Genomic DNA, 72,089 nt, shown 5'->3' with positions numbered 1-72,089 from the left:
ACTTAGGAGGATGTCGCTTCCATGAAAATTTTTCACAGACCACTAGGATAAATCAGGAAGTGCTCATAGTGGACAGTCCAAAAACTCATCTTCTCATAATTGTACACCTATTTGGAGCTCTTACCACCGCATCAAAAAAATAGATCCGCTACCTTAACAACTCCCCTAGAGTCTGCCCCACGAATATGGTAGAGATGTAAATGAACCAAACGGTTCGCGAGCTATTTGAAGTTCAATTCGGTAAAAAGCTCGTTCAAGTTCATTCATTTATCTTATCAAGTCGAGCTCGAGCTCGATTTCGAGCTCGACAGTTTTATCGAGCCGAGATCAAGTTTAAGGATATTCGGCTCGTGAGCTTGCGAACATGTTCATTTATAGGCTCGCGAGCCAAAAAAACGAGACTTAAACCGAGCCAAAAAATGAGCTCTAAAACGAGTAAAAAAACGAGGTCTAAAACGAGCCTTAAAATGAGCTTTAAAATGAGCCAAAAAATGAGCTTTAAAATGAGCCAAAAAATGAGCTCTAAAACGAGCTCTAAAATGAGCCAAAAACGAGCTCTAAACGAGCCCGAAAACAAGCCCGAGCTCGCTTAACGAGTTAGACTCGTTAACTTTGATAATCGAGCTAATAACGAGCCGAGCTCGAACTGTTCGCGAGCTTGATAATTCTAAAACGAGCCGAACTCAAGCCTTGTGATAAAACCTTAATTCGAGCTCGAGCCGTGCATGCTCGAGCCCGAATATAACTTAAACGAGCCGAGCTCGAGCCTAATACTGTTCGGCTCAGTTTGACTCGTTTACATCCCTAGGATATAGAGAGAGGTTCATGCAGGTACACAGGCGTTGAGCACATTATGAGATCGACCATATCAACTATCATATCGATCCCTAATTATTATACCAAAATTATTACGCGTCCATCGTCTGCTACATTTTTACCACTGCATATCAAACTCTAGGTAAGGTGGTTGTGCCCGTGCATGAATGGTTGGTAGATTAAGATGGTTGTGCCCGCGCTGGTTGGTAGATTGTAATTTATCCATAATACCATCACCATTCATTCATATTATAACAATATTGTTATTTTTACATTCAAATGTTGAACGAGAACATATTCTCTGTTTGTGGAACAAAGATCAAATTAGAGACACGTAAAAGGTTATTAATTTAAGATACTTCAAGTTTATTAAAATGCAAAAATTAGAAATTACAAGAAAACGATTTGCATGACTTCCCTTTCCACATTACTCCCCCACGGTCCCACCTAACATTCAGACCTAATTAGTTTTTAGTAGATCGTGAGTTTTTTAATTCCCTTGAACCAAAGGAATTAGAATAGTAGATTTGGCTCTCTATCTATTTGTCTTAAAGCGCGCAATTAGAGAATACTTTTATGTATGCTCCATTAAACAAAATCTTAATTATTCTCAAATAAACATTTAAGAAATTAAAGATATCTTTCGATGAATTTTGATATGGACACATTTCACTTGCGTGACTTCCTTTCTCACTAATTAATTGTTTCCTATATATACTCACTTAAAATGCTTAGAGTTGCTATGAAATTAAATCAAAGGAAGGGATCTTCTTTTTGCTCAAACCTTGTCCTGGTTTTCGATATTCGGGCGGGCGCTGTGGGGTGCCCTTTAGGTGGTTGAGGGGAACGTGATGACCTAACTTTGCATCACAAAGACATGTTAGTATATATATACGTCAGTGTGGTGATTGTTTTCTCCATGCAGTTTATTAATTAGCTGTTTAATTAGGATTCGCTTGACTACGTCCGTAATTAGTGACAGTTAAGAGAGTGCAATATTTGTCAAAATGCCAAGTGCTTGTGTGACTGGAGGCAACGGGTTCTTGGCGTCCGCTCTCATCAGGCAGCTGCTGGAGAAAGGCTACGCTGTGAACGCCACCGTCAGAGATCCAGGTTTAATTAAATCCTTAATTATTTAATTAAGCGTTAATTTAATTAGTTTTATAATCGGTGATTTAGCTAGTTGAGTGAGTAATCGTGCAGGAAATGAGCAGAAGGCCGGCCAGCTGAAGCAGATGCAGAGTCTGGGGACGTTGACCATTTTCCGGGCGAATCTCGAGGAGGAAGGAAGCTTCGACGAGGCATTCAACGGCTGTGATTACGTCTTCCTCGTCGCAGCTCCGGTCAAAATAATGTCGGAGAATCCTGAGGTTAACTACGACGTCTAAAAAACTATTCATTAAAGTGATCGAATGTAAATTAAATTTCTATTAATTTTTTTACAAACTTTGAGAACAAAGTGCAATTTCTGTAAAGTTAAATCTAAAATCCTAGTTGTAGAAGATCTTAAATGCAATTTAATTTTCTATTCCTATTACAGGAGGAGTTGATAAAACCAGCCATCAAAGGAATGTTGAACATGTTTAAATCATGTGTCAAGACTAAGGCAACGCTGAAGCGAGTCATTTTGACATCATCCGCCGCGGCAGTCTCCATCAACCAGCTCGAAGGAGTTAATCTAGTCATGGACGAAGAAGCATGGTCCGATCTTACATTTCTCACCACTACGAAACCTCGAACTTGGGTAAATAACTAATTTATTAACTAAAATTATTCAACAATTAATATTTAATACTCGTATAATATTAACTTTCAGATACGTACTGTTAATATATATTTAATTAATAATAAAAATATATAATTGGTATTATTATGGATGAGAATAATAATGGTACCGTGCGAGTGTGCGTATAGGGATATGCCGTGTCCAAGGTGCTCGCTGAGAAAGAGGCCATAAAGTACGCGGAAGAAAACGAACTGAGCCTAGTGAGAGTGATCCCGTCCCTCATCGTGGGACCTGCCGTGGGTTCGGTGTTGGCTAACAGTACACAACTCAGTCTGTGCTTGTTATCGGGTAAAGAATTTTAATTTTAATTTTAATTTCAATTTTTATGATTTTTATTTTATTTTTAAATAAAGACTTAAGATTATTATTATCATTATTTTTTGGCAGGAAACGAAGGTATGATTCGCGGGTTCCGGCAGATGCAGTGCCTCTCTGGCTCGATCTCAATGGTCCACGTGGAAGACTTGTGCAGGGCCCACATCTTCGTGGCGGAGGAAAAAGTAGCCGCCGGCAGGTACATCTGTTCCGCCGTCAACACCAGTCTGCCGGAGCTCGCATGCTTCCTCCGTATGCGGTACCCGCAGCACCGTCTGACTACAGAGTAATGAATCATTTAATTAAGTAAAAAAAAAATATTTGTTTCAACATTTTTCAAAACCCATTTTATTATTTCCTACGCCATATTTTTTTTTTAAAAAATACATATAATATATAATTGTAGCTGCTCGGACTTGCCCGAAAAGTCGAAGGTGATATTGTCGTCTGAAAAGCTCATCAAAGCCGGTTTTGAGTTCAAATACAGTAAGCTCGAGGACATTTATGACGAAACAATTCGCTCCGCGGAAGCCGTGGGGTTCCTCACTCCAACTGCGAATGGATCTACACACGTTCAAAATGGTGAATAAGATCTTAATTAAAACAATAAAAATTAGGTTAAATGAATAATGCGTGTGTTGTTATGAATGATTTGTGTCGAGTCTATCGACTGAGTTGTATTACCTTTCATCTTTATTATGCAAGTATTCGCTCTGATATTTTCTTACCCTTTTTTTTGTATAATGGGATATACCGCACAATTATAAATCATTTAAATAGTAATTAGTAGCACACAAGTAACGAAAACATGGCTAAAAATTGAATAATTTGAGGGACTGCCGTGCATAAGTTACCTATCGCTATCGGCTGCGAGCTACGAGAGCAGATCTTTTGGTCCGCAAATTGTGGACCAGGGGATAATCTACTACATGAAGATCCTTGATGTGGATGGACCCCATCTTTAAGTAGGTGGAGTCCATCCAAATCAAAAGTCCTCATCAGTAGACCATCCCTTAATCCGTAATTTACCGTACTGGTGAGCTACCGCCAATACGTGCATTCGTTGGAAGCATGAAGTGGGGGTTTGAATCAACTTCTTATACCTGCCTCGGCCCGCCCAAATCAGGCCCAGGTATGATTCCAACGGTAACGGCACTTCGATCCAAATCCTTTTCCTAATACCCTTCTTTAGATCGGAGTGGGCCCGTTTCGGTTTCCCCCAATTGTGCCGCCGATCTTTCGCACTGAGAATTAGGGTTTTGATTAGGTTTGGACCATTGTTTGCACTTTGCAGGCGATTCGTGTGCTTTGGATGATGAGAATTTTAGAAATGCACGTAGGGAGGCAGAGCATTACAGTGTGAGGATCAGTCAGACGCTGGAGGAGCGCGAGGCGAGGCCCATTGTCCACTTGAGGAAATTCAACGATTGGGTGGGTTGCTAGCTCATTTGCAGTTTTTTTTTTACCAATTTTCTCTATAACTTAGTGTTTATCTTCTGTCTGATTGATTTGACAGTCATAGCCGATCTCCATTTTGCTATATTTGTGTAAATTTCCTGAGTTGCATGTATTTTGATTCTTCAATCTATTTCTTAGTTTAACTTTCCATATCTTGGGATCTTGATTATCTATAATAGAAAATGCAAAAAACCAGATTTTGCTTCTTTTTTTATTTATTTTAAGTATCTAGTCCTTCGAACCAACTAATTCGGGAGGTAACCGGTTCAGTATCATAGAAATTTTCCAATGACCATTAAGATAAATCCGGAAGTACTGCAATATTACATTGACAAGCTGACCTTCGCAATGCTTTCCGCCACCATAGAGTTGCACAAACCCCAAACCAGGTACTTCAGCCATGGATTCGTCAACACAACTTTTTCCTCCAAATTAAGCACCCAAGCATGTTCCAGTTGCGAACTGCGATGCTTTGAGTTTCTCCCAAGTCACCATATCACTGCACTGTAGCTCAGGGGATCCTTTAGTAGAAAAAGGTGAAATCATCACCATTCCAAAGGTGAATTTCTTTTGTGGCTCTTCGAGACAGTCTAGTGGCTAGCGCATGAGGTGCTGCCACCATAAGATCTGGGATTCGAATCTCGACTATGCCGGGGTAAATGCCTCTTTCATGTGTCAGCCAGTATTCCAAAGACTAGTAATCACCCATGATTTACATCCTCCGTGTTGGCTCTAGGACGGATTGACGGGGGCACTGAGGCGAATGCAGTCATCTTTTGCCACCTTGATTGGATTCTTTTGTAGGAACAGTATCAATGATGCTTTTGTTCTCACTTCTCAGTTGTTTAGCGATTGGCACATCTTTATTGCAATCTTCAGTATCATGCCAGCAACTGGCTTGTTAATTCAACCTTTGAATAGTATGATTGCTCATATTTACCAGTTCAACTTTATGCCTCTTTTATTAGGCTTGAGGACTCCATTACATATGCTTATCTTCAGGTGGAATTTGCCATTTTTTTGGTGAGAAGCAATCCCTTTTTTGGGCATACCACAAAAATACACCATTAGCACTTAAATGTTTTGGTTTGTTATACTCTTCAATGAAATCTACATCATGATCATCAATCGCTGACCGTATTCAGTTCAATGAGTCTATTTTACTCAAGCTCGGGTATGTTTTTACATTGGTGCCCCACCCTGTCTCAAGTATATTCAACTATTCATCCTACAAAACTAACCTCATTCGTTGCTGCTGTTTTTTAAGTTCTTTATTTTCATTTTAAAACAGTATGGTCTGGATCTTGTGTTTGCAATAAAAACTCACATGAATTTGTTGACAAGTACCTAAAGAGCCTGAGTGAGCTGAACTTACGTGAAGACTTGGTGCACTAGGCGGTGAAATCAGGATCAGAGTAAGATCCTTGTTTCTCAGCTTTCACGTCGCTAAGGTTGGACTGATGCAGGCACATAATCCCTAGAGGAGTGGGATTTGGCGTTCGTGTTGAGGAAGGTAACTAATAAACAACTTTGAAAAAAGATTCATTTCTAACTTCACCTTGTTTTTGATGTTGCAAAAATGTTTTTTTTTTCTCAGACAGGCCGGCCAAGTTCAATTAGGAGGAACAGCAGCACAAACAAAGGAAAAATGTACATTATGGAGGATGACATCGAGTTTTTCAGTATCTGATGTGAATCTTAAGTTCCACCTTGCCTTTTCAACTTACTAGCGAGCAAATAGGCAACTCAATTTTTTTGAATCTTTCGACGTCATGTTTCTGAAGGATTATTATTTTCCTGCACAACTTGAAGCGAACAATCTAGATCAGACCATTTGTGCGTTTACACGGATTGGTTTGTGTAATTGCTATGAGTTAAAGTGTATACCCATTTTCTTGTTAGGTGCCTAAAACATTTGTCATTTTTGTGTATTAATTTGTTTCAAGAGATGCTCAAGTTTGTATGCTGAGACTTTCAAACGGATATACCTAGATTTTAAGAGAACACCTTGTATTATTAGTGGGTGAAATTTCAAAATTTTTCCATCAAGGTTTTATTTATTTTTTTTAAAAAAAATCATTTTACTCATTGATCTTAACAATTATATATATATATATATATATATATATATATATATATATATATATATATATATATACTGGAGATTTTAAGAAATTAGTCAAATTTAAATACACAAAATTAAATTCAACTTATTTGTTAAAATAACTTGAGTTGATAATCTCAGATTGCCAGCAGGGGTTGATTTCTGTCAAATGTTGAGTGTAGACTGATCGAGTAGATAGAGGCCGAGTGGGTAGTATAGCCGACCGGGTGGTTCAGTCAAGCGGACTGAGAAGTTGAGCAGCCCGAGAGGTCGAGCGAATGTGTGACCTAGTTGACGAGCGAGTGGTCAAGCAAGTGAGTGGCTGAGCAGTTGAGCGAGCAAGTAGTCGAGAGAGTATTCGGCCGACCAAGCAAAAAATCGAGCGGTCGGGCGAGCGTGCGGCCGGACGAGCGAAGCAGGCAAGCGGTCAGTCAGGTAGAGCAATAAAGCGACCGAACGAGTGAACGACCGAACGAGGGTGCAGCCGAGCGGAGGATGAGGTCGAGCGAATGGATGGTCGGGTCGGCTCGGCGGAGAAGCCGAGCGGCCGAGGGGGCGATCGGGTGAGCGAACGACCGGCCGGGCAAAGAGGCCAAGCGGGTGAATAGACCTAGGCCTGCAATGACCGCGTTTCCTTGAAACAGATTTGTCCCACTTCTAGTTGTGCTTTGAGATTTACTTGGGTCGTCTGTTTCTCATGATACAACGGTTAACCGTGATTCCTACCAAGCATTGGTGGTTATGGCGAACTGAGTGACACCCGACTGCTATCACGGGCACTCCATCGAGCAAGTGTTGCACGACATAGGAGGAGGGGAACGGAGGTGGAGAGCTACTGCTTCTTCTCTCCTTTTATATAGGAACATCATCCCTTACCAGCATTGAATGGCAAGTAATGGTCATTCAATACCCAGAGATTAATGATAGCCGACGACTATCAATGGTCGACCATTACTATCCAGGAGGTTATGAAAACAATGGTTAATACTTTCATTACCTTCTTGAGCAACAAAAAGAATTCATGTGATGAAATGTTAGTTGTTCCACTTGGGCAAATTTTGCCTCAACCGGTCCGGCATTCGGCGCACATAGGTCGTGCTTGGACATGAGTCAGCATAGTTCAGTGCAATCTGGGCCCTGGATTTGCACCCCCCCTGCGCACCCACGCATGAGAGAGAGTCTTTCCCCATGCATTTGTTTACATCATCAATGCATGAGATCAATATAAACCAACTAATATGCCTTAAAACTTCCAATGTGGGACTAAAGTCTCATTCACGATGGAGAGTTTTTTTCTTCTTCACTACTTCTCCATTCACATATATCCAACAATCCCCCACATTAATGGAGATAGGGTATGTGATAGCATTCAGTAGTTGAGTTCAGTATAAGACAGATAGTTTTACTCTTTGAACCTTCTCTTGTGAAGATCTGTTTGCTTACTGGCTGATAATAGACAAGATATCCTTAACTATTCTATCGCCTGTGCAAGCATTGACATATCTCACCCAAGGCTCTCTATGATACAACTCAGTTCTCATGAGTATGTTCGTTCTTGGCCATGAATATGATGAGAAGTTCTAAGAATTGTGCCTTCAATTCTCTTTAAGCGGCTCCACTTCTTTCTCACATAAGTGATCTCTCTAAGAGTATTCCTCATTACTCTACTTGGATCATTAAAAACTGTATGCTCAACCTCCATCCTTCACTGATCCATTGGGTCGTTCCCCCACAGTGAGCAACTTTGTCGGTACAATTAGATTGTCCATTTGAACCTAGTTCTTAGGATATCCAGTCTGCATAGGTTGGGTTTCCTTTACACTAATATTTATCATTAGCATCAAGCTCATCCCTTACGATGAGCTTACAACTAACTCTCTGTTTAACCCCTTGATTAACGGATCTGCTAGGTTATCCTTTGACTTCATATAGTCAATAGCGATAACTCTCGTTGAGAGTAGTTGTCTAATGGTATTATGTCTACGACATATGTCTAGACTTACCATTATACAGATGACTCTATGCCCGACTGATTGTTAATTGACTATCGTAATGTATATAAATTATCGGCACAGGTTTCGGTCATCTCAGAATATCTTCTAAGAATTATCGTAGCTATTCAACCTCTTCACCACATTTGTTAAGAGTCACAAACTCATATTCCATCGTGGATCTAGTTATTACCATTTGCTTAGAAGATTTCTAGAAAAGGGATGCACCTCCCAGAGTAAATACATATTCACTCATAGATTTAGAGTCTTTTATATCAGATATCCAACTCATATCACTGTATTATTCAATTACAGTAAGATATCTTGTATAGTGCAGTCCATATTCATGAGTATGCCTCAATTACCTCAGTACTCTTGTTATCCCTTTCCAGTGCTCAACACCGGGGTTACTTGTGTATCTACTCAGTTTACTTACTGCGTAGGCTAAGTCTGATCGTGTATAACTGATCAGGTACATTAGACTTCCAATCACTCGAGAGTACTCTATCTGAGAGATACTTTCACCTCAATTTTTCGATAGATGTTGACTTATATCTATCAGTGTATGTACCAACACAGTATCACCATTGATAAATTTCTTAAGAATATTGTCGATATAATGAAACTGACTAAGAACAAGTCCTTTAATTATTCTAAAAATTTTGATTCCTAGAATCATATCAGCTAGGTCAATGTCTTTCATATCAAATCTTGAGTTCAATATGTCCTTAGTGGATTTGATTATCTTATCATTACTCTCAATGATAAGTTTGTCATCTACATATAGACACAAGATAACATATTCATTCTATGTGGCTTTCGTGTAGACACATTTATTACACTCATTATTTTGAATCCACATTCCTTTATGGTATTATCAAATTTCTCATATCACTGCTTTGGTGCTTGTTTTAAGTCATATAATGACTTCACCAATCTACAAACATTATTTTTTTGACCTGCCACAAAAAACCCCTCAGTTTGCTCCATGTAGATTTCTTCTTCTAAATCTCCATTTAGAAAGGATGTCTTCACATCCATCTGATGTATTTTGAGATTCCATAGAATAGTTATAGCCAACAATACTCTAATGGAAGTTATTCTCGGCACGGAAGAATACATATTAAAGTAATCAAGGTCTTCTTGTTGTCGGTATCCTTTGATTACCAATCTGGCCTTATACTTATCAATTGTGCTATCTGACTTCACTTTCTTCTTGAAAATCCACTTGCAACCTAGTGGTTTACTTCCGGGAGGAAGATCCATAAGTTTCCAAGTATGATTTTACAAGATAGATTCTATCTCAAATGTAATTGTCTCTTTCCAGTGAGGTCAATCAGAAGAACTTACTCTTTCTAAGCAACTTCGGGGCTCATTTTCCAATATGAAAGTGATAAAATCTGATCCGTAGGATTTTTCTACCTGAGCTCTTTTGCTCCATCTAAGCTCAACCTCGACTGGTTTATCATCATCTTCTTCACCTTGTGTTTCATATGACCATTTTGAGGAGCTAGTATCCTCTCGGGTCTTATACGAAAACGTATGCTCGAAGAATGAGACATTTCTTTATTCTATTATCGAGTTCTTGTGTATATCCGACATTTGTGACTCATGCACAAAAAATTGTTAAGCACTGCTGTTATGTGCATATCCAATAAATATGCAATCAACAATCTTTAGTCCTATCTTAATCCTTTTCGGATCACATACCAATACTTTGGCAAGACACCTACATTCGAAAATATTTATAAGACAGTTGTCATCCATTCCACAACTCATAAGGACTCTTATCTATTTTCTTGCGGGACGCCTTATTTAAAAGGTAATTAGCTGTAAACACAGCTTCCCCCACATGAACTTTGCCAATCCAGAACTTAATAGAAGAACATTCATCATCTCCTTTAGAGTTTGATTTTTACGCTTAACAACTCCATTTTACTGAGGAGTATAAGGATCTATTATTTCGTATCTGATCCCATGCTCAACGCACAACTCAGCGAACAGTGATACATATTTACCGCTTCGATCACTTCGAACCACCTTAATATTTTTATTAAGTTAGTTTTTAATCTTATTTGTATAGAGAGTAAATTTCTCTATAGTTTCATTTTTACTTCTAAGAAGATATATATAATAGTATTTTATGCTATCATCTACAAAAGTGATGAAATATTTATTATCATCACATGTTAGCATACCTTTTAGGTCTCATACGTCAATGTTGATTAGATCAAGTTGTTCGTTCTTTCAATATGTTGAAAGGATGACCTTGTTATTTTTGCTTCAACACAAATCTCACATTTATGTTTTGGATCAAGGTGGAATGTAGGCATGCTTTGCATGTTTATTAATCTATGTAACACGTCGTAGTTAGCATGTCCTAGTCTATTATACCACAAATATGAAGACTCAAGCATATAAGTAGAAGAACTTTCATTTTTATTTATCTTAGGCTTAATGGTCATTACATTGAGCTTGAATATCACATCGGATACATAGTTTTTCTCGACAAACATTCCATTCTTAGACAATACAACTCTGTCTGACTCAAAAATAATGCAAAAGTCATGCTTGCTTAACAGTGATCCAGACATTAGATTCTTCCGAATATTCAGAATATACAACACATTGTTCAAAGTAAAGTCCTTGCTTGAGATCATCTTCAACACCACTTTTCCTAGGCCTATAATGTCCGAGGTTGCTGAGTTTCCCATGAACAGTTTATCTCCATTGACTTCTTCAAAGTTGTGGAGCAGCTCCGTGTTGCAGCAGACACGTTTGGTGGCACCAATATCGATCCACCATTGCTACGAGTTTAAACCCACCAAGTTCAACTCAGAGACTACAGTGCAAAGGTCATTCATTTCTGGTCCATCGTTCAGGTTGGCATCCTGCTTCTTCTTCGACTTTCTGCACTTTGAAGATTTGTGACCAACTTGGTCACAGTTGAAGCATTTCCCAGATAACTTCTTCCTGTTGATGCCTCATCTGGGTTCCATTTTGGAAGATTTAAGGTTCTTCCTTTCGAGATTTCACAGTGCTCGACCACATTGGCTTTCACAGTAGCCTGAGAGAACGACTTTCTCTTTGAACTCTTGTTATCTTCTTCGATGCGAAGTCTAACAATAAGTTCCTCCACATTCATCTCCTTCTGCTTGTGTTTCAGATAGTTTTTGAAGTCCTTTCATCTAGCATCCACCTGGAAGGTTTCACTCAGAATCATCCCTTTTGAGTGGATCTCGTGCAAGATCACCTGAAGCTCCTGGACTTAGCTGATCACTGTCTTGGAGTCAACCATCTTGTAATCCAGGAATCGGCTCACGATGAACTTCTTTGCCCCCGCATCCTCCGTCTTATACTTCTTGTCCAGGTACTCCCATGGCTCCGTAGTCGTTCTCTTCATGTTAAACATAGCGTACAGCGAGTCGACAAGCAGTTGAGAATGTAGTTTCGGCAAAGAAACTCAGAATGAGTTCATGCCTCCACTGCACTAATGGTCTATGTATCAACATCCTCAGCACTCTTGGGAGGATCGTTGATCAAGAACCGAGCCAGATTGAGCGTGGTCAAGTAGAAGAGCATCTTCTACTGCCACCTCTTGAAGTTCAGTCCATTGAACTTCTCTGACTTTTCCCCATGATTGATTGACACAGTTCCAATTGGGACGGAAGGAGCCTTCATGTATTGAGTCTGTTGCACCTCAAGACTTTATTCTGTGGTCATCTCAACAGAATATGTTCTGTTTCAAGATTGTTGGACAAGTAATCTGCTGGAGATTTTAGGGAATTAGCCGAATTTAAATACACAAAATTAAATTCAACTTATTTGTTGAAATGATCTGAGTTGATAATCTCTAGCTACTAACATGGGCTAGTTTCTACCAAGTACTGAGTGCAGACTAGTCTAGCAGATAGAGGTCATGTGGGCAGTATAGCCAAGCGAGCTGAGAAGCTGATCAGTCTGAGAGGCCAAACGAATGTGCTGCCGAGTTACCGAGCGAGTGAGCGGCCGAGCGAACAAACGGTCGAGCGAGCGAGCGGCTGAGCGAGCAAATGGTCGAGCGAGCAAGCGACCGAGGGAGTATTCGGTTGGTTGAGCAGAAAATCGAGCGGCCGGGCGAGCGTGTGATCGAACGAGCGAAGCAGGCAAGTGGTTGGTAGGATAAAGCAGTAAAGCCATCGAACGAGTGAACGACCATACGGGAGTGCAGCTGAGCAGAGGATGAGGTCGAGCGAATGAGCGAACGAGCGGCCGAGCGAGCAGAGAAGACTAGCAGCCGAGCGGGCGACCAAGTGAGAGAGCATTCGACTGAGCAGAAAGGTCGAGCGGGTGAATGGACCGATGCTTGCGATGGTTGCAGTTTCCTTGAAACAGATTTGCCCCACTTCCGACTGTATTTTGAGATTTACTTGGGATGTTTGTTTCTCAAGATTCAACGGTTAATCGTGATTCCTACCAAACACTGGTGGCACTACGAACTGAGTGGTACCCGATAGCTATCACGGGCACTCCGCCGAGCAAGAGTTGCATGATAGAGGAGGAGGGGAACGGAGGTGGAGAGCTGTTGCTTCTTCTCTGTGTGTCTTGCTTAAGATCATGGTCTCCCTTTATATAGGAGCATCATCCCTTACCAACATTAAATGGCGAGTAATGACCATTCAATACCCAAGGATTAATGATAGCTGACAACCATCAATGGCCGACCATTACTATCCGGGAGGTTACAAAAACAATGGTTGATACTTCTGCTACCTTCTTGAGCAACAAAAAGAATCCACATGGCGAAATGTTAGTTGTTCCACTTGGGTAAATTTTACCTTGACCGATCAAACATTCGGCGCGCGCAGGTCGTGCTCGCACATGAGTCAGCATAGTTCAGTGCAATCCGTAGGTGTGGGCATCGGTCAGTTCGATTTGGTTTGCTCTACCAGAGTTTGATTTTTCGGTTTTCAATTTGAAAATATTTGGTCTGAAACCAAACTAGTTTTTATTACGGTTCGGTTCATTTTTTATAATACAATCTATTTTTTCGGTCAGTTATATATGATTTTAATACTTAATTGAACTAATTATGTGTGATTGTAAATATTAGTTTTAAAGACAGAAAAATAACACTAGATAAAAATTATGAGTTTAATTTAAAATGAAAACCAAAATCTAAAAAAATTAATATTAAAATTTTATTACGAACTAATATTAATATGATATATCATTTGATTAATGTAATACAAAATATAGACTTTCACTTAACCGCAATAAAACATAAATTGTTCCAATGTCAAATAAAACATAAATTGTTCTAATATCAAAGAAGTAATTTTAATAATTAAATAAGATAATTTATTACTACTAAATATAAAAAAATATTAAAGGCTCAAATGTATGATTTATAGCTTATAAAATATGAGTAAATTATTAAAAATCCAAATATATGTCCAATATTTCAGAAAGAGTGAAAATGTTATTGGAAAAACTTGACAAAAAAAAATCGAAAAGAAAATTTATTTGATTTGTTTAGCCGGTTCAATTTTTTCGATTTGATCGATTTTTTCAGTTCGATCGATTTATGTCCACCCCTAGCAATCTGGGTCTTAAATGTACACCCTCTACATACCCACACATGAGAAAGAGTTTTTTTTTCATATATTTATTTACATTATTAATACGTATAATTAATATAAACTAATTAATATACTTTGAAACTTTCAATATAAAACTAAAATCTCATTAAAAAAACTTCTTTCTTTCTATTATTTCTTTATTCATATATATCTAACATATGGTACATGGATATTTAAGATTTATTTTTTCCCACTATGATGTTTGAAGTCTGAGAAACTTCAATCTTATTAATTTGCATCTGAACCCTTGTGATAAGTAAAGGTGAGCTTTTTAAGCTTTAAAGGACATGAGACAAGCCACTCTCTCGACTCTTCTTCGAGTGGATGCCAACCTGAACTGCTTTAAGCCTTTAACGCGTACACGAGCAACACAAATAATGACCTTAAATTAAAAAATAATAATAATAATAATACTAAAAAGAATTAGCACTACCAAATCATGATTTGGGTTTGACTTCTCCGACCTAGGAAGAAGACTTTTTTCCTACCGCTTTTGAAGGAATAACTAATGGTTGTAGTCGTCGGTGGTGTTGCGTTGACTTTCATTGACATTTGGAGGACCCTCGTCTATAAAGTAATGGTAGGTATTAGGTTACAGTTGTAAGGTGGCAATCGAATAGAAGATCTAGTGGAAACCGTGTTATCTATAAATAATGTTAAAATTTTTGATCAATTGTTTGAATGTAAATAGTATTATAATTTGTCCTTGTTGTACGAGTCAACTCCACCATTTAAACAAGTCTCATGACTCGTGAGATTGAAAGTTCTAGGAAATTATCATCAGTCCCATCAAACCTACTATGCTTAATTTCTAAGATGATATCTAGGAGAATATGATGTCACGATAGGATATAGATTATCATTTAAATATTCATGATTCGATCTCTAATTATATTATATTTGTAAGAATTTTTCTTTCAAATGAAGGACGTACTCAAATGATGTTGGACTTTTAGACTGGTCGTCATATGTGCTTCCTAATTTACCCTGATGGTCGGTATAAAACTTATGTTGGATCGGACCGTTCACCCCAGAGATAGCCAAGGCTAACTGGGTTATTTTTTTTATTTCTAAGATGCCCCCTCATACATCAGTCACTACTCCAAAGACTAGTAGTCACTCATGATTTACCTTCTCTGTATTAGCCTTAGGACGGATTGACGGGGCACTGAGGGCGAGCGTAGTCACCTTTTGCCACCTTAATTTCTAAGATACCCCCAAGCTATAGTACACGGTAGGGCATCCAAATTGCCACCTAAGTACTTGTAATTTGATTTTCAGCTATAGCGTACTTATAAAAAAATTTCTTTCAAATGGGTTATGCAATCAAAGGATGTTGGACTTCTAGACTGACCGCTATGAGCGCTTCCTGATTTACCTTAATGATCGGTGGAAAATTTTTATAAGACCGGACTGGTCATCTTAGCACTCGTCAATTAGAGTAATTGAATTTACCATTTTTTTTTTAATTTATAAGACAATAATATGAATATATGCAAATTAAAATTAAAAATGACAAGATTAATATTGGTTGAGTTATCCTTTTACCTTTGTTTGGATGGGATGAATGAAGGTTATTAACGGAGGGGGAAGGGAGAAAAAGGAAAAAAGAGTAAAGTATTTATATTCTCCGTAGTTCAGAAGGAGAGAAAGTTCATTAACGTAAAATATATTACTGTATTAGGGAGGAAAGTGAGGATAAGCAATGTTAAATATATAAAGTTTTAAATTATTCTCACTTTTGTTAAAAACTTATCCGTTCAAGAACTTAGTGCATCTTGTATATATTTATTGGTTAAGACCTACGCATTCAAGTAATTTTAGCACATTTGTTAATTTTTAAGATGATATCTCCGAGATTATGATGTCACGATAGGATATCTAGATTATCATTTAAATATTCATGATTCGATCCCTAGCTATATCAGATTTATAAGAATTTTTTTTCCAAATGAAGGGCACAATCAAAGAATGTTGGGCTTTTGGACTGATCGTCGTGTGCACTTCCTAATTTATCCTGGTGGTCGATAGAAAACTTATGTGGGGCCGGGCCGTTCACCCAGGGATAGCCAAGTTAACTGAGATTATTTTTTTTTTATTTCTAAGATGCTCCCTCATACGTCAGTCACTACTCCAAAGACTAGTACTCACCCGTGATTTACCTTCTCTGTATTGGCCCTAAGACGGGTTGGCGGGGCGCTGGGGACGATCGTAGTCGCCTTTTGTCACCTTAATTTCTAAGATGCCCCCAAGCTATAGTGCACGGTAGGGCATCCAAATTGTCACCTAAGTACTTATAATTTGATTTTCAGCTATAATGTATTTATAGAAATTTTTCTTTCAAATGGGGTATACAACCAAAGGATGTTGGACTTCTAGACTACCCGCTATGAGCGCTTCCTGATTTACCTTAGTGGTCGGTAGAAAATTTTCATAAGATCGGACTGGTCATCCCAAAACTGGTCAATAAGACTAACTGAATTTATCAATTTTTTTTAAAAATTTCTAAGACCATAATATGAATATATAAAAATTTAAATTTAAAATGATAAGATTATTATTTGTTGAGTTATCCTTTTAGCTTTGTTCGGATGGGGTGAATGAAGGTTATTAACAGAAGGGGAAGGGAGAAAAAGGAAAGAAGAGTAAAGTATTTATATTTTCTATAGTTCGGAGGGAGAGAAAATTCATTAACTTAAAATATATTACCGTATTTGGGAGGAAAGTGAGGATAATCAATATTAAATATATAAAATTATACAATTATTCTCACTTTTGTTAAACTTATCCATTCAAGAATTTAGTGCATCTTGTATATATTTATTGATTAAGACTTACGCATTCAAGTAATTTTAACACATTTGTTAAAGTCGACATCGAAGTTACTGTTGGTGTCAACGTCGGCATTAACATCAACGTCGATGGAGTGCGAGCATTGGGTGGTACGAATCCGACGGTACAAGTATTTTTCATTGTGATGTAAAAAATATTTAAAATAATAATTTTTAAATTAATATAATAAAATAGGGATAAAATTAGAACATAAATTTTTTAATTTTCTTTACCTATCATTATACTCCAAATCGAACTGTAAGGAACTTTTTTTTTTATTTTAAGGGGAAGGAAAATTAAAATTTTGTAGCTCACTTCTTGTAAGATTTTAAATTTCCCTTTACCGCCTTTACCCTCTCATTCCTTTCCCGCACCTAATAGTAAAAGGTTTTATCTTTTAATAGATATACTACTTTTTTTTAATCTATTTTAATAAAAAAAACTGTAAGTAAATTTATATTTTACTCATATTGTTTACCGTACAAAAAGTTTTATGTTTTTGTAATACACTATTTGCAAACTAACTTCTATAGCATTCATTATTTTTCAACTTATAAAGTTTTTTTTAATTCATATAAAATTAAAATATGAAAGATCTCATTTGTCCATCTTAAACCACAAACTATTTTCAAAAAATAGAAATTTTGTTGGTAAATCGTGCTTAATTGGGGAGAAATGTTAATTGTTAAACCAAATTAAAATTAAAGCATGATATAATACAAAATAACATTAAAAAAAACTTAGAAAATAAAGGAACATGTCAATAGAAATTCAGAGATGCAATTACATGGTTGGGTTAAATAACTAAGTGAGATCGAGGAGTGTGAGCGGTCAATCCGTCAAATCGATCAATCTGTTAATATCGATCTAAATTAAATTTAAAAAAAATCGTCAGATATAGGATCAGATGTAAAATTCTGATATTATCCGATATAATAGGGTCGAATAGTTTTTTATCCCAATAATCAAACCAACCTGATCCATGATTATCCTTACTTACGATAAGTTACTATACGTTATATCAGCTACTATCGATAAGCTGCTACACATTGTAGTAACTACTGTCGATTAACTGCTACACCGTATAATGAGTAATGTCTATTATCATTTTAAAATATTTTATTATTTTATTATATTTATATTTATATTTTATATCTCATTAGATATAGAGTCGAATATCTAAATAATTGACAATCCATTGGATATTTGATACATAAGAACTGTTGAATATAGGACCGAATGTATATCATGATATTACATTATTTGAACTAATAGGATCGGATAATTTTTTATCCGAATAATTAAATCAATCCGATCTACAATCACCCATTAATAATAAAATAAAATTTATCCTTTTATTAAATAGGGCCAGGCTCTTCAATGCACGACTTATGACACGACACGGATTTGTGCTATTTTTTTTGGATTTGGAGGAGCAAACTTCGCGATCGCCTCACCTTTTGACTCGTGGCTCTTACTGCGGGGCCTTGCCGTCACCGGCACGCGTGCTCTTGTCGGGGCCCACGTTGACTCCCCGCGGTCGTATCCAATGTCGTCAGGTCAGCGTGGGGGCGCTTTCATATATATAAATATACGTATTTAATTATTTTCATTTATTTTATTAATTAACGTTTTAGGCCATCTCTACTCGTTAGACCTCTGTAGAACTCGATTATGGATTGTTTTTGAGACATTGATTTTTTTTTTTATCATAATCATATGTCAGTTAATTCATGGCCATTAACAATTAATCGCATGCTCTACATCCACCAAGAAAATTAAATCGGAGAATCTATGGTAGGTCAAAAGGCAAGGATAGACTGATAGTACTGTTATGAAGGATAGGAACGGCTGTCTAAAGACCTCTTTAGGTATTGATAAAACTTAATTATACCAAGACACACATGATCTCGTGAAGGGTGTCTACATCATTCACCCACAATTAAATCTTAGAATTATTTAGGCGAATCTTAAACAAACATATTATAGTTAACTAAACATATACCCCTAAATTGTGATTAATTCTTTTTGCCACACCTATAACCATAACTTTTGTGGGACCTTTATGATCTATTTAGACTAATCAATTTCACATTGACTTCATGAAGATCTATGTAATATTATATATATCATCTTCTCGTTGTATAACTATTTCTTAAATATTTACACATTTTGCATAATTTAGAATTATATATCCATATTTCTCACCTAGATATTTTATATGTAAGGGTTAGCATTCCAATTCTAACAAAGACTAATTTTGAAGGTCAACTCCTGAATGTGTGACAATTTGAAGACTTATCCTCCAACCAAATAGTAGGGAGCCCCTATGGATTAGCGTAGTTGGTACTTGTATAAGTATTTGCTAGAATAAAATTTGGGGTCAATTCTCAACGGGTGTGAAAATATTTTGATAGTTGGATGCCTAACCTCCCATAGTCCCATGAAAAAATTCACTGCATTAGGACACAATGTCCATCGTAATTTATCTCTTCTAGAGTGTATGAGCCCGTCCTGAATAAGACGCGACGACTTCACTTTTTGCTGCAATAGCAGCCCTCATGGTGATTTCTCCGCAAATAATTCCACAGAAATTTCGTCCCACTCTTTTATATATATATATATATATATATATATATATATATATAATGTATGTATATATCTTCAGCTGTGCTCATCCAACCAAACCTACTCCACAAACAGCACCAACTCTTCACCTGATGATCATCCACAAGCAATTTCAGATGATTGATTAGGTGTTGATCCAAACATCAACACATCGCCATGGCAGACCAGTTCCAAGCAACAGCACCAAGTTGCACCAGCACCAGCACCACCTGGTGGAGAACTCCCACCACCACCGGCTTCGACATCGCCTGCCGATCCGATGAGTCGCCGGCCTCCATCTCCAGCAGCTCCATCACCTTCCAGGACATCCAAAGCAGCTCCCATGTCTCAGCCCCCATGTTACTTGACATGGATTTAGGCCTCTCTTCCGACTGGAACCAGCCTTTCTTGTAAACAACCATATATCGATCATTTTTCCTTAATGAATATAATTATAATCAAATTAATTAATGATCGTATGATCAGAAGTAATTATATATTAGTGTTCTTTTGCAGTAGCAACAGCGGCAGCAGTGGAAGAGCTCAAGAACACCAAAACAGCTTCCAGGCCTTGCTGCAGGAGGACATGATCTCGAGGCCAAATCTAGAGCTCAACCAAATCCAGAATATCGGTTGCTTTGCATCCAATAACCTGATCAACAGCGGGCTGCCTTCGATCGACTATGAATCAATACTGCAAAATTCTGAAGTGAGATTAGCACAGTTCATGAAGGCTTCATCACCTTCGCCTCCAAAGCAACAACTGCAGTTCTCTAATGAGACCCCCTTTTGGAATCCATCGGCTAGTAGTGGTATTAGTACTGCAACCAACCAGGCACACTCAATGATCCTCCAAAATCAAACCTCAAGTTTCAGTCATAATCATTTCAAGGTCAGAAATTAATCTGAAGAAAAGTACTAGATTTGAGATTAATCACTGGCATGTGTTTAATTATGTTTAAACGCGTATATATTTTGTTTATGTAGAATAATGTTCCAGGCCTTGGGGTGCCATCGTCCATGGCGAAGAGAAGTGGCAGTGAACCAGCACTCAAGAAACCAAATTTAGAGACTCCATCGCCATTGCCAACTTTCAAGGTAAATCTCCCATCTATGTGTTTGCTTAAGGATCGATGACTTGTATAAAACAAGAACTTTGTGTAGATGCAGGTGAGAAAAGAGAAGTTGGGAGACAGAATCACTGCCCTCCAGCAAATGGTTTCGCCTTTTGGAAAGGTGAGTAAGCTTTCCCTTGAGCTTTCGAACATGAATTTCTTTCTCCATCCAATTCTTTACACTTTAAACTACAGTTTAATTTCATACTTACATATCTTGTTCAATTGCCTCTTTTTTCTGGCTTTCCTCCTTTTGTAGACCGATACTGCATCAGTACTCCATGAAACGATCGAATACATCAAGTTCCTTCACGACCAAGTTCAGGTAAACAAAGACTCTCTCAAACAAATTATGCAAGTTGTTATTATTATCATTGCATATAAATCTTTCCATCTTTTACTGAACATATATATGCAATGTGTTTTAGGTTTTAAGTGCTCCCTACTTAAAGAACAGCCATCAAAACCAGCAAATTGAGGTAACTAAACTCTATCTACATTCTGATCGTTTAATTGATTTTAATTAGGCTTAATAACTATTTGAATTTTGATATGCAGAGCTTGCAGAAATCAACAGAAGATTGTGAAGCACAAAATGATGTAGATCTCAGAAGCCAAGGGCTGTGCCTTGTTCCAATCTCAAGCACTTTTCCTGTTGCCAATGACATTCCTACTGATTTCTGGAACCCGACATTTATAGGCAATTTTAGGTAGGTAATTAATTAGATTGTGTAATAAGAGGAAGGAGAATTAACTCCTCTACAGGAAGAATATTTTGCCATAGAGAAGGTAAGAAAATGACTCAATAACTACATTCTACATTCTGATACTTTTAGTACACGGGAAGGAAAGAACAGCAGTGGTGGTGATATATATATATATATATTGATGAGAATTAATGATGTGAGGATGGAAATGGAGGAATAATTCATGGTTGAAGGGAATTGAATATGGCAGATTGCTGTTGGATAGTGACCTGAGAGAAGGAAATTAGCACCACTTCTTTCTTTCTTTTCTAAAGAAATAGAATTGTCAAAGGGAATAATGATCAATAAGAACAAGTGTGTGGCCTGGGTCATGTCTCAACTTTTATTTATTTATTATTAATTTGAGAAAAATAAAAAGAGATTTTCAGTCTGTTAATTATTATTCTGATGTCTCAGTGGAAGTCAGAGGGTGAACCAATTGGCTTTTTGTTCGGTCGCTTTTGTCTATCTGAAGGAGAGCTTTCAATCGACTCACTTGTCGCCAATACTTTTTGTGCTGTCCACAGCATCACCATCGATCGCAGTCCCAGTGTGTAGCATTCGTTTTGGATAGGTTGAGCAAGGTTAAACCTAAACGTAAAATTAGGCTAGGTAATTAGGTTTTAATTAAGATCACTAATACCATGATCGAAACTTAGGAGATAATGGCGATGGTAGATTCTGATGATTGTTTGACGGTCCCACTGCCCATTATCGTTTGTCTATCTTCCCAAATATGCAACGACAGAGAAGAATGATTTTTCTTGAAGGTAGTGATGAAGGTGTCTTCGTTAGCAAATTTGATATTCTCCTCGCAAGGTAAAGAAGGAAGAGTGGCTAGCGTCTTCAAGCGTGGCCAGCTCCTGGCCCTGAAAGAGAGAGAGGGAGAGCAGCGGAAAGCGAAGTTGCTGGTTGAGCGATGGTGAAAGAATGCTCAGTGGGTTTTGTGCCCAGCGAAAAGTAGTTCCCGAGCTATTTAAATCTCGGTTTCGAGTTATTATAACTAAAAATTAAGTTCATTTAACTTTTAAACGATTTATTTTGAACTGACCTCGAGCCATTTATAAACTATTTAATTTTATTATAAATCAAACTCAAGCTTAAGAATTAAAACTTAATCAAACTTAAACTTAGAGGAAAATGAACTAAGTCAAACTAGTCCAGCATTTAGTAACAGACTTATTTCGTCGCTAATTGATTTATTCCATCGCTAATTGCAATTAGCGACAGATCATATTCTATCGTTTAGATTTTTGTCGCTGACATTTTTTACAATAGAAAATTTAAATCTGTCGTGCTAATTAGTGACAGCTTATATATTTCGTTGGTATATATAGTGACAGAACTAATTAATTCCATCGCTATATTCCGTAAGATGATTAATGATAGATTCATTTAAATTCATCGTTAATATTCAGAATGAAATTTAAATTCTATTTATCGAATTAGCAACGAAAACTAAAATTTCGTCGTTAATTAGTGACAGATTTATATATATCTGTCGTTAATTAGTGATGAAATATTAATATTCGTCGCTAATTCGATAAACAGAACTGGTTGATGGATTAACAATGAATGATAAAATTTGTCACTAATCTTCATTAAAAAAATAACAAAATTTTCTCATTTTCATCTATTTTCCCTGTTTACATCGAAATATAATCAAATATAATAAACATCATATCAACAAACTGACAAATACAGTAAATCATTACAAAAAATTATTTAGAGGGTATTTGACTGAGCTTATAAGTTCTCTAAAATAGCTTATAGCTGTTTTGGAGCTTATAACCTCTTCAAATTTGTTTGATAAATTTTTTTTTAAACAGCTTATAAGCTGTCAAAATAAGCTGTTTTGGACCTTATAAGATGTTTTTAAAAAAGTATGGAAGACCCTACTTTTTTTTAAAAAAATCTTATTTTAATAATTTTTTCTCTAAAATATCCTTATATAATTTCATAAATCCTCATCTTATTCTCCGTATCTTTTTATAAGCCTAACAAACTCACAATCCAATCCAATCCAATCCAATCCAATGAATACAAACTCACAACACAAAATCACATTAACAATTATTCATATCAACAACAATACAATCCAGACACAAAAAAAAGATAACTTCTAAAACTAATAGAATCTAATGAAAGTCCTGATACATCCAAAATAATGATACAAAATTCAAATCATTCATACAAGACATCCTGATAAAAATCTAATATAAAATATAAAAATATATATATACCTCACTTTAGATTTAGGATATTTGGATATTATCATAAAAATATACAACATTTGAAAATGATCATAGAAAATTATAATACAATTAGAGATGCATATAATTAAAAAAAATAATAGCAATATTTTTGACTGAATTACAAAGAAAAATTAAAAATTAAGATAAAGGATGACATACCTCAAAATAATCTGTTGGAGCAATTCCAATGGTCCGTGCGACCATGTATTTTGATATTTGGGCAAAGAGTTTAAGTTAGGTTTATCCTTGTTATTTGATATGTGTATGTGAGTGTGTAGGTTTGCAGGATACACATATGACTCAGCTTGATAGCTTCGAGTCCTGTGAATGATGGAGCATCCGAGGGACCGTGGACAAGGCAGCAAGGACAAGGACCGAGGGAAGCGACTTCAAGGCATACGCGAAGGATGACATTGGGGACGAGCCGCAGGCTTGAATGCATCCGAGGGACTAGAGCTAAAAGAAGTAGGCTTGAAGGCAAGAGGTCAAGGCTGCAACGAAGAGTCAAGTTACTCGTAAGGGTGAGGGTCCGAGTGCTGACAGACTGTAGTCGGGGCACAGTCGACTGATGGAAATGGAAGTCGATTGGTACAGTCGACTGAGAGTGAACAGAATGCTTCTGTTCGCTCGGCCAGTGTGGAGCAGTTGACTGGTATTTTCACCAGTCGACTGATATCGAGACGTTGGATTGTAACGGTTGAATCTTCATAGAAGGCAGTCGACTGACACTTTCACCAATCCACTGGTAGGTGGAGTTTTCTAACTCGTGGTCTATATAACCAAGGCTTGGAAGCTTGGTTAAGGTTGACGAAATTAGTGGTGGTTAACCCTAATTAGTAGTCAACAAGTGCTCAAGAGTTCTTTGTATTCCAAGAGGTCTTGGTTAGTGTTGTGGTGATGTTTCTCCACCCATAAGGAGGCTTGAGATAGCCGGAGTTTGCCGGGAACTAATCCACCGATGGATTGAGGGATCGTCCACCTTATAGACAGCCATGGAGTAGGAGCCTTAATCTCCAAACCACGTTACATCGACGTACATTAGTTTGCTTATTCTTTCCTTATTGTCTTTATCTTTTGTATTCGTATTTGTTTTTGTATTATTCCGCTGCGCAACTAACGAATACCTAAGAAGCGATTGATTTGGGGGCGCCGTTTATCCAACCCCCCTTCTAGCCGGTCATACAAGATCCCCAACATAATCTACTCAGCAAGAGGATGGTGAGGATCCATAGTCTCCTAAGACTCCAAACGATGTGGGCACGACATCTATGAATCCGGAGAGAAAACACCGTTGCAAACGCTTACATATGATGAACTATCTCCTCAGTTTAAGTCTATTGCTCACACATCTCCTGTGCCTCTGTGCCCCTCTTAACCATCATCTCCTCCAATGATAAGAATTTAAGTTAGTAAATCCTAATTTTCCTCCCGCAATGCTTGTACCTCACTACATAAGGATGAGGAACTAAGACGACCCCTAATCCCTAGAGCCCTCATCCACTCAAAGACAACTTTGGCCTCAGAGCCAAGCCTGTAGAGGGAGGTCTTCTTCCTTCCACCGATGATATCATAATAAATGTCATTAATCTCATTGATGGAAAGAGGTTGTGACCCTCTCCCTCTGCTCTAGGCTGAGATACCTGTGCAACTTTAGTGGGCATCATTTTCTATGTCAAAATAATGATTTTATTTATCTCTACATAAAATCTACAAATATATTCACAAAAGTTAATATTCTTATGTTAATTTTTAAGGAATGTTGATTGAAAAATGACTCATCCTTTTTTTTTTTTATAGGTCTTACTAAATACCTCCCAACAAGTGGCATATCCTTGTAATTCAATAACCTGTGTACTAAGAATGTAAGTACATTAAAACTAATAAAAATATATATATATAAGAAATTTTTATATAACTAATTAATTTTAAACTTATCAAGTCAAAGATATGCTCCATGATAAAACGAGATCTAGCAGTATACCTTATGGATATGATGTTGGGCCCAACATGCTCTGAATTGCTATTGCCTCGAGCAATCATTGAATTGGACTGTCAATGCTGGTTAGCCCAAATGGCTCTCTAAACCTATCAAACTGCATCAGGGACCTCGGTGGACTGGTGACCTTCTGCCTCTACTTGTATAACATATGTTCTTGTACAGTTTATAGTAGTAGTTATTCTAAATTTTTTTAAAATTAGCCTCGTGACCCTCCTTCCAAACATACCTCTTCTACAACAATAGATTTTGAAAATTAGTATCACGTTAATTTTAAACTATAAAATAAGTATTATATTCAAAATACTTACAAAAAATTCACAATAATAGAAGTCCTTCATGTTCTAGTCTACAAGCCTCCATGTAGTACAAGATGAGGATAGTCATTCTTTAAACCTCTTGGATATGCACGTTACGACCTAATGGCTATCTAGGATAAAGCTACACGAAAAAAATATCATGTATGAGATATATGTGATAAATAAAATGAAGATTAAATATTAGAATAATTATTAAATAGATAAATAATTACCAATCACCAATAACCCTTAAAACAAGATAGTCACCATGTGCTCTATGTCCTGGCTACATGACTATGTATGTAAAATCATAGTATAAAACATACACATTTGAAATAATAATAATTAGCAAATTTGAAATAATAATATCTGCTAATTAGGGAGATGATTTTTTTTAGGTCAAGGTTGACCTGGTTGACCCGACTCGAGGTGACTTGACTCGAGTTGTATTTTGATGTTTGACTTGGAAGATTGTCGGTGCAACCTTAGGTCAAGGTTGACCTAGTTGAGTTGCATGTCGATGTTTGACGAGAAGAGAGTTGTATTCTTGATGTTTGACAAGAATAGGTGTTTGGGAGATTGTAGGTGCAATCTTAGGTCAAGGTTGACCTGGTTGACCTGATTCGCGAAAAGTCCAAGTATGGAGACTTGGCACTGGAAAAGTCCAAGTACGGAGACTTGGCACGGGGAAAAGTCCAAGCAGGTAGCTTGGCATGCGGAAAGTCTCAGTGAGTGGAGACTTGGCTAACTGGGATGTTAGGCAGTTGGAAAGTCCTGGTGAGTGAAGCCAGGCAGTGAGAAAGTCCTAACTGGGATGTTAGGCAGTGTGGAAGTCCTGGTGAGTGAAGCCGGGCAAGGGAAAATCCAGATGGATCAGGGATGATCGGACTTCTGGTGTTGGAAAGTCCAAGTAGGTCAAGGGAGTGATCGGATACTTGGCACGAAGAGGAAAATCCAGATGGATCAGGGATGATCGGACATCTGGTGTGGAAAAGTCTAAGTGGGTCAAAGGGATTGACCGGACACTTAGCGGGGAGTGCTAGCAGGTCAAGGGAGTGACCGGATGCTAGGCATGATGTACCAACAGGTCAAGGTTGACCGGATGTTGATGTGGAAGCCTTAGGTTTAGGGCTGAGAAGTTTGGATCGGGCTGCAGATCGATCCAATGATACATGGGTCATCTGATCGGTCTGGTGACCGATCAGTGACCGATCAGTATGCTACTGATGGTTATCTGATCGGTCTGGAGACCGATCAGAAGGAGATCAGTGGCAAACTAGCAGAAGAGAAGCCTGATCGGTCTGCAGACCGATCAGGATGTTCCCTGATCGGTCCATGGACCGATCAGGGACGGAACAGAAGCGAAGGCTTCTTCCCTGATCGGTCTGCAGACCGATCAGGATCTTCCCTGATCGGTCCACAGACCGATCAGGGTTCTAGCCGTTGCGTCGCAACGGCTAGTTTCTTCGCTGTTTCTCCTTCACAGGTATAAAGGATCGAGGGCATCTTCTGTGCTTCAGTTTCCTACTTTTCCTCTCTTCTGCTGAAGATTTGTGGGCTGCGATAAGAGCTCTGTTGAGTTCCTTCCGAAAGCTTCGCGTGAGCTTCCCCGACTGGAACAGCTGCTGCTTCATCTGGACTCCAGTCGACGAGAAAGCAAGATTGGTAGAATGCTTGTGTATTCTTATTGTATTTCTTGCTTATTTTTTGTACTTGTACTCCTGTTTGCTGTTGCAAATAAGTGTGGCGAGGTTTCTCCACCCAGACGGAGTTTTTATTAGCCGGTTTTCCGGGGACTCATCCACCAACGGATTGATTGGGTTCGTCCACCTTACGGACACGCCGAGGAGTAGGAGCATCATCTCCGAACCTCGTACATAGCTGTGTTAAGGTTTGATATTCTTCCTTTCGTTTCTAGTTTATTTTTCCGCTGCGCTAACGAATTGTAGGAAGAAACGAGCGATTTGGGGCGGCTATTCACACCCCCCCCTCTCTAGCCGTACGAAGGATCCTAACAAGTGGTATCAGAGCAAGGTCGCTCTTCGCCGGATTAACACCCGAGGGAGCACAAGCTAGAGATGGATCAACTCGGAGACGACATCACCATTCCACCCTTCTACGATCGCGACGACTTCGCGTTTTGGAAGGTAAGAATGAAATATTTTCTTATGACTAATCTTGAGAATTGGAGTTGTGTCCAATTAGGTTTCAAGCCTCCGACGGACAAGAAAGGAGAAACCTTAGAGAAGAAGGAGTGGACCAAGGAACAAGTCCACCAATCCCTAGTCAACGATGAGGTATTGAAGATTTTTGAATTTTCTTTACCTAATGATGTTTTGTGTAGGATAGGTGGATACAACAATGCCAAGGAGTTGTGGAACAACTTGGCTAAGTTCCATGAGGGGAACTCCACTTCAAGCCATGAAGAGGAGTCAAGTGAGCCAAGTAGCTCACTTCATGGAGATGTGGATTTAGAAGTTGAGGGACACTCAACATCTAAAGAAGAAGAGGAGGAGAGTTCTTCTTCAAGTTCGGAGCAAGAAGAAGCTTCTACCTCCGGAAGGGATGAAGGAGAGAGCGTTCATCCATCCTCACCTCTAGGTAACTCAAGCCATTTAGTTTCTAGCAAATTGCATATAATGTGTTTTGAGTGTAGGGAATTTGGACATTACAAGAGTAAATGTCCAAAGAAGACTAAGAAGATTCCACCGGCGCCAAAGATCAAGGAAGTCGGAGTCCCAAAACGCAAGGGCAAGGAGCACGTGGTGTGCTTCCAATGCAAGCAACGAGGACACTATAGGAGTCAATGTCCAAGGGGGAGGCAATCTCACAAGGACAAAAGACCAAGCACGTGTAAAGGGGGAGCGAAGGCAAACCCTAAGGTATCCTCTAAGGTTCATTCTTGCACTTCTAATAAGATACATGCTAGTAGTCTTATTGCAATTGTCAAGAATGATAAGCATGTTAACCTTAGAAATCAATACATGTGTTTAGGTGCTAAACATGTTAACTTAGATAAGGATAATACTAGGAAGGCCAACTCTAGGATTAACTCATCTAAGGCTAAGGAAAACCTAGGTAGAAATCCCAAGAAGACTAGACACATGCCTAGGAATATCTCAAGAGATAATGATAAATTAAAGCTTGAGGTATTAGAGAAGGAAAATCAAGTCTTGAGGTCAAGACTTGATAATTTAGAAAAGGCTCTTAAAAACATGGAGAAGTCATCTCTAGGGTTTAAGAGTCAAAAACCCAAGTCCAAAGACAAGAAAGGTTTGAGTCACAAACCTAAGTCCCAAATGGTCAAGCCCACTTATCATAATGTTCCATTCGATTATGGAACAAAACCTAGGGCTAGGAAGACCACCACCAAGGTCACAAGGGGAGTCACCCCTAGAGTTGATCTTGATGAATCCCAAATGACCAAGGCTTCAAAGCCTAAGAGGGTCATTAGGAGGGTTGCTAGGGAAGTTATCCCTAGTGAATATTTAGTGAACCCAATGAGCTCAAATAGGTATTGGGTTCCTAGGAGCATCTTCTCTACCCCATAGATGGGTTAGAGAGTGTCAACTCCAATTAGAAGGGTAGTTAACCCAACTTTGAGGAAATTGACACTCAAGGAGCATTTTCGAGGTTTTGATAACCTTTGAAAATGAAAAAAAATTATTATTTACTCCTTGAAGAGTAAATTGTGTCATATTTAAAAAATATCGATCTTAATCTTATTTGGCACAATTTAAGAAAACCTAGAGAAATACCATAATTGAGATTTTGGCTTTCTCTTAGGGATATATGGGCAATCTAGGGTTAGATTTTAAGTTAGCTAAGGCTAAGGATACTTAGATAGGGAATCTAGGTATTTTATTTGTGCTAACTTGCCATGATTGGTTGCCATATGTCATGCCATGACATCATATTTATTTTATTATCATTTGAAATGTCATGATAATGCTTAGGCTAGTTTTTATGTCATGCTTATTTAAGGTTCAAACTTTATGCCATGACATCATGACATTGACACATGTTTTCATTTATGATACCATTTTATGTCATGTCATCATCTCTTGCATTAGTAATCAATTGAATTGATTTAAGGATGAAAAACACATTTTGATATTGAGATCAAATTTGTGTTTAGAAAATGCATGAGACCTTAGTCTAAGATACCTAAACCCATATCTCACATCAAAATTGACATGGATGTGTTTGATACACTTTAGATGTGTGTGAGATATTAGGATCATGAGTTAGGATCAAGGTGCATAGTTCTTGTACCTAGATGAGCCTAATTCAAGAAATGGAGGATCATAGGGAAAACTTGTGTACAAGTCATGTACATATAGTCCTAAGATTATGATCCTAAATTAAAGGGTTTAAAATCATTTCAAAATTGATTTGAAAAACCTTGATGAAGCTTTCCTAGTGATTGAATTCATCATTGAACATTGTGATACAAAGTTGAGTTAAACTTGAACTATTTCAAAGTTTTTGAACTTTGTATCAAGATTGAAAAATGGAAGTTATTTTCATAGAAAACTATTTTTCCATGATAGTGTATGATATGAGGAATGTATCCTCAAAGTTTCGTAATTTTTGGAATTTTCTTGAATTTATTAGGAGTTTCTGATTTTCCGGAAGGGGAAATCAGAAGTTCTGATTTCAGTGGCTGGATCGGTCCGGGGACCGATCCAGGGAAGATCTGATCGGTCTGCGGACCAATCCAGAGTATTGTGGATTGGTCTGCAGACCGATCCAGTGAGGTTCAGTGCGATCTGGTGAAGGGCTGATCGGTCTGGGGACCGATCAGGGCGTGCCGAATTTCTGATTTTTCAGCTGTTGTCTGAAATTTCAGTTATGGAGTTGAGTTTCGGGTTTCTAAAGGTTTGAAACTCTCCAAGACATTGTTGGTGCAATGGTCAAGGGGGAGTTGACCTTTAGGGGGAGTTTTTACCTAATTACCAAGGGGAGTTGACTTTTAGGGGGAGTTTTTACTCCTTAAGACTTTTGAGGATTAGTGATATGGGATTATCACTAAGTTGATTGTTGAGTTTAGTGTCAAGGGGGAAATTAAGAGTTTCAATGAAAGGTATGGGACTTTCATTAGGAAGAAACTCTTGACCTTGATACTCTCCTTTTTCTTTTTGATGTGTGTCAAAAAGGGAAGAGTGTTCATTGGAGAATTATTAGAGAACCCAAGTTAGGTTATCGGGTTAACCTAAGCCAGGGGAAGAATGTCAAGGAATGTTCGAGGAAGAACATTGGAATTCTTTTTGATGTGTGTCAAAAAGGGGGAGAATTATTGGAGAACCCAAGTCAGGTTATCGGGTTAACCGAGAATGTTCAAGGAAAGAACATTGGACATTGGAAGATGGTTGGAAAACCTAAGTTAGGTTATCGGGTTAACCTAACTTGATTATGGGTTTTGTCAAACATCAAAAAGGGGGAGATTGTTGGTGCAACCTTAGGTCAAGGTTGACCTGGTTGACCCGACTCGAGGTGACTTGACTCGAGTTGTATTTTGATGTTTGACTTGGAAGATTGTCGGTGCAACCTTAGGTCAAGGTTGACCTAGTTGAGTTGCATGTCGATGTTTGACGAGAAGAGAGTTGTATTCTTGATGTTTGACAAGAATAGGTGTTTGGGAGATTGTAGGTGCAATCTTAGGTCAAGGTTGACCTGATTCGCGAAAAGTCCAAGTATGGAGACTTGGCACTGGAAAAGTCCAAGTACGGAGACTTGGCACGGGGAAAAGTCCAAGCAGGTAGCTTGGCACGCGGAAAGTCCTGGTGAGTGAAGCCAGACAGTGGGAAAGTCCTAACTGGGATGTTAGGCAGTTGGAAAGTCCTGGTGAGTGAAGCCAGGCAGTGAGAAAGTCCTAATTGGGATGTTAGGCAGTGTGGAAGTCCTGGTGAGTGAAGCCGGGCAAGGGAAAATCCAGATGGATCAGGGATGATCGGACTTCTGGTGTTGGAAAGTCCAAGTAGGTCAAGGGAGTGATCGGATACTTGGCACGAAGAGGAAAATCCAGATGGATCAGGGATGATCGGACATCTGGTGTGGAAAAGTCTAAGTGGGTCAAAGGGATTAACCGGACACTTAGCGGGGAGTGCTAGCAGGTCAAGGGAGTGACCGGATGCTAGGCATGATGTACCAACAGGTCAAGGTTGACCGGATGTTGATGTGGAAGCCTTAGGTTTAGGGCTGAGAAGTTTGGATCGGGATGCAGATCGATCCAATGATACATGGGTCATCTGATCGGTCTGGTGACCGATCAGTGACCGATCAGTATGCTACTGATGGTTATTCGGTCTGGAGACCGATCGGAAGGAGATCGTGGCAAACTAGCGAGAAGAGAAGCCCGATCGGTCTACGGACCGATCGAAGGTTCGATCGGTCAGACCGATCGGGATGTTCGATCGGTCCGCATCGATCAGATATTCGATCGGTCCATGGACCGATCGGGACGAAGCGAAGGCTTCTTCCCGATCGGTCCGATCAGGATCTTCCCTGATCGGTCCACAGGCCGATCAGGGTTCTAGCCGTTGCGTCGCAACGGCTAGTTTCTTCGCTGTTTCTCCTTCACAGGTATAAAGGATCGAGGGCATCTTCTGTGCTTCAGTTTCCTACTTTTCCTCTCTTCTGCTGAAGATTTGTGGGCTGCGATAAGAGCTCTGTTGAGTTCCTTCCGAAAGCTTCGCGTGAGCTTCCCCGACTGGAACAGCTGCTGCTGTTAGGGTTTTTGAAGCTGCTGCTTCATCTAGACTCCAGTCGACGAGAAAGCAAGATTGGTAGAATGCTTGTGTATTCTTATTGTATTTCTTGCTTATTCTTTGTACTTGTACTCCTGTTTGCTGTTGCAAATAAGTGTGGCGAGGTTTCTCCACCCAGACGGAGTTTTTATTAGCCGATTTTCCGGGGACTCATCCACCGACGGATTGATTGGGTTCGTCCACCTTACGGACACGCCGAGGAGTAGGAGCATCATCTCCGAACCTCGTACATAGCTGTGTTAAGGTTTGATATTCTTCCTTTCGTTTCTAGTTTATTTTTCCGCTGCGCTAACGAATTGTAGGAAGAAACGAGCGATTTGGGGCGGCTATTCACACCCCCCTCTCTAGCCGTACGAAGGATCCTAACACTGGCTACATGACTATGTATGTAAAATCATAGTATAAAACATACACATTTGAAATAATAATAATTAGCAAATTTGAAATAATAATATCTGCTAATTAGGGAGATGATTTTTTTTTAAAAAAAAAATCATACAATATACTATGACATTTTTACTAATTTTTAATCACCTAATGTCATTCTGAATCAACTTAATTAATATTTTATAAGTTCTCATAGCTAAACTCCATTGGTACATTAACCTCTTCACTGTTAGACAGGGGCGGAGTCAGGAATTGACTAGAGGAGTGACTAAAATTTTTAATTACTACTACTACAATAATAAGTCTTATCCTAATAGGTAGGGTTGACTTTATGGATCTTTCTATCTCATTGGACTCTATCCCCTACTATATCATCATTCATACTTAAATAAATTTTATCTTATTTTATTATTATTATTTTTTATTTTCCTCTTCCTCGTTTGGTGTGTATTTGTCATAGTTTTACATCGTCTAACTGAAATATTTATTGGTCGTCTAAGTACATATTTATATCATCTTAAACGTGTTTCTCGGATTTTCCCGCAATAGATGTAACTCCCTAAATATAAAATATATTAATTAAAATAAAAAATTTAATGTAATTTAATATATATATATATATATATATATATATATATATATATATAATAAATAATAATTTTTAATATATATATATAATGAGATAATTTTATTAGGCTTTAATTAAACATCTTTAAATGATCTCAATCATTGATAGGAGTTGATTAAATTTATTAACCTAAGCATTTAATTAAACCATAAGTTCTCATTCACGTTCTATGGGCACACAGGCCCGCGCGATGTCTCCTCACGCATCGCGATGGCACCTTGTGCCGACACCGGAACAAGATGTTTTATCCATATCAAGTGAAATGACTCGAGATTTTAATCCATAGTTTTACAAAAGAGTTCCAACTTGAACTGTGATGATGTATATAAGAACAGTAATAGTAGATGTTTATCTACAATTCTAAATATAAAATCAAAAATTGAGTTATCAACCTGCAGTATTCGCCTGCATGTGTGAGATGATCTAACGTCAAAATCATAATAATCAAGAGGTAGATCTTTTCTCAATACTCACCAGTAAGGAATTTTGATAGAGCATTATAATATGACTAATTGAAAACAAGGACATATATCATATCATCTTAAAATACTCTCACAACCTTAATAGTTTTATAAAGGATTAAAAGTAAATTTGAATAATTAGTCAAGTCATGATATATACCAGTATTGAAAATACATCTTCAATAGGCATGAGAAAGGATTTGTCAAGCTGACGTATTGGATCTGGTATAATAGCTATAAGAAATTATTCAATACCTGCATGAGATACAACAGCTATAAGGAATTATCCTTGATCATTATTCATTATATAATGTAGGTAATTTGATATTTATAGGTCTGGGTAGAATTCCTAAAGGTTTGCCTAATAGCCCTCTAATGTTTAAATAATTTTTCTATATAATACTACTCAAATGCTGAAATACATACCATATTACCATTCTTAATACTAGACAAAAAACAAAAAATAAATAAGATATGGAAAACCAAAACCTAGAATTCTATCATAGAACTCTTATCCTAATTATTTGACAAAGAGAGAGAAACATTAGAGGATTAGGGTGTACACAAACCTAAAAGATAAACGGCAGTTTCGTCTCGTTGCTGGAAAACACAGCAGATCTTGTGCGAGCGGTGACTTGAGGCGTTAGAAAGAAATACGGTGTCGTGCGAAAAATAGAGAAAGAGCTGTAGCGTATGAGAAAAGATGAGATCGAAGGGGGAAAAGAGGATGATTGACCGGGGGGGTGGGAAACGAGATCTTGTGTATAGCCGGTGTACCTCCTTGTCCTCGACTTCGCCTGTGTGAAGCCCGGCGTCGCGTGCCAGCATGGGTGGATCACGGATGCAAGGGGTGACAAGTAGGTTAACGAATCAGGTCTGGGCATACATTTTTTTTTACTATGCTATTTAGTAGATAATGGGACAAATCAAGCCCGGGCTACAGCCCAGGCCTGCCACCCCTTACATCCGCCCATGCTGTTAGACATCTCTTCATCTATTACCTCGTAAGTGACATTAACATGTACAAATAATTGTGATATGGATTGCATTTCTGAATCAACTGAGTACATCTCGACTTCTTCATTTTGATATGTATTATGATTTTGGACAGTTATGATGTTCGACATTTTTATGGTTGACCGAGATTTTATTTTACACACTACTAACCATTCAGTGGGTCTTCTTCTCTTCGTTGGATATTCAAGATATATACAATACTTGACTAACTTATTCCGTGAAGATGAAAGGTTCAAACTTTTTGAATCTTTTATTTGCGTTAATCGCAATTAAATTATAGAAACGATGTATTCTGGTACTTATTCTTGGAGTTGGATCATACCATAAACATCTGAATAATACATACCTTTTTAAAGGTAAAATAGGATATTCAACCTCCATAATTTTCTCAAGTCTACCATAATAATCAAATTGAGTATCATTTTTGTTTATAGATCCTTTTACGCAAACACTATAATTATATGTAAGCCTTTGTGAATCACATTGGGCTATATGAATTCTGAATCCATTAACATAATAACTAAAGTAGACTATTATGTTGCGGAGAGCTCCTAATGTAAGGCTTTTTAGCCTTTCATCTTGTACATTTGATATTTTACGGTCGTTCACTTATAGCAGTAATTATGATATAAATTAGATGTATATATATATAATACAATTGCATTGTAATAAATAATTTAATCGCTAACTTACATAAATTTAAAACCAAAATGCAAATACATCCTCTAACTTGTGATCTACCTCACTTGTATTTATTGATGAATTTTGTAAGTATATTTGTTGTTTGTACAAACTGTCAAAAAAAAGTAATTTGAAGACATATTAGATAACATATCAAATATACAAAAAGTTGTGTATGTATACATACTTGAACTATTATCTTATGTATAGATTGAGCTGTTCACAATTCAGGAGTATTTATGTTCTTGTAGTGTGATATTTTTGTTCATTTAACCGTCTAAAAATAGTTGCACTCATTGCCTTATTAGGAAACTTGCAAAGTAGAAAACATCTCTGGATATGTTGGTTGAGTATCATCAGAATTATGAGGATACTTACGATATCTAGTTTTCACATTATCTACAAAATAATAAGAGGAGAAGGAAGTTGTTTCTTCAACCAAACATGCATTACATATTGATCATTCAACTCTTGCTTTGTTACGAATATTATTTTTTATTTTTCTAAAAAAATCTTTCAAATGAGTACATCTATCTATATTGCACAAACCACCTAGTTGTGTCTCATAAGGTAAATAAACATGTAGATATTCCATTGAATAAAAAAAAAGGTGGGAATATGCGCTCAAGCTTATAAAGCATCATTGAAATGTCTACTTGAAGCTGTAGCATATCAAATGCCATAATAACCCTTGAAGTTAAATCTTTGAAAAACAAACTTAATTCTGTAAATGTTTGTCAAACATTTTAAAAAAATAGGTCATAAAAAGCTATTAAAATTAATCTTTGTATGAATACATGACAATCATGACTCTTCATTTCAAACATTTTTAATTTGTTTATATCCACACAGTGAGACATATTCGAGATATATCCATCAGAAAATTTGATTACTTTTAACTAAGTACATAATGCCTGTTTTCCTTTTTTATCCAATGTATAACAAGCCTTCAGATATTTATCAGTTGTTTCATTCTGATACAGCTCGGTTCTACTTACTATTTCTTTTAAATCCTCACATGATTTTGTTGTATCTTTAGTTTTCCCATATACAAACATTCATCACAATATTAAAGATGTTATCGAAGAAATTTTTCTCAACATGTATCACATCTAAATTATGCCGAATGAGTAAATACTTTCAATATCACAACTCCCAAAATATGCTTCTTTTCCTCCAACCACACTTATTCACTCTAACAATATACTTATTTATATCATAATTAAGAACCATCCTAATATACTAGTAGAAATTTATAACTATTATTTTTTTATCAAGAACTCCTTCATCTGACTTCCATACGGGGGAAGTTTTCGGACCATTTTATTCCTTTTATACTTTTTTTATTTCATTTGAATAGTGATCAACTGGTAAAAATTTCTGATGACTATCAAACCAGGATATCTTTCCACTATTAGATAATGAAAATGCATCAAACTCTCTTATGCAATGTGGCCATGCGAACTTGTCAATTGTACTTCATTCTGACAACATTGAGTATATTGGAAAATTATTAATCATCCATAACAAAGCAGTATGTTTTGTAAAGTTTGATTTACTTGCAATGTCATAAATCTCTGACCCTATTGTCCACAAATAATTCAACTCTGCAATCAAAGGTTGTAAAAAAATATCTATTTGTCATTTTGGATTCTGAGGTCTTAGAATAAGCACAATAAAAAATATGAATTCATCTTTTATGCACATTCATAAAGGTAAGTTATATGGTGTTAATATAACTGGCAAAATAAATATTGTTGTCTATAGCTTCCAAATAGCTAAAATTCATCTGTGGAAAGTCTAAGTTTCACATTACATAGTTTCATTACAAAGGAGGAAAATATTGTATCAAGATATTTCCATACAAGAAAGTCATAAGGATGATACATTATATCTCCTTCGTATACATGGTTTTGATGCTACCTCATGTGGCTTGTTGTTGCTGCAAATGCATACAAGTATTGGAGCCTAGCAATTAATGGAAGACTTTCAAGGAAATATTTTCCTTTTTCTTCCTCGACATGTTATCAGCGGGGAGTAACTCTGACATCAATTGATAATATTTTCGTAACATCGTTCAGAGAAATGATGTTTTGTCTTCGTGTTTAGTAATCTTACAGTAGCTAATAGTTAAGAATGGCTAGAAGGAATGTCTTCCCACAATTATCTTTCACTAGCTTTTAACATATTATGCATTTTCTAAACTTCGAGTATAGGTGTTTCTTCTATATTCGATTGATCATGTGCATTCATTGTGTCGTAAACCATTGATTGCATTGCATCATAGGCTTTGATAACAATCGAGCAGAATGACGAAGCAACGGAAGGTCCAATTTAATCAAGTGCATATGACTCTCCATGATAATACTAGTTGTACTAATTTGGAACTCATATCCTCATCATGGAAAACTATATTTTACATCGCACTGATTACATGCATGGGCACTTTAATCCAACACCATTCAAACATTCTAGATGAGACTTAGCGAAGTTTAAAAATTTGTCAACCCTAGTAAAAAATTTTTACTGATAAATCCATTGTCCAATCTATTATACATTCAAGTTTATTTCATAATTATTGTATCATAATAAGAATAATTCTTAAACTAAGCATGTTTATATTTAAATCATTCAATTTAATTTAACGTGGAAAAGTAAACATGTTAAACCATTGTACGTAATGTTCGGCTAATATCATCAAAGCTTTAATGTCACTATAATAAGATGACACTGATGCGGATAGTGTTGGGGGCAGAGAGGGAATAAGGAGGAAAAGAAAGGGCAATTTGGTCTTTTGGGAGGTTAAGGGTTTGTATTGAAAAAGCAGGCACGGTTCAACAGGGGAAGGAGATTTTTTCGGGCGCTGGCTTTCTCCGCCGCCAGCCAAGGAGAAGCTTGGGCGCCCTTCGCCGCCATCCTCGAACATCGGTGGCTGTTCATAGTCTCCCTTCTTCCTCCTCCTCTCCTGCTGCTCACCGACTCCATCGCCGATCGCCACTGTCTTCGCCGTCTCTATCACAGCGTGCATAGCCCGCCGCTGGTAGCTTCCTCACGAGCTGTGCCGCCGCTTCACGCACGCAGCCGCTCCGGGCGTCGCCTTCCTTCTCCTCTCCCTCCGGCCGCAAGCACCTCCTCTTCTCCTCCTCGTGGTGCCGCCACCGGACGGGCACGACGCCGCCTCCGGCGGCCGGCGCTGCCTCCAACGGCCGGCGCCGCCTCCTGCGGCCTTCGCCTCCTCCTACGGTCGTCGCCGCCTCCTTTCCCGGCCGCTGCCACCTTCTCTCGCAGCCACTGCCGCTGCCTCCAGCAGGCGCTACTACCTCCAGCTGGTGCTGCCGCCCCCGGTGGCCATCACCGCTGCCTCACGCCGCCTCCGGCGGCTACGGATGCCACTACCGAGGCCCCCAGCGGACAGCGACATTTCTTCCAGCAGCGCCACAGTGCCTCCGGCGGACAGCGCCTCCGGCGTCCAGCGCCGTCACCTCCGGCAGCCCGATGTGGATCCGGCCATCGTGCTGTTGTATTTCATTCTTCGTACCATTATTATGCTTGTGAGTCATTCGTATTATCCGGCTTGCGTGCCGTGTGCCGGCCTGTGAGCCGCTGTATTGTTCCGGGCCGCTATGGCTCGATTAGTGACACGACCAGCTCATCCATCCTTCCGAGGGCGCCCCCCTGGGCCAGGGTAAGTTCTCGTACTTGGTATCTGTTCATTTTATTGCCATATTATTATGCGGTTACTTATATGTCTGTGGGATTCGCCTCGAGCACCGAGGTACCAGAGACCGGGGGAACCCGGTCGCTGGATACAGGTACAGTTGACCGGAGGAGGACTTCTGACGATCTGGTCAACGTCGAGGACAGCTCACCACCGGGTCATGAGGATGCGGTCAACCCTCCAGACACGACATTCCGGCAGGTTCGTCTTCTCAGCTTCCAGACAGGATCAAATTGGCGCCGTCTGTGGGAACGCGCCTGATCTGGAACGTGAAGATGGACGATGCCGGAGAGTTCTGCTATCCTCATGTCCTAGGTCAGTCTTTCCGTTATCTGTTCTCGGTTAGTTATGTGATTTGTAGTAGTTCTTCGAGCCAAGGCCCCCGAGCCGTTCGGCCGGGAGGTTTATATCCGAGCCACAGGCTCGAAGACGAAGGCCCCCGAGCCGTTCGGCCGGGAGGTTTATATCCGAGCCACAGGCTCGATGACGAAGGCCCCCGAGCCGTTCGGCCGGGAGGTTTATATCCGAGCCACAGGCTCGAAGACGAAGGCCCCCGAGCCGTTCGGCCGGGAGGTTTATATTCGAGCCACAGGCTCGAAGACGAAGGCTCCCGAGCCGTTCGGCCGGGAGGTTTATATCCGAGCCACAGGCTCGAAGACGAAGGCCCCCGAGCCATTCGGCCGGGAGGTTGATATCCGAGCCACAGGCTCGATGACGAAGGCCCCCGAGCCGTTCGGCCGGGAGGTTTATATCCGAGCCACAGGCTCGAAGACGAAGGCCCCCGAGCCATTCGGCCGGGAGGTTTATATCCGAGCCACAGGCTCGAAGACGAAGGCCCCCGAGCCATTCGGCCGGGAGGTTTATATCCGAGCCAAGGGCTCGAAGACGAAGGCCCCGAGCCGTTCGGCCGGAGGTTTATCGAGCCACGTGCTCGAAGAAGGCCCCGAGCCATTCGGTAGGAGGTTTATGATCGAGCAGACCCCCGAGCCGTTCGGCCGGGAGGTTGATATCCGAGCCACAGGCTCGATGACGAAGGCCCCCGAGCCGTTCGGCCGGGAGGTTTATATCCGAGCCACAGGCTCGAAGACGAAGGCCCCCGAGCCATTCGGCCGGGAGGTTTATATCCGAGCCACAGGCTCGAAGACGAAGGCCCCCGAGCCATTCGGCCGGGAGGTTTATATCCGAGCCACAGGCTCGAAGACGAAGGCCCCCGAGCCGTTCGGCCGGGAGGTTTATATCCGAGCCACAGGCTCGAAGACGAAGGCCCCCGAGCCGTTCGGCCGGGAGGTTGATATCCGAGCCACACGCTCGAAGACGAAGGCCCCCGAGCCGTTCGGCCGGGAGGTTTATATCTGAGTCACAGACTCGAAGGCGAAGGCCTGAGCCGCTCGGCCAGGTACATTTTAGCTGAGTACTACCTCAGGGAGCGAAGGCCTGAGCCGCTCGGCCAGGTACATTTTAGCTGAGTACTACCTCAGGGAGCGAAGGCCTGAGCCAGGAGCGAGGCCAGGTACATTTAAGTTTTGATATGCGACACCTATTACGTCGCACACTTCAAGCGCATTTAAAGCCAGGTACATTTTAGCTGAGTACTACCTCAGGGAGCGAAGGCCTGAGCCGCTCGGCCAGGTACATTTTAGCTGAGTACTACCTCAGGGAGCGAAGGCCTGAGCCGCTCGGCCAGGTACATTTTAGCTGAGTACTACCTCAGGGAGCGAAGGCCTGAGCCGCTCGGCCAGATACATTTTAGCTGAGTACTACCTCAGGGAGCGAAGGCCTGAGCCGCTCGGCCAGGTACATTTTAGCTGAGTACCGAAGGCCCCCGAGCCATTCGGCCGAAAGGTTATTATCCGAGCCAAGCGCTCGAAGACGAAGGCCCTCGAGCCGTTCGGCTGGGAGGTTTATATCCGAGCCACAGGCTCGAAGACGAAGGCCCCCGAGCCGTTCGGCCGGGAGGTTGATATCCGAGCCACACGCTCAAAGACGAAGGCCCCCGAGCCGTTCGGCCGGGAGGTTTATATCTGAGTCACAGAATCGAAGGCGAAGGCCTGAGCCGCTCGGCCAGGTACATTTTAGCTAAGTATTACCTCAGGGAGCGAAGGCCTGAGCCGCTCGGCCAGGTACATTTTAGCTGAGTACTACCTCAGGGAGCGAAGGCCTGAGCCGCTCGGCCAGGTACATTTTAGCTGAGTACTACCTCAGGGAGCGAAGGCCTGAGCCGCTCGGCCAGGTACATTTTAGCTGAGTACTACCTCAGGGAGCGAAGGCCTGAGCCGCTCGGCCAGGTACATTTTAGCTGAGTACCGAAGGACCCCGAGCCGTTCGACCGAAAGGTTATTATCCGAGCCAAGCGCTCGAAGCCGAAGGCCCCCGAGCCGTTCGGGCGGGAGGACCAGTATATCATACATCTATCTCCCCCGTTTGGGGTCGAGTAGCCGTCGCGAGCATCTATCTCCCCCGTTCGGGGTTGAGCAGTCCTCGCCCGCCCTACATCCATCCGATCGATCGACATCATTTCGGTCGTACGCGCGGCATCGTCCGCTAGGCATTTATCCGACCGATCGACATCATTCCGGTCGTACGCGAGGCATCGCCCGCCCGGCATCTATCCGATCGATCAACATCATTCCAGTCGCACGCGCGGTATCGTCCGCCCGGCAGTTATCCGACCGATCGACATCATTCCGGTCGCATGCGCGGTAGCGTCCGCCCGGCAGTTATCCGACCGATCGACATCATTCCGGTCGCACACGCGATATCGTCCGCCCGGCATTTATCCGACCGATCGGCGTCATTTCGATCGCTCGCACGACAGCGTTCGTCTAGCATCTATCCATCCGATCGACTGCACTTCGATCATCCGGTCGGTATCTTCATGGTCGCGTACTAGGCATCGCTCGTCCGCTCGGTCTACCTGTTGTCCAGCGTGTTGTTCGGTCTGCTATGCTTGCACTCGTCATGCGCTTGTTGTTTTGTCGCTCATTTGATGTTTTGTCGTTCGCTCGGCCTCGGGCCGATTATCGACTTGATCCACTCGGCTTGATTACTATCTCTTTCTACACCAATATTATAGCGACCGCTCGAGCGACATTATATTATTGGTTCAGCGATTTGGCTTTGACATCGAGAGTGGTTCAATTCTCTGCATTAGACTGTCCAGTCAGTCGGACTCACGCCTCCTTCGACTAGACTTGAAGGGGAGGCTTGTGATGCGGATAGTGTTGGGGGCAGAGAGGGAATAAGGAGGAAAAGAAAGGGCAATTTGGTCTTTTGGGAGGTTAAGGGTTTGTATTGAAAAAGCAGGCACGGTTCAACAGGGGAAGGAGTTTTTTTCGGGCGCTGGCTTTCTCCGCCGCCAGCCAAGGAGAAGCTTGGGCGCCCTTCGCCGCCATCCTCGAGCATCGGTGGCTGTTCATAGTCTCCCTTCTTCCTCCTCCTCTCCTGCTGCTCACCGACTCCATCGTCGATCGCCACTGTCTTCGCCGTCTCTATCACAACGTGCATAGCCCGCCGCTGGTAGCTTCCTCACGAGCTGTGTGCCGCCGCTTCACGCACGCAGCCGCTCCGGGCGTCGCCTTCCTTCTCCTCTCCCTCCGGCCGCAAGCACCTCCTCTTCTCCTCCTCGTGGTGCCGCCACCGGACGGGCACGACGCCGCCTCCGGCGGCCGGCGCTGCCTCCAACGGCCGGCGCCGCCTCCTGCGGCCTTCGCCTCCTCCTACGGTCGTCGCCGCCTCCTTTCCCGGCCGCTGCCACCTTCTCTCGCAGCCACTGCCGCTGCCTCCAGCAGGCGCTACTACCTCCGGCGGGTGCTGCCGCCCCCGGCGGCCATCACCGCTGCCTCACGCCGCCTCCGGCGGCTACGGATGCCACTGCCGAGGCCCCCAGCGGACAGCGACATTTCTTCCAGCAGCGCCACAGCGCCTCCGGCGGACAGCGCCTCCGGCGTCCAGCGCCGTCACCTCCGGCAGCCCGATGTGGATCCGGCCATCGTGCTGTTGTATTTCATTCTTCGTACCATTATTATGCTTGTGAGTCATTCGTATTATCCGGCTTGTGTGCCGTGTGCCGGCCTGTGAGCCGCTGTATTGTTCCGGGCCGCTATGGCTCGATTAGTGACACGACCAGCTCATCCATCCTTCCGAGGGCGCCCCCCTGGGCCAGGGTAAGTTCTCGTACTTGGTATCGGTTCATTTTATTGTCATATTATTATGCGGTTACTTATATGTCTGTGGGATTCGCCTCGAGCACCGAGGTACCAGAGACCGGGGGAACCCGGTCGCTGGATACAGGTACAGTTGACCGGAGGAGGACTTCTGACGATCTGATCAACGTCGAGGACAGATCATCGACCGGGTCATGGGGATGTGGTTAACCTTCCAGACACGTCACACCGACAGGTTCGTCTTCTCAGCTTCCAGACAGGATCAGACACCATAGCTTGTTTCTACATCATATTTTTGATCTATATAGGAGCAACTAGTAACTTCATTGCTAAAGATAAGACAATTAATAGATGAGAGTGATAATATAAATTGATATTCTTATAAATTGACAATGCCGGGCACGCCACTGCTCGACGCCAGCATCGGGCACAAAGTTCTCAGTGTCGGTCGAGCACTGCCGGGCAGGGTGCAGTGATGCTCGGCATCGACAGCCATGGCGAAATAAGAAAATGGGAGAGGGAGAGGGAAACACTTGCACGCCGGAGGGGAGATCGCCGATCGTCAGAAGAGGAGAGTATGTCGGAGGAGGAGATCGCCGATAACCTCATAACATGATCGCCCAAGGAAAGATCCGGAGAGGTGAACCTTAATATCTTCCCAAATTTAGTGACGAATATTAATTATCCGTCAATATTAGCATTAGAATATTTAGTCGGTTGCTAATTTCGATGACAAAATAAGTTATTTGTCGCTATATCTAGATAATAAATTAAAAACCTCCGGCTAAATAGCGACGGATATTGCGTTATCCATCACTACTAGTGACGGTCTTTAATAATCCGTAGCTAATGTATGATTTGGTTCTGTTCATTTCGATTACACCCCTAACAAAAGGGTGCTATGTAGGTTCCATGGTTCGGCAAGCAGGCGAAACGATAATTTTCTTCCTACTTTGGCGAGAGAGCAAAGGTGGCGACCCAACAGGAGTAAACAAGTTTCATTAATTAAATAAATTGCCTGCTATTCAATTTGATTGATTTATTTATTTTTGTTTACTCAAACAAACATGTAACTCTTACTAATCTGAATATGGAATTTATTGACAGATCGTCAATTGTTAAATAACGTCCCCAATGAAATCGACAAAATTTTTGTATCACAATTTATCACCGCATCTACGCAAATGCAATACTAACACAGTTCTTTCAACTCACGCTTATAGAACTTGCTTAGCCATTATGAGACGACACAGTGCCTTGAAACAAGGCAAGACTCGAAGGTGCCTTGGTATCCAAACAGGGAAATGGAAATATAGAATGATGAATCCTTCTCAATTCACTCCATACGGAATGTACACTTAGCTGCCATTATATCCACTCAAGCATTTGAAAAGTACATAATCCCAAGACTTCAACAAGAAAAACCAATATGATATCAAAATATATGGGAAAGTCACATGTTTCGCCCAAGGTATGATGACTAAGGTGGTGGAAGGAATCATAGCTCAGAGGGATCTATATACAATTGAAGCACCATATCCATCCATTGCATTTTACCTGTTAAAAGAACAAGAAATTGTACTCAATAGAAACGAATTCTCAAGTGCATCAGTTTAAAGATTCACTTTAAATTTTTTTAGCTTGCAAGATTCACCCAAGCACTGCCGATTGAAAAAGCTTATGTTCACTGTTAGTATTTGAGAAGTCAGAAAACATAAGAGGTGAATCGACACATAAAACGTGGTACCGCCAACTTAGCAGGCCCTCACAATTGCCCCACGCCATTGGGAGGGAGTTCAGCACAGACCCAAATTAGCAAGTGCATGGCAGGGCTCCGCATTTGACCCCCCGATCACTACAGTTATTATCCCATGCACTTATCAACTAAGCTAGCCCGGGGACCAAGAGGTGAATAGACACATGGACTATGTTCACTTGGCTCAATTAGTTAGAGGTAGAAAATATCTTGGAGCATATATACCATTCAAATGAGACCTGTTTGTGATTGGTATTGATTAGGTGATGAAGTAAAAAAAGGATACATCATTCACTTAGCTCAATTACTAATACAAAGCTAGTATCACTATAAAACATACCATGGAGTATATGTGTGAGGATACATCATTCAAATGAGAGAATGTTTTTGATTGGTATTGTATAGGAGATGAAGTAAAAAGGGTAACGAAGGCAAAGATGTGAGGGGTACATTAGGAGTTTGTTGTTCTAAGCATGTAATTATAGAAAGATAAAATGAATCAATTAGTTCAAAAAAAAATACAGCGGTCCTTTTGGCTCACTTAATTTGTGCTCAGATATATAATCAAAAAGGCCCTCACTATCAAGTGTGTGATAACCTGCTACCTAGCCTTTCCCTTGAAGGGAGTGGCAATACTACATGACTCGAACAGAAACATAAGAATATCAATATTGCAGAGAAATTAACTTAAAAAGGAAAAGAAAGAGGCTCAGAATCAATCAGATAAATATTTCTTAAGCTATGTTATTTCATCATCATCATATCATTTTTCTGCCCGTATTACCCAATCACCCGTTATCTCTTTCTCTGAAAAAAGAGTTAGGAAACAACATAACTATTCTCACCTCTCTCCTTACTATTTTTTTCTTCTACAGTCAAGTCCATTACTAACTATTTTTCTATCTCTTCAAAATATGCAAGTTGTGATCGTAATATGGACATGGAATAGAGGGAAAAAGAAATTGCATTCTTAGTATGATGAACAATACAGGATTTCCTTTCCAGGTCTCAGGAAAAAATCAGCTTATTGCAATTGAAGTTTACTTAGCATAGTCTAACATTCATCTCAAATGGGTTGTTGATTCCATCAATAATTTGTATGTAAAAATAAATAGTTAACTCATTTCATAATAGTTAACTAGGAATACCTAGTTTATGTGTTTAGTTTCGAAGATCTGGGATATAGCAGCTTGCCTCTAATAATATTTTCTTTGTTAAACAGAGACAAATTTACTTCTTTCAGCACCAGCAACGACTGTCTGTTTTGTCACAGCTACATTTGTTTGTGATTTTGGTTTGTTGAACCCACTTGCAGGCTTCCTAATTTTGTTTGAACCTAAAACCTGCAAAATATTATAAAGATAAAAAGATGGTTGAAAATGGTTAATATGCAAGTAAAGATGGTGATATGGAACCTAATACTATAACCTTGGATTTTGATTCTTTGCAGACAATTTTAGCACTACTTGCTATAGTTTGATGCTGCAAATGTTGAACTCTATGTTTACTCTTCTTTTCATGCACCTTTGGTAGACTAGCTAGTGACTTCTTACTTTCATTGTCCCTTCCATTTTTTGCTGAATTAGTAGAATGAGCATTCTCAAGTACGCTTCCAAGGCTGTTAGAAGAACCAACACTGGATTTGCCAGATGAAGAATTGAGCTTGTGCAAGAGATCTTCAGTCTTGTTTCTTTCTTTTCTGGAGCATAATGTCTTCCTATTGCCTGTCAAGTTTGGCTGGATAGCACTGCTAGTTTTGCAGGCTATCCTCAAAGTTCCTCTCTTAGGAGTGCTTCTTGTAAATCCAACACTCACCTTGGATCTTAAATTCTGATACTTAGACATGGCAGTGCTTGATGGGGCCTTTCCAGATATGATATTCGTTTCAGTAATGGAGATTTCGTTATCAGTCAGTAAGCACTCAGATGGCGTTCTTGATAATGAACATATCGTGATTGTGCTTCTTGAGGTCTCATGAGCAAGATCTTTCTTTATTTCTGTCTGCAAACTTGTTGCACCCAATTTCCTAGGGCGTTAAACAATCATCAAATTAAAAAATCTGTGAAAACATTCAGAAACATCTTCATTAGGATAATGTATCACGGTATACTAATACCTAACAGGGTGTTGTTTAGCAGTGGACTCGCGCGTACTCTCCAACCACTTTCTGCTCTTGTAATGCTTGCCTCTAGATCGCGAGACAGAGTCGGGAACCTCAGGAGAGTGGCATCGCAAATTATGCAATCTCTCTTTATCTTTGCCATGGAGGTATTTCTTCAGTTTCTGAGATGACATTTGATGGAACCTGAAACAAATGCACTGTTAACTCAGTAGGAATCCATGGCAAAACTGAGTATAACCTTAGATATGAAGGAAGCTTACGAATGTGATACCAAAAACCAAGCACTGTCACTGCCAACACCAAAACAGGTAGAGTTAATCATACAGATAATAGATGATAATGGTGAAATAAACTTAGAATTAGACCGCTCACATGTCTTCTTGGTCCATGAATGGAGCTTCCATTGTAAGGTCTGCCCACATTGGGGCTTCGATTTCTTCCTGGAATACATTGCTAACCGTGAAAATTTGTAAAAGCAGAATAAAACATAGACCAATGATGCAAGACCTAGAGCTTCTGTCCCGATCAAAATGGCACACAAAAAAAAAAACATGATCTTGTGATTCCAAGCCTAGTGTTTAGCAAAAAATAGTCAGATAAATGCAGGATGCTTTTAGAAAAACTTTATGATGTCAAATCAAAATCCAATCCCAATCAATCCAAGAAACGATACGCATTGAAATCACAGAGTCGATGATAAGGCTCAGAGGTTCGCACCAAAAACGCCCAGTGATCGATGGCATCACTGTTGTTGCATTGGATCACCGCTGCCTTAGCAACAGAAGATCTTCCCTTCTCCGCCTTCAGACCCATCTCTTCCAGCTCTCCTGCCCTCCACTTCGCTCTCTGCTCTCTAGCTGCCTTCGACGCACACCGGACCGTTCGGATTTGGGAAGGCGACTCGAATTCAAAGAAAAAACGCAACAACCTAGCACGTGTAAGTCATGTGAGTGTTACCCATCTCGCCGATGGATCGGTTAGCCCTCAAGGATATCGAAGGGATGGATACAATCCAAAAAAAATCCGTATAAATATACTGTATGCGGACATGTCGTAAGTTTACTCTTACACCCTTAAAGTTTTGGCATTTTACTTATGAATTTTTAAATCTATAAAAAAAAAAAATTGTGCAAGCTCATTATAAAGTATATACTTTCAAGTAACACTACTAATAAATTCTTAGGATTCTCCTTGTTTGATAAACATCAAATTTTTAAATAGTTTAAATTTATCGATCAATTTGAACAAAATTGATCGATAGATCTAAAGAAATTTGAATCACTTCAAATTAAAATCTACGTCTTATGAAAATTTTTTCGATAAATTTATTTTATTAGATATGAATTTGATAGTATAAATTAAGAACGATAAAATTTATAATTGGTAAAGTAAAAATTTAAAGATGCATTCATAATTTAATTCATTGGTCTCAATTTATGCTATTAAATTTAGATAGGTGTCAATGCATTAAAAAAAAATTAGAGTATATTAATTTTAATTTGAAACGATTGAAAATTCTCTAAGTCAGTATATGATTTAGGAATATAGTATATGATTTAGGTATTATAAAAAGTGAGTAATAATACCAAAAATTACATGAATCAGTAAATTGTTGTAAAATTTTGAACATCTTATCGCAACACACCTTTAATGTCAATGCTATATCAAAAACGGTCCAATATTATTTTTTATTTTTATTATGCTATAAAAATAACGTGCTCCCATTGTCCTATTTTATTCATTTATATTTCAAACTAGACCAGACCACACTCAAATCTCACACTCGATGCGAATTTCAAGCGATAATAAAACGTATAATTAAGTAGACGATTGGTCCTTGGGATTATTTAGAACGGTGAGCGACCTCCCCAGCAACTGCCGCTTTCTCTTCTCGATGAAATCCATCGCCCTCTGGTTTATGTCCGAGATCGCCTTCGAAAGCTTGGCCGGCGGATGACTCTCTTTCGCCTCCCTCTTCGACGGTGCTGTCTTCTTGAGAACCTCGACTTGGATCTCCTCACGCTTCTCCTTAATGGTCACGGACTTCTTCGCGGTCGCCTTCTTCGAACCGCTCTCCGGCGAGGCCTCCCCCTGCACCTCGACCAGGCGCCCGTGGATGATGACCGGAACCCGCTTGTCCTCTTCTAGCTGCACGCTTCGGGAGAAGGTGTCGGCGAGGAAGCGACGGAGCCTCTGCCAGATGCCTGGTGGCGGCGGCGGCGGCGCCGTTCTGTGTCTCCTTGCTTCCATGATCGAGAAGCAGACGCAGTTGTGGACAGCAAAAACAGAGTTGTATTTGAAGACTCAAGGCAGAGATTGATGGAAAAGAACGAGCGAATCCACCTTCCGTGAAGAATCCATTCCTTTAATTTGCTCTGCAGCTGAACCAAAGAATTCACCGTTCTTTCCGTAAAAGATTTGGCATATGATTCCACGCTTCTCATGCTTCCAGCTACTGAGGCATCTCTGTTTCTGAAAGCCTCTATTTTTTTAAGGATGGATTGTTCTTTTTACCGTGAATTAAATTTAATAGAGTTTTTTTAATTCCATAAAAAGTTATTCCTTGATTTGATTGCTCTGCATTAACCGAGAGCTTTTCCTTTTTCATCATCGAGCCTCCAGGCGAGGGTGCTGTATTTTCCGATCCATCGTCACTGAAACGGTAGGGGATTCCACTCCAAGAACATCACCTTTCTTTCGCCGTGCGGATGCTCTGTTATCCGCTCTGTATCGTCATTAATTAATTTCACTGAAAGTCTGAAGCATAAGAGGATTTCTTTCCTACAACATTACCTTTCTTTTCCTCTGATTCAAGAACCTTTCTTTCCGGAGAGTCGACGGGAACCTTCACAGGAGAAGCCAAGTTTGCTGCGAGCTCAAATGGTAACAGCAACTCGGGAATCTTCTCCTCTCGCATAACTGGTTTGTCAAACTGTAGAAGCCGTGGAGGAGGAAGCGTAAGAGCCTTGGGTAGATGCCGAGAGAATGAGATTGCTCTTCTTCATTCTTGTTGGGCGTTTGAGTTACTCTTCAACTATGTGGCGTATGGACATGGAATTCTTATTTAAGTGGAACCGTTCCTGAAAGAAAGGAAGTTTTTTTTTTATATATCTTAGTGACCGCTAAGAAATTTCAATAAGGTCAGCAATGAAATATGACATCAGATAATTAAGTTGGAGAGCATCTATCGTTCAAGTAATATTAAAATAATAGATTAATAATGTTATAAAAATAAATTTAAAAAAAAATTGGAAAATGTCTAGGATCCATGTTTCTACCTGGGCAGCTGGGCCTGCCCATCAGAGGCTCCTATCTTCTGCAGATAGGGTTATAAATAAATCAAACGGAATTGAATTTTAGGGTGTTTAAATTTATTTGATAAGATAATCGAATTGAGTCGAGTCGAACTTAAAATGAATCAAGATTTTCAAATGAGTGTTCAAACTTGGTTTGGTTTATTTTTTATGAGTTTGAGTTTGTTTGAAACTTGGCTTGAGCTTGGTTCGCTTAGATGTTATCAAACTTTCAATTTAAGATTGGCTTGAGCTTGATTCGAGCTTGGCTTAAGCTTGACTTGAGTTTGGTTCGTTTAGATGTTATCAAGTTTTCGATTCAACTTACTTGAATGTTTGAAATTTTTAATTATTTGATTGGTTATTAAAATTGATAATTTAAATTTATTTATTTATTTTATTGTTTATTTAGTATATTTAAAAGATTTTTATTAATAAATATGGTTCATGAATAATGTTCACAAATATTATTCACGAAAATTAACGAGCTGAACATATATATGTTCAAGCTTGTTTGTTTAATTTAACGAATTATTTAAACTTATTTATTTAATTAATCTTATATATATTAAACGAACATAAATAAATTTTTTATTAAATCGAACACAGAAAATCAAACTCGTTCCTCAACATTTGATTCATTTATAGTGCTAACTGCGGGTCGTGCATTTAACACTGACCACCAATCGCGTCAAGGGTACAATTGGTGCCACGTGAATGGATACGTGTTAACGTTATCTTTATCTGATGGTCTTCACTTCTCCCGTTCGACACCCTCTCGGCCCCTCTTCTACTTCACTCGCGATGGCGGTGTACATGTCCGCCGCCACGGCGGCAACAGCAACGACCCACTCCCGCTCCCTTATCCAATGCGGCGCCTCCTCCTCGGCTTCGTTATTGTCGATCCGGAAGAACTCGGCCATCCGCTGTGTGAGCACCGCTGCTGAGGGCGAGAAGACGGGCGGGAAGGTCGCGACGGTGAAGAATGGAGGGGACGAGCTGGTGATATGCCGTGTTCTCAACGGAATGTGGCAGACCAGCGGTGGGTGGGGTCCGATCGACCGCGACGACGCCGTCGAGGCCATGCTCCGCTACGCGGATGCCGGCCTCTCCACCTTTGACATGGCCGACCACTGTAAACCCTCGCCGATGAGCTCGTTTTTTCCTCATGAGCGACAGTATATGTTGCATAATAGATTTTTTGATAAAAAAAAATTGTATCTTGATGATTTTTTTTGGTCGGCAGATGGGCCTGCTGAGGATTTGTATGGTATTTTTATCAACAGGGTTCGCCGGGAACGTCCGCCGGAGCTTCTTGAGGAGGTTAGAGGGTGAGTACACTCTCTTCCGGTGTTTGAAATTTATTGTAGGATTAGCTTTCTAAACTCTCTCTAATTTAGAGTTGGATGCATGATTGGAAGAATCTTTTAGGGAGTAAAAGGATCCTGTGTATGACTGTTATTCTTTTACTCACCACTGAATTCATTCTTTGAGGGAATTAAATTCTTAGTAGACAACTGAAGAATTTAGCGTAAACCTTGTATGCAATTCTTACACCATGTTTGGCTCACAAAATGGAATTGACGGGGAATATAATAGGTTTTCTTGAGGAATGAAATATAAACGGAATACACAGTTTGGTTCAAGGAATGGAATAGATATTCCATTCTCATTCCTCTATTTTTGCAGGCAAATAATAGGTACGAGACATATATGACTATGAAGAATATTTCATAGGTTTGAAGAGCTATAAACCATTTAGGCATAAGCACAAGCAATTATGTACTAAAATGAAATAATTAGGTTTCATGTCAGAATTGGAATTGTTAGCGCTATCTTTTGAACCAAAGATGAGAGTTGTTCCATCATAATTTATTAGAAATCCAATAGTTATTTTTATAACCAAGTATGTCATGAGGAACTTTTCTGGATGTAATGTGACGCATTTTCAGATTGTGCAATGGATCCTCTGCCTTCATATTTTCTGTCAAAAAGATAGACTTAGGTATCTTACTATCAGACGATCCTTATTCCTACGTTATGTTATGAATATGTATGTCTTCACAATCAACAGTAAAAATCTCCATGCTGGAGTTGCAATGTTTGTTTACATATTGTGACTCAGGGATCATTTTGCCACAGGCTCACCAAATGGGTACCTCCTCCAGTCAAAATGACAAGCAGCTATGTGCGAGAGAACATCAACATCTCACGGAAGAGGATGGATGTTTCTTGCCTTGACATGCTTCAATTTCACTGGTACAACCTTCTTCCTTTCACAATTAAATGTATGGTCTCCCCCTAATCAAAGTTTTATATGTTTTAATAAAATATGGTGGTAAGCTATTGGGGCCAGCGATTTGTTGTCATTCAAAATATTGATATTCTCATTTATTTTGCATTATAGTCACTATCTAGTCATTTAGTAGTTCATACTTGATCATCCCTTGTCGTCGAAAGACCACTTTATTCTTTGTCTGCTGTCGCCACAAGGTTTGATTTGACTGTACTTTCTTGTAAGACAGGTGGGATTACTCTAACCCTGGGTATCTTGATGCTCTAAAACACCTAACTGACCTTAAGGAAGAAGGTAGGATCAAATTTCTTTATGCTTCCTTTACCCTTTTTCTTCCACTTGTAACCTATTCTTGAGACTTTTCTTTGCTATGACTAATTGAAAGTTGTCAACTTTCTGACTTTCACATGCCCCGATGTCGACTGTTTTGTAGGTAAAATTAAAACCGTTGCCTTGACAAATTTTGATACCGAACGCTTGCACACAATATTGGAAAATGGAATACCAGTAGTTAGCAACCAGGTAAACAATTTAGAATGAATTAGTGAAGAACAAGGCTCAATGAAACAACATTTGTTTATTTTGATAAATCTAAACAAATTTCTCAGTAGTTTGAGATACAAGTATCTGGAATGTTTTCAGGTGCAACATTCTGTGGTGGACATGCGCCCTCAGCAGAGAATGGCTGAACTTTGTCAACTAACTGGCGTGAAACTCATAACGTCTCTCGTTTTCTCACTTGCATTCTTATATTACTCGAACAATTTGAACATTAGGATTTTGAGATTTTTGTGGTGCAGATATGGGACTGTAATGGGTGGTCTTCTATCAGAGAAATTTCTGGATACTAATGTGTCAATTCCTTTTGCTGGTCCTCCTTTGAATACACCATCTTTGCAAAAGTACAAAAGGGTATGTTTGGCGAATGTGGTGGTTGATATATAAGCACCTTTCTATGTGAAGGGTGAAAAGGTTTTCAATGATTCAGAAATTATTGAATGCATATTTTCTTGGATATGTGATAGATGGTCGATGCGTGGGGAGGATGGAGTCTGTTCCAAACTTTGCTTCGAACTTTGAAGAAAGTGGCTTCTAAACATGGGGTCTCAATTCCTACTGTCGCTGTGCGTTACATACTAAATCAGGTAATGACATCAATATATGTACTTCTGATACTAGAAGCATGATATGTTCTTGTTTGCGCTTGCAGCCATCAGTCGCTGGATCCATGATAGGTGTTAGGCTTGGCCTATCGGAGCACATTCATGACACCAACGCGATATTATCACTTGTATTGGATGAAGAAGACATGAACAGCATCAGCCAAGTATCATCAAATGGGAGGGATCTGCTTAAAGTAATCGGTGACTGTGGTGATGAGTACCGACGAACATAAACACATTGGCCTAATTATAGACACACTATTCGTGAAAATTTAAACTCTCCACTTTATGCTTATTGAAGGGGTTCACATAAACTTAATCCACCAGTATTTTGCATCAAGGAATAAAAGCCTGGGATACTTGTATGGATGGTACGTGACCTCTCATAGTAACCATTATATAAGCCAATCAAAACTGGACACAGGCGGCAGCAGCAACCGCAGCCGCGAGCAAGACTAGCAGGTCGCAGCTGGAGTGGCCATTTGCCGCGTTGTGACTGCCGCCGCGGTAACGGTTCCTCGGGTAGTGGCTTGCCGATCCACGGAGCGATCTGCCTGTCAACGATCTCTCTTCCTCTGCACAACCCAAAGATTGAACTTTTATAAGCCATCCTTTTCTCTTGGTGAGAATTGATTATACTTTGAATCACTCACCTGTGTGTTCGGAGTAAACTATGAGGAAGAAGATGAGGAGGAAAAGGAAAGCTAATATCCGACTCTTCGTCATCGTCGAATTATTCGATGTGGCTGCTCACTAGAAAAGGTAACAATGAACTTACTCACGCCAAGAACAATGCTGAATGCATAAGATATATATACAGCGAGTGAGCACGTAAAAAAATAGTGGATTCTCTCCTCGATTTGTAGGTAAAGTATCAACTACACGCATGCACACTGGGTTTTGGGCGGCACGAAGATTTTGTTCTCGAAATATCGGAAATCTAATCTGATAATTTTATTCTCGCGTTGGTCAGTGCGAAAGGAATTAATGGGTTTTTTTTTTTATAAAAGTAAAAGCATATAAGTTTTCATGGGTCAAAAATCAAACCTTTTTTTTTCTAAAATAAATAAATAAAATATTTTTTCTTCTAAAACATCGAGAGCGCTCTCCACAGCCTGTTATGGTGTAAATATCCTAAAATCCATTAGAATTTATTATTCATTTAAAAAATTAGACCGCCTTAATCAACATGTGCACTTAATTAGGTAGTTTTAAGTAAAATTATTATGTACATTATGAATTTTAAAGATTATGAAATTTAAAAGAATTATTGAAATAATAGTATGTGATATAAGAAGATTCACATTAACTATCATATCTAAAAATTTTACCTTAAATTTTAGATAGGGTAGCTAAAAAAACTTTATATCAGTTTCCTATCTATTTCCTAAATTTAAATTTAATGAATATGATTTTCTAAATTTAGTAAATGAAGTTTTTACCCTAAGCTTTGTTTGGGAGTTTTAAATTGAAGAGAAAGGAAAAGATTTGGATGGAAAAGTGAAAAAAAAATAACGTTTGGGAGTTTTTTTATGTAAAGGAAAAGAAAATGAGGGAAGGAAAAGTTTTTCTTTCATAATTAAAAGACTTTCCGCCCAAAAATGGGAGGAAATGCAGAGAAATTTTTATTGGAGGGAAAAGCATTAATTTTTATACCAAATATACCCTTCAAAAGTTAATACAAAATAAATATACCCTTTGATAAGGTTTCTCTTCCAAAGGTTATAAGAGTCAAGTATTTTCCTTTCATTTCCTTACAACTTCCAAACAAAAAAACAATAATTTCCTTTCTTTTCTTTCCTCCGCTCACAAATAAAACAACACATCATTTCTTTCTCTTTGCTTTCTCTTCCAAAGATTATAAAAGTCAAATGAATATATTATTAATTATTTTTCTTTAATTTCCTTGCAATTTCCAAACAAAAAAAATAATTTCCTTTCTTTTCTTTCCTATGCTCCCAAACAACACATCATTTCTTTCTCTTTGCTTTCTCTTCCAAAGATTATAAAAGTTGAATGAATATATTATTAAGTATTTTCCTTTCATTTCCTTGGAATTTCTAAACAAAAATAATAATTTCCTTTCTTTTCTTTCATCCGCTCCCAAATAAACCAACACATCATTTCTTTCTCTTCCTTTCTCTCTCCTTCCTTTCTTTTCTATTCTTTTCTTTTCCCTTCCAACTTCCAAACTAAGCCTAAAAGTAAAAGAATATTTCTCCTTCCTTTCTTTTCTATTCTTTTCTTTTCCTTCCAACTTCCAAACTAAGCTTAAAAGTAAAAGAATATTTCTTTTCAATCTCTCTCCTTCCCCTCATTCCATAAATACAATAATAAAAAATAGATAAAAATAATAAAGAATTAAAGATAATAAAAAATTTAGGATAATTGATATAGTATGTAGTGAAAAAAGATTATCTAAATTTAATCAAGTAAGTTATTTATCTTAAATTTTAGATATAGTGATACGAAAACTAAGGTAGATGTTATATGTTTTTTTAATAATTTTTTTTGAAAGAATTATCATAAAATCTATTATATAAGCATTTTATAAATTTAAGAGTAAAATAATTTTTAAAATTAAAATTGACTATTTGGTTTTTTTGGGTCAAAATTGATAAATTTGACTAGTAGGTTGGCCAAAACTATTACTTGATTATTTATAAAATATATGTAGAATAAAATAATTTTCTAAAATGCATCTATCTATTAATTTTAAATTTAATTAAAAAAATTATGCAAGATTTTTCCACAATTTACCAAATGACTATTTTTAAATTACCTGTAACTATGATAGCCTATTAAAGTGTATCTATTTATCTTACTATTTAATTAAAAATTTAAACCTTTAAAAATTAATTTTTGTGAAGCACACAATTAAATTACCTTAATATCTTTTTGTTTCACACTAAAAATAATTTTAATACTTATTAGTAATTTTTTTAGTTATTTTTTATATAAAATATATGTATTGTCATGATTCATTTTACTTCTACATCTTAGGATTAATAACACTGCGAATAAAGAAACTTTTATAAATACCTTGGATCGACAACATTAAAAATTATACCTTTTTCATATCTATTTTCATCAATTTAATATTTAATATAAAAAAAAAAAATTTTGAGAGATTGTTAAGTAGCTTGTTGTTGATTGGGGTTCTCGAATGTCATTATGGTCATGGCAAAGCAACTAACCGAAAGTGATGTTGGCTTGCTTATTTGTATTAGCGGTAGGGTGTTTTAGGGTTTTTAAGTAGGGTAAATTTAGTGATTGAGCATGGTGGTCTGCTTGTTCTTCTAGGACTAGTGGATTGGTATAACATAGCTTAGGGTTTTGTGCATATCGGATTTGCTTCATAATCGATTCTCTCTTTCTGAATATACCCCTTCGCAACAAGTCTTGCTTTGAAGGTTTCCACCTTCCTGTCTATCCCTCTTTTCTTTTTGTAGATCCATTTACATCCAATAGCTTTTACACTATTTGATGGTTCTACTGACTCCCAGACTTTGTTAGAATACATAGATTCTATTTCTGAATTCATTGCATTTTGCCAAGATGCTGCATCTTTTTCTTGGAGTGCTTCATCATATGTTCGGGAGTCAAGTTCATGTTTGTCTAGGATCAAGTCCGACGACTCTCCCAAAAACATAAATCTTTCAGGTTACCTAACAACCCTCCCACTACAACGAGGTACTGTTTGTTGTTGTGTATCATTTGTGATACGTGTTGCAGTTTCTTGTGATATTTCATCTTGCACTGTTGGTATTATACTAGACGTGTCCTCTCTAATTTCTTCTAGAATAATTTCATTTATGGGCTTTCGGTTCATTACATAATCTTCTTCTAAAAATCGAGCATTGGTGCTAACAATGATCTTCTGATTTTTAGGATTATAAAACAAACCAAATTTCGTTCCTTTAGGATATCCCACAAACAGACAAACTTCTGTACGTGATTCCAACTTGTCAGCGTCTCCCTTCAGCACATGTGTTGTACTACCCCAAATCTGAATGTGTTTCAGACTAGGCTTACGCCCATTCCACAATTCTATGGAAGTAAAGGGTACTGATTTAGAAGGTACCATATTCACAATGTACACTTGCTATTTCCAGAGCATATTTCCAAAATGAATTTGGTAATTATGAATAACTCAGCATCGATCTAACCATTTCAATAAGAGTCATATTCCTTCGTTCTGCCACACTATTCTGTTGGGGTGTACCAGGTGCAGACAATTGGAATTAAATCCTAACCTCTGATAAATAATTCATAAACTCTCCAAAGAGGTATTTGCCACCACGATCAGACTGTAGTGTCTTGATACTTTTACCATGGCATTTCTCCACATCAGCCTTATACTTTTTAAACTTATCAAATCATTCAAACTTGCGGTACATCAAGTAAATGTACTCATATCTCGAATAGTCATCTATGAAAGAGACAAAATATTCTAAACCACCTCTTTCCTGAATAGACATAGAACCACACAAATTAGAATGAACCAATTCCAACACATCTTTGGCTCTATACCCCTTGACCTTAAAAGGTCTCTTGGTCATTTTACCTTCCAAGCAAGATTCGCAAGTTGGAAAGTTTTTCAACACTAATGAACCCAAGAGTCCATCGGCTATTAGCCTTTGAATCCTACTCAAGTTCATATGACCAAGCCTTAGATGCCAAAGATATGTTTGGTTCATTTCCGAAGGTTCCTTTCTCTTATGAGATTTAGAAGATGTGTTATTAATTTTCATTTGTTACATCGTGGAAGTTATTGGATTTAGAGTATACAAATTGCCAACGAATGTACTAGAACAAACACTACAAGAAAATTGGGATTCTACAACACTTAAACGACAACGTTTTTTATAAAAAACGTTGTCTATTTTTTTTTAACAACGCTTTTAGTGAAAAGCGTTGTCTATTTCATTATTTTCTTATTAATAGACAACGCTTTTCTAAAAACTGTTGTCTATTAGTGATTTTTACGGGTCAAAGACAACGCTTCGTAAAAAGCGTTGTCTATTAGCCTTTTTTTTAATGTCTACGGCAACGATTTTTAAAAAGCGTTGTCTACTGTCAAGTTATCATCTCAATCTTAAGTGATCTAGACCACTTATCTCAAGATCTGATGGCTGAATCTTTTTCCATCTTCATCACAATATGGACGACCCAGATTAAAGGAGGAGAAAACTTCGTTTCCTTTTAACCATGCGACGACACAGTGCTTTCGCGACATCTCCTCTCGCGCGGCTAGGGCACGCGACCTCCCACCTCCGGCCGTCTCTTCTCAAGATCGGAGAGGATGAAGGACAGCATATTCTAGTCCAAAGGCCTCGCGCTCGCGTCCATCTCCGTCGTCGGAGGCTGCGGCGGCGGCGGCGCAGGCACTGGTTTCCTCATCCATCGTAACCTCCTCCTCACAACGCATGCCTGTCTCCCTTCTACTGCGGTGGCTGAGGAGACTGAGATCCAACTCTTCCGTGGCTGCACTGTTGGCCGCCTCGTCCCTCAGAGGTCAGTTGCTTCCTGCTTCATTACTGATTTTCCACATTTGTTTCGAGATTCTCCTGCCTCCCAGTAACTCAGGGTTTGAATTAGAAATTTTGAAGTGTGGTGATTTGATTGTAGATCAATCTGGAAGTAGGTAAAAGCATGCCAATGGCGAGTGCAATTTGTCCCAGATCTAATGCTGTGTACATGAGAATACATAGTTCCTATATTGTTTAGATTTTTTTTCCCACCTTTTATTTAGGGATTTAGCATTCTTCGAGCAACTGAAAACCTTTTTGTTTGAAAAATATGCATTCTTCATATGCTTCTTTTTCTGAAACTATCATAACTATAGAAAACCCAAATTGGCCTCTTTCTGCATATTGAAACTAGAGATTTGACTATGTATGTAGACCCATATGACATTGAAGTGGCAAACAAAGATGGATATTTTTATGGGGCAGTTCTAAATCTCTCTCATTGAATTCTATACAAACTACAGCAGAGAGCTGGCGTAAGGTCATAGGTGTTCTAATGAACATAAAGTTTCAAGTCTATTTTAACATCAATCTCTGTCTCATTTAAATCCTACTTTGTTTCTTCACTTAATCATTCTTAGTATTCCCCGCACGCTCGCATTCACATGACATTAAAAATAAAACAAGTTTGTAGAGAATCTCAACTATTAAAGTACAGCATGGATGAGCTAAGAAGAGGAATAGTTAGTCTTCTGTAAATATAAACTAATATTTCTTTGCTATACAATAATTAATGCAGTAGAAAAAATATACAAGAATAATTGCATACTATAATTGCTAACACCAAGATAATATTATGGCAATATGGAAGATTGTGTGTACCTTCACTATGAGCCTATGGTGGTATTCCTACCTCCCCAGGACCTGTTACCTTGGTTTGTTTCTTTGTGCATTGAAGGTTCTGTTTCTAGGGTGGGGGGTGTTGGTCCACAAGTTATTTTATTGAAGGCTTACTTATAAAGGAGATGATAGATCAGTCGAGTGTTTAAGACCTTAATTATAACCCACAATTCCTTTTCTTTTCACAGTCATTCCTTTATAACATCAGTTCTATGTTTCTTTTGTCTTTTAGAATTTAGTTGTTACCTAGCTTCTTTGAAGTAGGCTGATATGCTTTTTACAGAACTCAAATCATAATAGACATCAACAAACAAACTGAATGACTTACAATAATTTTCTTCAATGTAAATGACATACATTGTCTTTATACTGTTTTTTTTAAAATCTTCTATATTCTGTATTATCCTTTTCCAGAAATTTTGTTCTGTTTGTGAAATTTCATGTTCTTGATTTCATTATAAGGGTTATATTGGTATCCTTGGCATTGCTTGCCGCAGATGACATGATTGACCTAGGCTCTGTATTGACTTAACATTGTATTAGTGCTTGCTTAGTACAGTTTCAACTTGTTTTTTGAATTTTCTGAAGACACAAATTGATGTATTTCCATTTCACTGATCTACAGTTATTCTATATTTCTATGTAATGTTATATATCACTTTGCCATTATCTAATGATCTGTTTTATTTCACTTCACAGTTATCTTCATCGTGTTGGTCGTACTGCTCGAGCTGGGCGCGAAGGATATGCTGTCTCATTTCTCACAGATGATGATAGATCTCTATTAAAGGCCATTGTATGTTTGTTTTCACCTTTGAAATGATTCACTGATTAATAGTCTCAAGATCTAGTATATGGTAGAAAATAGAAAAAGCACAAGTACATGAAAGTTAGTGAGTTGGTTGAGGATCCAAACTTATGCTGTTTATATAGGATTCACTTGATCTTAATCTTTTAGACACTAGGATTCAGTTTGGGTAGTACATGTATTTTGGTCTCCCTAGCCATAATATGGTTGCACATGCAACTTAGTTAATTAGGATTTAAATTGTGAAAAAGACTTCATTTGCATCTGTTTGGTATCACATTAACAATGGCTACGTTTTAGGTTGAGTTGTTTGGTACCACATGCAACTTGCAGGATGTTGTTTGAGTTGCTTGTTCTAACAGGAGCTCAAGTGGGGATGGACTGGACTACTATACTGAAGAAGAGGAATGAATTCAGGTTAGAACTAATGCTAGAAACCGTTTTTATTCAGAGGAAAGTACTTGTTTCAAACAATTTAGAATCTTGAGAGAAATGTTGTGTGGCAGGGTGGCATTTGTTGAATTATATGCAGAGTCTGTCTCCAAGTTCACAGAGAAACAGATGGTTTCCATCAGTGTGGAACTGAAGCTGGATTTAGGAAGAGTTCGAAGAATATCACTATCTATTTTGAAACAGAATTAGTGTTAATTTTGATATTTACTAGCTTCTCATGTAATTAAATACTAATATTACTTCAATGTCAGAATTCTATTATTTTGGTATGATTTTGAAATCATTAGCTGAGTTGATTATATGTAAAATTCGAATCTAGACATGGTAAAAAAAATAATAGTTTCGTAAATATAAAAATAATGATTTTTAAATAATTTTATTTTATTTTTTATCTTTAAAACGACAACGCTTTTAAAGCGTTGCAAAAAGTGTTGTCTTTGTAAAAAAACAACAATGTTTTTTAAGCGTTGTAATAGTGCTGCAAAAGCGTTGTCTTCGCTACAAACGACAACGCTTTAAAAGCATTGTCGTTGAGCAAACTTTTAACAACATTGCCTTTAACAACGTTTTTTCAGGCACAAAGACAACGCTTTAAAAGCGTTGTCTATTAGCTTTTTTCTTGTAGTGAGATAACTTCCTTATTTATCTTGATAACACCTTTGTTATCATAAATAGACAGAATATCCATCCTTGTATTGATTAGAAATTGAAATTAAGTTCTTTCTAAAAGTTGGTACGTAAAGACAATTTCTTAAAACCAATATTTTATTTCTATAAACATCTCCCACTGCAACGGCTGCTAATTCTGTAGTATTTCCCATGTAAACAGTAATTTCTCCTTCGTGTAGTTGTCGGGTTTCCTGGAACCCCTGCAATGATTTGCAGACATAATCAGTGGTTATCATATCTACACGCTAGGTATCGGTAGATAACACCACCAAACATGTTCCAACTACTAGAGAATAAGATATACCTATATTGTTCTCTTCCTACAAGGGCAATCCGCCTACAAATGTCCAGACTGCTTGCAAATGAAGCACTTGTCTTTAGACTTCTTCATTCCTGCTTTTAGTCCAGTACCTAGAGATCATACAGTCTTGCATGTCAGCCCGATTCTAGTGTCCGAAGAGTTCCTTGAGATTGTACATCATATCATGGTCAGTAGGCATGATCTGATGCTGATGTTGCAGCACATTTGATATAAAAGTCAAATGTAACTCCACGTCATCTCATCTACCTTGACCCATTTCTTATGATACTCAATCTCCTCTTCACTAGAATCACTATTAGACACATTAGGGCAGACCTCTATCAGTATAAACTTATAGCCTTCGACAGTTAGGACAATGTCCAGGTTTCTTTTCCAGTCTATGTAGTTGGGACCAGTAAGTTTGTTCTCTTTCAATATAATAGCCAGTGGGTTGAAAGTCATCCTAAGAATCACAAAATAAACTTTGATCAAGACTCTAAATTTAGAATAATATTGATTTCTCAAACAATACTATTTAAATTTATCAACACCTCAAAACACCGTGAATATTGCATGTCACGTTAGTGTGGATGTATACAAATTCAACATTTGTAAGAGGAGGTTTTACCCATTAATTTTATTATCTTGTTATCCTAACTTTATGACAAATAAAATTAATAATTGATTTTCTTTTGGTCACACAAATAATAGCAGTGACTCCGTTGGGGAGGATACTATTAAATGTGCTAAGTATATACCATTACTTGATACTTAGTCCATTAAATAGGATTGTGTCCCTTCAGTTGGAGAAGATCACACTCTCCTAAATAATTTCCTATAACCATCCATAAAGGAAGTTTGATCTAGTGATCCGCAAACAAACTCATCCATTGTGGAGGGAGGCACTCAGAGCCAACACGCAAGTTTGTTGCATCACTTACAAACCAGTAATGGAGACCGTGGAATTTATTTACTAATCCCTCTCCCACTTAGTTATTTAAGGTGAGGAATTTTAACCATGCACACACACATCACAGCAAATAAAGCAATAAATATGGAAAAATAATTTTCCAACTATTATGACATTTTCCATCACTGTCCTCCGTGTGCTGCCAACCCTAGTTGCTGCCATCTTTAGCCACCGCAATCGGGTCTAGTGGCCGCATCTATCTTGCTTCTTTTTCCGCTGCGCCTCTGGTCCACAAATAGTACCACGCCTCGCAAGGATACGATCCGCGATAAAAATAGAATTTTACATATATCGATCATATATTCCACAAAGGAATGTACATTTAATCTAGATCGAAACAAAAATGTAAAATCCTAAAACTAATACAGCTCCTGCTGTATTTAATACATACAATCATGCACACACATAAAATGCCCTCGACATATCCGAGGGTCCAATCACACACAATCACATTAGGGCCATAATAGTTGAATCTAGGATGTCTGCAACCATAGAGTTAAATCTATTTGCACATCATACTATTATTCTGCCTAAAATATGTATGACATGTGCATGATTAAACTGAAAACCAAACACACAGAGACAAACCCTAGCTCTGATACCAATTGTTGGTTGTTACTTGGAATACCGTACCGGTTCCTCTGTACAAAAATTTTGTACAAGTCCTGAACCTTTCCTAACAACCTATTGTGTTCTTTACAAATTAAATTTGGAATCACAAACAGAACTTAACATTATTGATTCCAAATTCAACTTATCTATTCTTAGAAGTTTAAACTTGGATCGCAAACGATGCTTAACATTATTAATCCAAATCCACCCATGTTACAAATTCAATTAAATATTTATTTCAGAGATCAGATTCTAGGTTAAACATGGCGAGGCACTAGGCCTTCTTGGGTATGAGATCATCCACCACTTCCTAGACAAAGCCTTTCAACGAAATTCAATATTTAATCTCCTTATAATAACCCTAGGTTTAACCATTAAGAACAATCGAATCACAAGATCGAAAAACAAAAGAAACACAAACTTGAATCATAAATTTGAAACCTAGAATCGTTAGCCTCTTATGTTTGGTATATCAAAATCCGTACAAAGAAAACTAGTATGATGCGGAACAAGACAACTAGTTATACCTTTTTTTGTAGCTAATAAACCTCACGATCTTCTATTGTATTCCTCTTTTTATCTCGGATGTCGTGTGGGCGACGATCTACCAAGATGAAAATCCACCCAAGCCTCCTTCTTCTCCTTGCAAGTTTCGGCTATCAACAATCTCCTAGAGATGAAGAACTTCGGCCACCAACCAAGCTCCAAGGGATGCTAAGAAACAAAGTCTCCTTTCTCTACTTCTTCTCCAAGCAAAGTCTAGCCACCAACAAGTTCCTTGAGAGTTGATGTCGCCGACCACCAAAGAAGAAGAAAAGGAGGAGAGGAAGAAGATAAGGGTTAGCCACCACCAAGGAATTGAGAAGAGGAATAATAGAAGTCTTGTTATGAGGTGAGACATCTCTATCCTTTCTTTTATATTCCTTGGTCTTGGCAAATAAGGAAAGTTTTAATTAAAACTTCCTTAATTTCCTTGCCAATAAAAGGAAAATTTTATTAAAAATTCCTTTATTCTATTAATGTGGTCGGCCCCTACAACTCCTCCAACTAAGGAAAATTTTAAATACAAAATTAAAACTTCCTAATTTGTTTCCAGAAATTTTTAAAATAAAAATTTCTCTTTTAAAAATTCCCTTCATGGTTGGTTATAAAAGGAAACTTTTATAAATTAAAATCTCTCTATTAAAATATGTGGATGATTACAAAAAGGAAAGTTTTCTCCAAAATTAAAATCTTCCTTTTAACTACAAATAAGGAACTTCTACATAAGGAAAGATTTTAAAATAAACTTCGTTTATTTTTTATGTGGGCGGCCACCTATTACATTGATTAATAGATTCTTTATAAATAATAAAAAATCTTCGAATGTACATTTAGATTCAAAACTAAAAGAAGGATGTTTTACGAAAATAAGTTTATTATCAGAATATAAAAATAAATCAAAATCATTACTACCACTAGTTGAAAAAATTTAGATAATTATGTTTGAGAACGATCGACTCCATATTTCGTCGGGTGCTTCATTTCTACGTGTTGTTTCAACAACTTATACTTGTCGTTATCTTGAAATCTGTAGGAAATATTATAATGCTTATATTTTACACGTAATTCTCCTAATGGAAGAGTGACATTCTCAAAATATTTAGTGAAAATAGAAGATTTTAGAGGAGAAATTTCTTAACCTTAGAAATAATTACATCGGTACTTCCTTGAATTTCGGTTGTCAAATTCAGGTGTCTGGTCTCATCATCGGTAGATTGAATGTTAAGGTCATCGTGCGGATTCACTATTTTCTTTCCTCTCTGGGATCGAAATGATGAACCTCTATTATCTCCTTCCATTATAGTTGAAATTTGGAAATGAAAGTGCATAGAAATGAATACGGGATGCCAAAAACGCGTAGAGCATGTGAAATTGTCAATGAGAGTAAGAAGATGTATGAGAATAATGAAATTTATAAATTCTCTACTCATCTGATGGTGTCCGCCTCTCCCGTTCGATACCCTCTCCGCTCCTCTTCTACTTCACTCGCGATGGCGGTGTACATGTCCGCCGCCACGGTGGCGACGGCAACAGCAACGGCAACGACCCGCTCCCTCTCGCTTATCCAATGCGGCGCCTCCTCCTCGGCTTCGTTATTGTCGATCCGGAAGAGCTCCGCCATCCGCTGTGTGAGCACCGCCGCGGAGGGCGAGAAGACGGGCGGGAGGGTCGCGACGGTGAAGAACGGAGGGGACGAGCTGGTGATATGCCGCGTTCTCAACGGAATGTGGCAGACCAGCGGTGGGTGGGGTCCGATCGACCGCGACGACGCCGTCGAGGCCATGCTCCGCTACGCGGACGCCGGCCTCTCGACCTTCGACATGTCCAACCACTGTAAACCCTCGCCGATGAGCTCGTTTTTTCCTCATGAGCGACAGTATATGTTGCCTAATAGATTTTGTGATAAAAAAAATTGTATCTTGATTTTTTTTTGGTCGGCAGATGGGCCTGCCGAGGATTTGTATGGTATGTTTATCAACGGGGTTCGCCGGGAACGTCCGCCGGAACTTCTTGAGGAGGTTAGAGGGTGAGCACACTCTCTTCCAGTGTTTGAAATTTATTGTATGATTGGCTTTCTAAACTCTCTCTATTTTAGAGTTGGATGCATGATTGGAAGAATCTTTTAGGGAGTAAAAGGATCCTGTGTATGACTGTTAGTCTTTTACTTACCACTGAATTCATTCTTTGAGGGAATTAAATTGTTAGTTGACAACTGAAGAATTTTGTGTAAACCTTGTATGCAATTCTTACACCATGTTTGGCTCACAAAATGGAATTGACGGGGAATATAATAGTTATTCTTGAGGAATGAAATATAAACGGAATAGGAATATACACATAGTTTGGTTCAAGGAATAGAATAGATATTCCATTCTCATTCCTCTATTTTTGCAGGCAAATAATAGGTAGGAGATATATATGATTATGAAGAATATTTCATAGGTTTGAGAGCTATAAGCCATTTAGGCATAAGCTCAAGCAATTCTGTACTAAAATGAAATAATTAGGTTTCATGTCAGAGTTGGAATTTTTAGCGCTATCTTTTGAACCAAAGATGAGAGTTGTTCCATCATAATTTATTAGAAATCCAATAGCTATTTTTATAACCATGTATGTCATGAGGAACTTTTCTGGATGTAATGTGACACATTTTCAGATTGTGCAATGGATCCTCTGCCTTCATATTTTCTGTCAAAAAGATAGACTTGGGTATCTTACTATCAGATCCTCGTTCCTACTTCATGTTATGAATATGTATGTCTTCACAATCAACAGTAAAAATCTCCATGCTGGAGTTGCAATGTTTGTTTACATATTGTGACTCAGGGATTATTTTGCCACAGGCTCACCAAATGGGTACCTCCTCCAGTCAAAATAACAAGCAGCTATGTGTGAGAGAACATCAACATCTCACGGAAGAGGATGGATGTTTCTTGCCTTGACATGCTTCAATTTCACTGGTACAACCTTCTTCCTTTCACAATTAAATGTACAGTCTCCCCTTAATCAAAGTTTTATATAAAATATGGTGGTAAACTATTGGGACCAGCGATTTGTTGTTATTCAAAATATTGATATTCTCATTTATTTTGCATTATAGTCACTAACTAGTCATTTAGTAGTTCATACTTGATCATCCCTTTTCTTCGAAAGACCACTTTATTCTTTGTCTGCTGCCGCCACAAAGTTTGATTTGCTTGTACTTTTTTTGTAAGACAGGTGGGATTACTCTAACCCTGAGTATCTTGATGCTCTAAAACACCTAACCGACCTTAAGGAAGAAGGTAGGATCAAATTTCTTTATGCTTCCTTTACCTTTTTTCTTTCACTTGTAACCTATTCTGGAGACTTTTCTTTGCTATGACTAATTGAAAGTTGTCAACTTTCTGACTTTCATATGCCCCGATGTTGACTGTTTTGTAGGTAAAATTAAAACCATTGCCTTGACAAATTTTGATACCGAACGCTTGCACACAATATTGGAAAATGGAATACTAGTAGTTAGCAACCAGGTAAACAATTTAGAATGAATTAGTGAAGAACAAGGCTCAATGAAACAACATTTGTTTATTTTGAGAAATCTAAACAAATTTCTCAGTAGTTTGAGATACAAGTATCTGGAATGTTTTCAGGTGCAACATTCTGTGGTGGACATGCGCCCTCAGCAGAGAATGGCTGAACTTTGTCAACTAACTGGCGTGAAACTCATAACGTCTCTCGTTTTCTCACTTGCATTCTTATATTACTCGAACAATTTGAACATCAGGATTTTGAGATTTTTGTAGTGCAGATATGGGACTGTAATGGGTGGTCTTCTATCAGAGAAATTTCTGGATACTAATGTGTCAATTCCTTTTGCTGGTCCTCCTTTGAATACACCATCTTTGCAAAAGTACAAAAGGGTATGTTTGGCGAATGTGGTGGTTGATATATAAGCACCTTTCTATGTGAAGGGTGAAAAGGTTTTCAATGATTTAGAAATTATTGAATGCATATTTTCTTGGATATGTGATAGATGGTCGATGCTTGGGGAGGATGGAGTCTGTTCCAAACTTTGCTTCGAACTTTGAAGAAAGTGGCTTCTAAACATGGGGTCTCAATTTCTACTGTCGCTGTGCGTTACATACTAAATCAGGTAATGACATCAATGTATATACTTCTGATACTGGAAGCAATCGATCTCATCTCTGTTGATAAAAAGGATATACACTGTGGAAGATCATGTTGAATTGTTCATCTGATTCGCATGATATGTTCTTGTTTGCGCTTGCAGCCATCAGTCGCTGGATCCATGATAGGTGTTAGGCTTGGCCTATCGGAGCACATTCATGCCACCAACGCGATATTATCACTTGTATTGGATGAAGAAGACATGAACAGCGTCAGCGAAGTATCATCAAATGGGAGGGATCTGCTTAAAGTAATAGGTGACTGTGGTGATGAGTACCGACGAATATAAACACATTGACCTAATTATAGACACACTATTCGTGAAAATTTAAACTCTCCCCTTTATGCTTATTGAAGGGGTTCACTTAAACTTAATCCCCCAGTATTTTGCATCAAGGAATAAAAGCCTGGGATACTTATATGGATTGTACGTAACCTCTCAAGGAATAAAAGCCTGGGATACTTATATGGATTGTACGTAACCTCTCAAGGAATAAAAGCCTGGGATATTTTGCTTATTTACATAACCTCTCGGATTTGCTTGCCATCATCACTTATTCTGTTTTTTTCTTTAAAAAAAAGGTTCATATGATATATGAGAATTAGCATGTAAAAACAGGGTGGCTTTAGTTTTATTGTAAAAAGGAGATCCTTGTCCTTCCAAACATAGTTAGATATTTCAGTTTTTTTGCTAAGTTTGATCTCTTGCTAACCTTCTCTGGATTTTTTTACTGTAGCACTGGTCACAAATGCATAATGAAAGTTATGGTTCAACGTGAAACTTCCTCTTGTGCATGATTTAGTTTAACAAAGCATTAGATATATTGATTTGGAGAAGAAGATTAGCATCTACATATTATTCACATATAATCTATTAGATGCATGCCAGATGCTATGTTCATTTTGCAATGTTATTCTTATATACTGTTATAAAGAAAAGATTTGCCAACCTTTATACAAACAATGAGATTGCCATGCAATTAATACTACTTGAACAATTGAGCAATAAAATAATAGAAAATAGGTTAATATGATATGAATATGTTCAAAGATAGATTCTACGTTGGACTTGAAGATTTGAGAGGAACAGATGGAGATCAAATAAAATTCTATTTAACATAATCAAAAACAATCTAAAAGATTTGGATGTAACTTGCTATATGTTCAAATATAGATTCTACGTAGTTACACAGGTTGAATAGATTGGACTTGAAGATTTGAGCTAAGAGGAACAGATGGATATCAAATAAAATTCTATTTAACATAATCAAAAATAATTTAAAAGATTTGGATGTAACTTGCTATATAACTTGATCGCCGATAGCTGATAAATCATCTATATATATATATATATATATATATATATATATATATATATATATATATATATATATATATACACTTTGTTGCATCTTTTTGACTAAAGAGATTTATGATTTAAGACAATTTATTACTGGTTTTCTAGTCATGTTGTGGTACTTCTAAGTGACTTTGTTTTATGTTATTATTTTCAATTGTCCTAGTTATATTTGCTTGATAAACACTATCTTCTCCTTTTTATCTTCAATATTTTCTTTTTATAATATAATATCTATCTTTTATAAATTAACTAAACAGAATATTATCAACGGCTCCTAGTGTATACCAGCTCTGATTTATTGAGGCTATTTCATTTTTTCTTGTTGATCAAATTTATGCTCTTTATTACAGTAGTAACTTTTTTTTATTTAAATTGCAATTATCATGGTTTTTGTTATTTTTTAAAATAAGATATTCAACTATTGATAGTAGATTTGATAGTAGATTTGCATTTTCTCAATTTCCGATTTCCTAGAAAGCATAGCATTCAATTGTGGCTTTTCCCTTCAAACTTGCTAAACTGAAAATGTCGATTGACTTTTTAGTTGCAGCTGAATGTCTTCTTGTACTCTTTTGTTGAAGCACCGTGAATATGAAGTTTAAAGATCTATTTTGGAATACATTAAAGACGGTTAGGTTGTTTGTTGCCCTAACTATTTTTCCAGATCTTTTTTGCTCGGGCAATAACACAAGTGCAAGGTTGAGTTTGTTCATTAGAAAAATAGAAGAAAATAACAACAAATTAAACAAATAAATTGATAATCTAAATTATTTGGTGTTGATAAGACGAATAGAATATGCCGATGAACATCCTATTGAATTTTTTGCAACAAATTAATATTCATCTTAGCATTTCTTTTCTGCCATATTATTTTTGGTGTTTCATAATTTCTGAACACTCTTTACCATAAAGGATGATTACTTGCGCTATTGTCTTATTAACATTTTTTTTTTGTTTAAGAAGCACATGAGAATCATAAGGTTTAATTTTAAACCATTAACTATATATATTTTGAAAATGTATTTAAGTATCAATTGATGTTCTTATTAATTGGATTGTGATCAATTACATTATCTTTTTAATTTCATTAGGATAACCTAAAATAAAATGATGGTGTTGAATATGAATAGTGTAATATGCTACATGAAAAAGATAATCTTGAATGAAGATATATAGTTGGAGAAAAAGATGAATTTCATTTTTATAAAATATTAAGTCATTTTGTATTGAATTTCAAACTTCTATTAATAGTTTTTGGAATTTCTATTTTTAAGGTCATAAGTCTAAATACATCATGTTTCATTTTTTTACTCAACTTAAGTTATTAACTACTTTTTATATTTCAATTTACAATATTAATAAAGAACTAATATTACAATTAATCTTAATATAATAAAATAAAAAAAATGAATTGAACAAATTCATCTACTCCTATG

At 38.4% G+C, this 72,089-nt stretch overlaps 3 protein-coding genes, 2 long non-coding RNA genes and 2 pseudogenes across 10 annotated transcripts; 6 read left to right on the top strand and 1 right to left on the bottom strand.

Moving 5' to 3' along the window:
* The first annotated feature begins 1,713 nt into the window (after positions 1-1,713).
* LOC122011404 (anthocyanidin reductase ((2S)-flavan-3-ol-forming)-like) lies at positions 1,714-3,644 on the top strand. The gene is made up of 6 exons (XM_042567793.1): positions 1,714-1,929; positions 2,020-2,186; positions 2,357-2,560; positions 2,731-2,890; positions 2,990-3,203; positions 3,324-3,644. The coding sequence occupies exons 1-6, from the start codon at positions 1,824-1,826 to the stop codon at positions 3,505-3,507; spliced, it is 1,035 nt and encodes a 344-aa protein (XP_042423727.1). The 5' UTR covers positions 1,714-1,823; the 3' UTR covers positions 3,508-3,644.
* Positions 3,645-4,113: 469 nt separating this feature from the next.
* Positions 4,114-6,379, top strand: LOC122008516. 2 transcript variants are annotated; one of them, XR_006119304.1, is made up of 3 exons: positions 4,114-4,348; positions 5,729-5,888; positions 5,973-6,379. It is a non-coding gene; the product is annotated as an uncharacterized LOC122008516 (long non-coding RNA). The 2 variants fall into 2 exon arrangements; XR_006119305.1 differs by having other exon boundaries at positions 5,720-5,888.
* Positions 6,380-19,578: 13,199 nt separating this feature from the next.
* Positions 19,579-21,483, top strand: LOC122012844 (transcription factor bHLH112-like). 3 transcript variants are annotated; one of them, XM_042569502.1, is made up of 7 exons: positions 19,579-19,940; positions 20,050-20,422; positions 20,518-20,628; positions 20,695-20,766; positions 20,905-20,970; positions 21,074-21,124; positions 21,204-21,483. In XM_042569502.1, the coding sequence occupies exons 1-7, from the start codon at positions 19,708-19,710 to the stop codon at positions 21,357-21,359; spliced, it is 1,062 nt and encodes a 353-aa protein (XP_042425436.1). In that variant the 5' UTR covers positions 19,579-19,707; the 3' UTR covers positions 21,360-21,483. The 3 variants fall into 3 exon arrangements, with proteins under 3 accessions (XP_042425436.1, XP_042425437.1, XP_042425435.1); XM_042569503.1 differs by having other exon boundaries at positions 20,047-20,422; positions 20,701-20,766; XM_042569501.1 differs by having other exon boundaries at positions 20,047-20,422.
* A 23,627-nt stretch (positions 21,484-45,110) lies between these two features.
* Positions 45,111-48,552, bottom strand: LOC122011533. 2 transcript variants are annotated; one of them, XR_006119961.1, is made up of 7 exons: positions 48,362-48,552; positions 48,017-48,084; positions 47,905-47,934; positions 47,639-47,827; positions 46,951-47,548; positions 46,671-46,865; positions 45,111-45,323 (listed from the first exon to the last, which is right to left on the bottom strand). XR_006119961.1 is itself a non-coding variant. In XM_042567921.1 (6 exons), the coding sequence occupies exons 1-6, from the start codon at positions 48,455-48,457 to the stop codon at positions 46,737-46,739; spliced, it is 1,110 nt and encodes a 369-aa protein (XP_042423855.1). In that variant the 5' UTR covers positions 48,458-48,552; the 3' UTR covers positions 46,513-46,736. The 2 variants fall into 2 exon arrangements, 1 of the variants encoding a protein (XP_042423855.1); XM_042567921.1 differs by lacking the exon at positions 45,111-45,323 and having other exon boundaries at positions 46,513-46,865.
* Positions 48,553-51,691: 3,139 nt separating this feature from the next.
* LOC122012842 lies at positions 51,692-54,691 on the top strand (annotated as a pseudogene).
* A 4,922-nt stretch (positions 54,692-59,613) lies between these two features.
* On the top strand, positions 59,614-62,297 carry LOC122012904. 2 transcript variants are annotated; one of them, XR_006120344.1, is made up of 4 exons: positions 59,614-59,913; positions 61,467-61,563; positions 61,909-61,992; positions 62,082-62,297. It is a non-coding gene; the product is annotated as an uncharacterized LOC122012904 (long non-coding RNA). The 2 variants fall into 2 exon arrangements; XR_006120345.1 differs by having other exon boundaries at positions 61,876-61,992.
* Positions 62,298-66,545: 4,248 nt separating this feature from the next.
* Positions 66,546-69,761, top strand: LOC122008103 (annotated as a pseudogene).
* The last annotated feature ends 2,328 nt before the right edge of the window (positions 69,762-72,089 follow it).

This window comes from Zingiber officinale, chromosome 8A (assembly GCF_018446385.1).
Source record: "Zingiber officinale cultivar Zhangliang chromosome 8A, Zo_v1.1, whole genome shotgun sequence".
Taxonomy (NCBI): domain Eukaryota; kingdom Viridiplantae; phylum Streptophyta; class Magnoliopsida; order Zingiberales; family Zingiberaceae; genus Zingiber; species Zingiber officinale.
The sequence above is the reverse complement of the archived record's forward strand: the minus strand, read 5'-3'. Positions and strand labels throughout refer to the sequence as shown.

Excerpts from the sequence above, each read along its gene's own strand:
- LOC122011404 (XM_042567793.1), top strand. The coding sequence starts at position 1,824 with ATGCCAAGTGCTTGTGTGACTGGAGGCAACGGGTTCTTGGCGTCCGCT. Across the intron at positions 2,187-2,356 it reads TAATGTCGGAGAATCCTGAG|GAGGAGTTGATAAAACCAGC; the intron begins GTTAACTACGAC and ends TTCCTATTACAG. Across the intron at positions 2,561-2,730 it reads CTACGAAACCTCGAACTTGG|GGATATGCCGTGTCCAAGGT; the intron begins GTAAATAACTAA and ends GTGTGCGTATAG.
- LOC122012844 (XM_042569501.1), top strand. The coding sequence starts at position 19,708 with ATGGCAGACCAGTTCCAAGCAACAGCACCAAGTTGCACCAGCACCAGC. Across the intron at positions 20,423-20,517 it reads TCAGTCATAATCATTTCAAG|AATAATGTTCCAGGCCTTGG; the intron begins GTCAGAAATTAA and ends TTGTTTATGTAG. Across the intron at positions 21,125-21,203 it reads ATCAAAACCAGCAAATTGAG|AGCTTGCAGAAATCAACAGA; the intron begins GTAACTAAACTC and ends TTTGATATGCAG.
- LOC122011533 (XM_042567921.1), bottom strand. The coding sequence starts at position 48,457 with ATGGGTCTGAAGGCGGAGAAGGGAAGATCTTCTGTTGCTAAGGCAGCG. Across the intron at positions 48,085-48,361 it reads TCGATCACTGGGCGTTTTTG|GAAGAAATCGAAGCCCCAAT; the intron begins GTGCGAACCTCT and ends AATGTATTCCAG. Across the intron at positions 47,549-47,638 it reads GCTAAACAACACCCTGTTAG|GAAATTGGGTGCAACAAGTT; the intron begins GTATTAGTATAC and ends TTAACGCCCTAG.